Raw genomic sequence first — 71488 nt, 5'->3', positions numbered from 1 at the left:
GCTGTAATAAAAAATACATGATTTGGCTCAGTGACCCTAGCCAGATAGGTTTTATATATTTATATCAAGTCATTGTTCTCAATCTAAATTATTATGTCATTTTTGTTTCAGAGATCGTATAAAAATTCTAAGGACACTTTGTTTCGTTATTACAATAATTCAGTTACTACATTGTGCAACAAGGTGTGCCGGTATAATCATGACTTTTAAATCCTTTATTGCAAAATGATAAAGTATTTAATCTAGCAAGGAAGTAGAAAGTGTAAGGATTCCCTGTAAGGCAATTAGAACACTTGGAAAACTAATATACCATTGAGGAGAATTACTCCTGATTTGAACTGATCATCAATTATATATGCCTTTAAAAAAAAAAAAAAAGACCGCAATGTTACTTTCCCAATTTTTCATATAATTTAATGAAATTTAAATAATGAAATTTAAAAACCCCAGTGTTTGTGGAAGCTTTGATGAAGACAAGGTAACCAGGCCCAGTTCATGTGTGCACAATCATCTCCTTGAGATCAGCTGCGTTGATATAAAATGACAACCATCTCCTCCAGTAGGACCGTGTATAATACAGTTTTCTGTATAGTGTAGTTGAAGGAATGGGCCTTTCTGAGTCCTGCTGGAAGTTACTGTTTTAGTAGTTTCCTCCTCTGACCTGTTAGGCCATCATGAACTAGATTATTATTGGGCTGAGAGAGGGACAGCATGCAAATACAGTACTGGCTAGAGGGAGGTTCGGGCAGTGTTCTTCCTCTTCCACTTACATGATGGACTTGTAGAAGTTGTATAGTTACAGATTGCAGGTCCCAACAGTCCCTGTCTATGGATCTCTATAAAATATAGGCCTCATACAGAATCCTGATTTGGAGACATGATTTTGCAGAAGTCAGGTTCAGGATCTCTGTCTATCCAAATCTGAGTCCACTTCAATATTCAGAAGGTACAAAAATTACACCATAGAGTTGAGCCTGGGGCACTGATTTCAAATAAAGTTTCATTCTGCTGGCTAAGTGTGGCATAATTGCGCTAAAAGAAAGTTGTTCTCTTACCAGCATCAATAAACATAGTATTTTAAATGTTTTTTTTTTGACCAGAACAGGTAGCCAATATGTGAACCGTAGTGGTTTGTTTCTGTTAGGGTTTAACACAGAAGTCCTGGTACAGACAACAGAAATGGGAATAAATGACAGGAAGCACTTTATATGCTTGCTGCTCCAGTCTGGTAAACCAAAGTTGCCTGCCTCACCCTCATCCCCCCTTTGCCAAGGTGCCGTGCTGCAGTGTGTCACTGCTTGTTTTGGCTGCTCCCTCATATGGATGTGTTGCTCTTTCACTGTGTTTGCCCAGCTCCACCAGAGCAACTTCATCCATAAAGGTTAGGTATGTCACTGGTTTCATATCCATGTTAATTTATTAAGGTGTCATCAACCTTAAGCATAAAAACGATCTTCCATAAGTACTTTATTTAGATCTGTAGATGCAAAAGCACTTCTGCTGTTAGCTATTAGTGCTAGGTTTTCATATGCTTATAGTTTATACCTTTACAATGCCAAAATGATACCTTCTTTCTATAGAAAGAATGTCCATCATTCTGCTCCCCTCAGTACTGTGAGGTGTGGTGGAGTTACTATGTAGTTTTACAGCGGTCCCACTGGGTTAGGGGTGGTGCCCAGTATGAGTTCAGGTGGGAGGCCCAGTCTCTGGATACTTCCTTAGACCCCAGGAAGTCACTGGCTCCATGCAAGCACAGGTCTGGCTGTCGCATGTTAGTGGCTTCACTGTTGCGCTCTTCCAGCTCAGATGTACAGCCCAGGATAAGGTTTAGCTCTATAGTTTCATTATCTTACTATTGTTTAAGTCCAAAAATGTAATGTTAGTGCTTATACGTTGGTCTTGTTTCTTTCCTTTTGGAAACTGATGCTGTTTACTAAATGTCACAGCCCTGATGCCTAAGTTTATAATTACAGGGTTACTTTTAGCATAACACATTCAGAAATATCTGTTCATTTTGCAACTATACTATTTATTACCAAGTTAAAGTTGTACTTCTTTCAGAGCACAATATTTATTGATGATTTAATGAGTTTTCTTTTTTCTAAAGTATCTAAAGATATTTCTTTATCTTTTACTTACACGTTTTTCTTATATATAATTTGTATTTGATACCTAAAATCCACTGAAATGTGTTCTAGTCTAAATGATTATCCCTGCCTTAACTTGCATGGAAGAAGGAGATAGTGAGTGTGAAATAATGAGAAGGCACAACTATTTTTCTTAAAGTTCCAGTTTCCAGATTCACATTTAGATTTTTTTCTAAGCAAGGGATGGAAAGAAAAAAACATGTATTTGTTTGAATCTCATACCTGTAGCTCTGACATGTGACTTCCTCATATAAACTGCTAGACTGTGAAGAAAAGTGAAAATATTTAAAAGATGTGCTATACATCCAAAAACATTTAAAGTGTTAAGAGGAATCTAATGGTCTAGAAGGTATGGATGTTAATTTGTGACCAAAGTGTCAGCTGCTGTTTCCCATTTTCAATTTTATCAGCTTTTCATTGTTGTTATCTGCATAAAGACCACCATCATCAAGACCATTCAGTGTACTTTTGTAGGCCTTAATAATGCATGTAGTTTATCTGGATAAAGAACCAAAGCTTCATGGTAAATGGCATCCGCTGTGCTTGCTTTTTGGTATGTATTAGACCTCTACTGTACAACTGTCCTCCCTTGAAAAGCACGGCTTCAAATGAGTCAAGCAGTAAATCTCTTGTGTGTTAGTAATCACTCTCAGCTGTGCAGTAGGTTGTCTGAGCTATCAGAGATCATGCTGTAGGGTCATGGGGATTTAAGTATTTCAAGAATGATCCGCCCTCGGTTCTAGCGAAGAGTTACCTGGATTGCTATCAAACTGCGAGGGGTTTACAGACAACTTGTAATTTTTCAGAAGTCCATAGCTTGTTCACATATAAGTGCATATAGGTGCAACACTGCCAGACTAACCACGAACATTTAAAGCCCTTATGGCTGTATTCGTTTGTATCCTTCTGCTATGAAGGAACAGTATTCAGTGTAGGCTTCCTTTATCTTTGCTGTTGGAAAGGAAAGGACAGCTGCACTCTCTTCCTTAAAGACTTGTAATCATATTTATCATCAGAACTGTGTTTCAGAACCCTCATCTAGAGGCTGGTGGAGTACATGGAGGGCTCCCCTTAAGCTGGGGCCATTGACTACCTCTTGAAAAGCACTACAATTCTGTCAGGATCGGGTTTCAAAAAACATCAAAGGAAAGCATTTCAAAAGAAGTGCTAATGCGAAGTATCTCCTGTTCTGCATCATATCAATGGCTGATTTGTATTTTAATTTGAAATGTAATCAGCTCTGTATAAGGTTTTTCTTGATAACAATTCAATTGTAATTAACTCTGATTTCTTGTATAGGTAATGAAGACTTATTTATATTTTCTTTCAAGGCCTTCTTGCTTATTTTTCCTTGTTTTATGTCTGTCATGCTCCCTTCTCTCCTGGACTCCTTTTGGTTGTGAGACGCCATTTGAAATACCCAATTTTGCTGGATCAAAGAAACAATGCAGATTTCCCTTCGGAAGCAAAGCTGGAGCTTCAGTAAGAGCTAGATTTGGTAGCTTTCTTAGTCTCTAGTGACCCAGGATTTGGTGAGCTCCTGAGTATCTGTTGGGCAGAAAAATGAAAGCCCTGAGGTTAAGATACCTCCAAACTGGCCCCATGCTTCATATGAAAATACAGTCATGAGGAATATGTATTGAATATATATATATATGTATGTATGTATATATATATATATATATATGAAGCTAGATTGGAGTTTTCAAAACTTTCTATACTCAATAGTCAAACACATCGTTACTGAGGTTTAATTCTTACTAAACGTCACGTTATCTCATGCTGATATCATACATATTCCCATGATCCTGTTGTTGAGAAACCTTGTGTTGACTTTGTTTCATGTGAGGGGATAGTGGAATCTGGTTCATAAATCCTATCAAAGAGTTGCTGTATGAGATTGCATTGCAGTCAGTGAATCGTCCTCCTCTCAACTCCCAGAAACTTGCTTTAATGCTACTTACAATCTTGAAGGTGTGCCTTTAAGATAAGGTAGTAGTTACAATATTTTCCTGTGCAGGAAAACAACTGAGTTTGAAAGCCTTCTTGAGCATTTAGAACAGGGACTCAGACATACCTCCAAAATGCAGGTAGATGCTCCAGTAATAAGGCTACTTCATGTTAGTTCTTTTGATCTGATGTCTGTTTTCATTTTTGTTATGTTAAAATTATATGAAAGGTTGTTTTTGCGCATGTGTGGAATAACAACAAAAAATAGCTCCTTTAATGAAACTGAATTGTTTTTATCAGCTCCATGTAACAGACATATGAAGTAATGTAGGACATTTGCAAAGAAAAAACTGTCTTAAGACATTGACTCTTCTGCTATTCAGAGGAAAAAGATATCAATGTTATCAATGAAATCTGAAAATATAGTAAATGCATCACTAACAACCAGAAGGAAACTTCCTTAACAGGCACACATTTGTGTTTTTCCACAAATAGTTTCCTTAAAAGAAAAGCCCATCTTGACCACTTCCCTGTTTTCCTCATAGTTATTTTTCTTGTTTGGTGTCATCTGAGAGCGTCTCAGTAGAGGAGCGTTTGTATGGCTGGCTGAAGACTTGAAATGGTTGTGGATGTGCTGGGTTGTGCTGCTCTGACCAAGGTGACAGTAATCTTTAATTGGAAAATGCTGAGACTGTTGGCTCTACAAAACCTAGGAATGAGTGGGAGTAGTTATTTCCATTAACCTCTGCTCCGTGCTTTGCTCTCTCCAGTTGAGTGAAGCACTGACAATCTGTCAGGAAATAAAATTCAAAGGTAAAAATAGTGGGTGCTTCTGCTGGGATTGGAAGCAATGTGGAAAGAATTATTCCAGGTACCCCTAGTTCTTCTGTGAGAAGTGGTTTTCCTTGGATAGTGCATGTGTCAATCGGTTGTGGCTATCTGTCTACAGATGTGTCTGTGTGATGGTGTATTTTAAGATTTTGTTAAGTTTGGGATCAGAATGATATAAAATGGAAAGAGATGGAGCTTAGGGCTGTCATATAGGAAAAGAAACTGCCCAAAAGCTCTGGAAGTCGCACACTTGCATCTGACCGTAGCTTTTGTTTCACTGATGTCAGTTATTGCTAAAGGGAAAATGCATTTTTCTAATGTGTATGTTTATGCAATGGAAGAGGTTTTCTTATCGTTTGATGTTGCCATTCAAGACCTCTTAGAGACAACTGTAATTATGTACCATTGTAAGGAAAAATGATGATAAAGGTTTACAACCAGAACTAGCTTTGAGGAAAGAATTCAGCAAAATTGTGACTTTGCTTTGAAGTTTTGCAGACTCTCAGCTATCATTAGTTGCAATACGGTTTCTGTCAAGACTCCCCAGATCTGGCAGCTTTAACACTGGCAAATGCTGGTTTTTTTTTCTGCTAGTCCTCCCAAAAGTAAATACAGCACGGTGTATGTATGGAATTTCTGTGCTGCGGAAACGCAAGGTCTGCCAAGACCTGCTGAACATTAAACCTGATTTGGACTCCGATTCTGTTTGTTTTTGTAGGCAAGTTTTACCTCTGCAACCATGGTTTCCTTATGTATAAAACATAAGGAGAGATGCATCGTCTGGGAACTCGGCCTTCGATTGCCGACAGCTTGGGGTAGCGCGCGCCTGGGCTGCTGTCCTGCGCGGCGCTTCCCCAGCTCGCCGACCTTGCCGTGTCTCGCAGGGAATGTGACCACCTGGGTTGCCAGCTGTACCTCTTTCCAGCTTCAGGCTACCGTGAATGTCTCGTCTTGTTTTGTCTTGCTGGCCGTGTGCTAACCTGCTTAGCTGCTGCAATCTGAACAGAGGCTGTGCTTTCATAGCTCCTCTTTACGTTTTCCCCCATTAACAAATGCAATCCTAAAAACCTAAGCAATCTCTATCGCTTTGAGTTTTTTTTAAAAAAATGTGCAGCCGTTTGAACTGCTTGTGACACTGTAATGAGTGTCGCTTTTAGCATTATAAAATAGTAGTAAATCGTTTTGGTTTTAAAGTCAGCTTTGCTCTCAGGATGTCTTTTCTGTGAGCATGTAATTGCATGTGAATACCATTTAGAACAGCAGTTTCAGAAGTTTCTTGACAAAAGTTCCACGCAATAGCTTTCATGTATTTTTCTAGTTTAATGATAAATGACTTCTTTTCTGTTGGCATGCTTGAGCAGTTATCACCATTAAAGCAGCGCACAATCTTACAATACCGTGATTTTGTATGGATTTTTAACACTAATTACTAGCTGGTTCCACTACACTAGTATTTTTCCTCTTTTTTTTTTTTGTTTTCCTTTTTTTTAACACAGAAAATGAAACTAGAGGGTTTTTTCTTTCCATTGAGTTCTGCTGCACTCAAGCAGCTACCTTTCCTCATGTTGATAGAAAGTTGCTATAAAGAGGTAGAGCATTAAGCAAATCCAGGATGGATTAGTCAGTGAATTAAATGCTAGAAGCATTATATTGTCATCTACTTAAAAATAGATCACTATTTCAGAACCTCAGTCAAACAGGAATAGCTTATAAATTCTGCTGCACTGCCATGATTGTGCCTCTATTCTCAGCTTCACTTCTGGATTCTTTTTTGCGATTTTCCTGCAGATTTTTTGGGGGAAGAAAACTGAGAAAAGGTAAGGAATTTGGAGTACCTTTTTGATTTTCAGATATTACATGGGTTTTGGTCATGTGATGTGAGCAGGGATTCTGAAAGTATCGATTTCAAGTAAGTGCTTGCATGGGAGGAAATGGATGTTCATAGAGAAAGAGAGAATGAAATGTGGCTTAAAGATGTTCTAAAATTATATTATACTCTACTTTTGTATATCTTGTCTTTTTGCTTTATCAGTGAACCTATACTTTATGAAACCAAGCAATGTAATTTGTGTCCGTATAATACTGTAGAGTTATATTTATTCCTAACTTTCATTCTTACAAGCTTGTCAAAATCTAGACCCAAACCTTGAAAGTTGAATGTCTTGTTTTGTTAAAATGTTAATGAGTATCATCTGTCTTAGCTTTGGAGGCATTTTATAGTTGTCCGTGCGGTAAATATTACGGTATTTTGTATGGTCTGCAACACTGAGAGCCGGGTTGAAAAGGAGATCTCCAGATTTGTGTTGCTTGGCTCAGTGTCCCTTGTCTGGCCGAGGGAACTGTTCACCGGCTGTCCTGAGTGTTGCGCGTTGTGATTAGGCTGTTTCCCTCGATCCTGATTTCAAAAAACCCATCCCATATATCTTTTCAAGTATTTTCCTGGGAAATAATACCTGCTGCTTATCTTCTGCCCAGATTTGTTTAAAATTTACTGAATTAATACTTAATCTTTTATTACACAGTACTTTTAAGGAGGGCTTATATACTGATGCAACTAAAATTGATTACCTTAAGATAAGCTTATTTGTTGTCTGATCAGATTTGATTAACCTAGCTATAGGAAAAGTTTTCTTTTTAGATCTTGAAATCATTCCTGAGAATTGTTTTGGGACTGCTTATGAGACTGCAAATGAGATCCATTTGTCTTCCTTGATATTTTAGGGTGATAAACAGACTTTTTAAAATTCCTGTTTTTTCTTTTTCTTTTTTCCCCTGAGTATACAACACAAAACAGTTATTTGTAGTTGTTAGGGCCCCTAAAATAAGTAAATGAGGAATAGTGAAAGAAAACTGTGAAATACAATACAAAATAAACACCCTATGTATTCTTTATCTGGAAAAAAGGTATTTCATATTTCTCTTTAGTGTGTGTGTCACTGCAGTAAAATTTTGTTGCAGATCATCTGCTTATCAATGCATATCTGTTTAAATATAAGTCATTTTCTGGAAGTAACTAAAGACTGACTTCCTTAGTGATTTGGATATGGACTCAGAGAATTCCCTACCTCTTACTTCTTTTACGATAGCATTCTTTTTCCAGAGAATGTCTTTCTCTGAAAGTCTATGAGTCAAATTCATTTGTTGTGAAGTAATTGATTTAGAGATAAATTTTGTTCCATATTTAAAAGGCTAATAAAGATTTTTATTGTATCTCTGTTGCCTTTGAATATATGTTTAATGATATTTATTTTATGCCATTTTTATCTAGGAAGAATAGTTCATGGCAAATTGATCAATTTGCATTATACCCCAGGGCAGGAAATAAAAGTGACTGGCCGGGTTGAAGTTTTGGGATAGTAAATTTTATTTCAAAATACAGTAAGACTTCAAATTAATTCCTACCATGTATTTCAAAGACCTGGAAAATCAGTGGGTTCTGCTAATAAATGTTGCCTTTTGTTCATTTTTAATGTGAGTTTCTGAGCAATTCAAAGGGTAATTAATTCCCTCTCTAGCTATTTTATCATGCAATGCTGCAAAAGGATAAAAGACATCTTTTTTCACATTTTAGTTCCTAATTCACAGGCCTTAATATGTTAGTGTAGCATAGTTTGTATTATGTTGATTGATGTGCATTTATTTTCTCTTTAATAATCCCCATACAGTGTGTGGACTGTGGATCTGAGATTAGATGCTGGGCTGTGCCCAGTTTGTGCACCTGGGACTGGGGGGTTACATCTCAGGATAACCGCCTCTGTGCCACCTCTCCTCCTTGTTACTCTTGTACAAGAGCTAGTCCAGCCCGTGGGTAGATTGCACATGGGAAAGTGGAAAGGTGAGTCTGCGCTACAGCCTCTGCTATCGCTATTTAACGAACTGCTTCTCAGTAGCCCGCAGGACTGCAAGCTGCAGCTGTGGTGCAGACGCTGGTGCAGATACTGCCTTGTTGGATGAACATCCTTACGCGGTCCCGGCCTAATGGTCTACCCAGTAAGTAGCACTGAGAAAACTGGTAGGACTCCCTGGACATATGACTGTCTATCAAAGACCATGAAGAGATCTTTTGGGGTGGATCACGGATTATGGCACATCTGTGAGGGAGTTTTCTTCTGTGTGCTCTTGGAGAGAAGGAGGTTGGACTAAATACATGTGGGAGTTTGTATGGACCTAGAATCTACCACCAGTGTGACTTGTGCTGAGTGGGGTCCATCGATGAATGCAAGATTAATCCAAAATATGCAGATGTTAGTCTTTCTGGTGAATTTGGAGGCACTTGATCAAGTTCTACCTATAGTGCAGAGGGATAGCATGAGATACAGGTAATGGAGCGGATGGGGGAAGTTCCTCTGTGGACAAGAGATTGCAGGGGTTGCAGGCGCCCATGCACATATTTCTGACTGCAAGCATGCTCGTGAGAATATGGAAGTAGATGGCTAACGAAGCAATTGTATAGCAATAAATGCTTATGTCAGTGTTACGCTGACTTATCTTACTAAATGAAACCCCACAGAAATTGAGAAGAAAAGATACTTCTGTTTCGTTTTCATTTGCACAGTTTTTTCCTTTTTCTCAGTGAGAAATAAAACTAGGATTCTCTCTTTTCTCTTCAGCTGTTCTTTTCCTGAAATAGTGACTGCAATGGTTTGATAGAGACTGTCCTAAAAGGGTGGCCACACTAGCTTTCTTAGGGCTGATAACCCCTGTGAGAGGCTTGCACACTAATCTTTTCACACCAATGCTCATTTCAAGTGCTGTGGATCAAATATAACTGTCAGGTAGTTACTGAAGTCCAGGCTAGTATTGCTGATGAATTTGGTCCCACTTTTACCTGTAATGATAGTGGTGATCGGAGCAACAACATTCAGTTCTTTAGAATGGTAAGCAGAATGAGAAACTGTATGTTCGCTAAAAATATAATTTTATTGCATCAGTTGTGATTTTTGTTTCCTCCTTCTTGATATTGAAAAATAAACCACCATAGAAATGGGTTCAGGATTGTTAGAAGACCTGAATTTCCTAGTCAATCCGTGTTTTGAAGACAGCTCTGTTTAGGGAGGAACTCTGCGCGATTTGCGTATGCAGAAAATCTGAATTGAACATGACTTCAGCAGATGATCTGGATAAATCCCCTGGGCATACATTTTGAGTGGTCAGGGTTTTTTCCCCAGCCAAAACAGGGTCCTGGGAATATACGTTCTTTTTTAATGGTTTACAGCTAAAGGGAATATTTTTGTCTGTATTTTGTCTAGGCACTTCTCTTCTGATCTGATCAGTGTGGAGGGAAGCTAACTTAAAAAAAAAAAAAAAAAAAAAAAAAAAAAAAGAAGAAGAAGAAGTCCAAACCTGCACTCTCCAAATTAATGACATAATTCCTGCCAGAATCAGGCTTTCTGACAAGCAGCTTGGATGTTTATCGGTATCTTGTGGAAGGTTCTACATCTGCAGAACAAGTACCCAGTGCTGTTAAAATTTCTGTGGCACAGAAGTTCCTCTCAGAAAAAGGTGTCTCTGTGTTTTTTCCCCATTCATTTAAAGAGCAAATAGATAAAACCAGCAGAGTAGATGTGTTTGAGAAATCATGTAATATTTCTCTTGGTGGTATCTTTGTAATTTTCATAGCAGAAGAGTTAATATTTAAAACTCAAAAATCTGACTATTATTTTTAGAAAGGGAAATTCAGCTGCATGTGGGATTGGTTCATCCCTGTGCAGATGTTGCTGGAGAAACAGTTTTGAATGTTTGCATATCCACAGTTGAGCTGCTGTCCTTAGGCATATAGCAGGGTATACTGAGTTGGGGAGATGAATAAATGAACGAGATTTCTAGACCCCGTGTGCCACATATAACTTTAGACAGCTTGGAAGAAGCCTCACGTGCCGAGTCGCTGCTGAAGTACACATCCCAATGGCTCGTTTGAAGCCATCAGTCAGTTACTCTAACATCTGCTCATGAGAGGTCACACGCCCTGACATGATCGGTGTGATCAGCTGGCGATGAGGCTTCCTAGTCTGACTTCAATTATGTGAGATAGATAATTGTATCTAGTGTATTACTGCTGTTTTATACAGTTGACATTTTTGTTTGGTAGCTGGACTGACTTTTCTTCATGTGCATAAATATCCTGAAGATACTACTACCTAAATGGGGAAAGCTTTGAATTTGACATTTCGAATGAGTTAGGTGGCATGGGTTGGCAGAAGAGGTCTGGTTCATCTCTGCTGGTCACTGGACAGAATCAGTGCTGAAACCCAGCGAGCTTTGCATGGCCTGCGAGCATCTTGGGTTTGGCAGAAAAGACATGTCCCTCTAAGTCATGACAGAGCTCTGCGGCAGCCCTCCAAATGCTCCTGCAACATCAGAAGCAGCCTGCCAGCTCCCTTCATGGGCAATACTGTTATACCTATTAACTCTCTGCCTCCCACATCAGTCCTCGGTTGTGGAGTCTCCTTCTCTGGAGATCTTCAAAACTCGCCTGGACACAACCTTGTCTACCATGCTCTAGGTGACCCTGCTTGAGCAGGGGGGTTGGATTAGATGATCTCCAGAGGTCCCTTCCAACCCCAACCATTCTGTGTGATATTCACTGTCTCTTGCACTGAGTTTGCTAATGACTTTTCTTGTGTTTGAATTAGATCAAGTGCTGTAACACAATGCACGTAGTTTCTCTTTTCTATCAAATCAAGATAATGTAATTATTTCAACTGCTGAAATTTGACGTAAATTTTGCAGACTGCTTTAACTCAGATCATGCCAAAAAACTTCCAAGGTTAAGTGGTGGAGGAGAATCACTTCGACTTATTAACTGTTTGTGAGATCTTGCAAAACACATTACAAGGTCAAATACTGTTCTCTGATAATATTTTGCACAAGTGTGTGCAATAGATGAAAAAAAAAATCCAAAATCTTAATTATCTTTGCTTAGTTCTTTAGCAGTCTGCTTCCCTGCATTGAAGTGATGCAGCAAATAGAGCAAAGTTTCTTTCCAGTTCTGAAGCATCTTTGCACTTATTCTGGATGAAATTCATTCCGTTTGCAGAGAGCCAAAACCAGATGCACTTACCTATTAAAGCCGCAAATGGGTCTTTCAGGACATGCAGGCTTTGTAGCAGTTCTCTGTGCACGATGAATCACTGCTTTCACAGCAGCAGTGGTTCAGCAGGGCAAATTCGCCCAGCCTGAGCTCCAAGCTGCAAGTCAGACACGTTACCCTCTGCTGCTTTCTGTTGTGTGACTGATGCTGGGGGGTGCTGTAGGGAATATTTGCTGAGCAACCCATGGGCTGGCGCAGTTTGCCACGGCGACTCTGGAGATACCCTGTGTAAAGAGGTGGTTGTGTCTTCTCTAAGAGCTTCCTGGTGCTGCTGTCTAGGTATCATGTCCAACCACTGGAAGATCTGCTGAAAAGTCAATGGTATAGTGTGACCTGTATGTAGCTGCTTGTGTGATGGTGCCTTCATGTCTTGTCGCAATCTAAAATGCTTTAAACAGGGTAGTGGAAGGAGCAAGTGCTGGAACTCACTGTAACGTGCTTCGGAGTCATTGTCTTATAACACAATATTGTGGCTTATGTGTTGTATTAAACAAATACAACTTTCATTTAAGCGGAAAAGGAAATAGAGCTTATGTGCATTCTGCTATAAGGGGCCTGTCTACCCTTTCATCAACCTAATCAAATCCTGTTTACCTCTGGTACAGTATCTGTGTGGGTGTACTCTCACGTTTTCAGAAGTGCATACAGTGTTGTCTTACATTGCCTTAGCCAGATCTGCTGTGTATGTTAATCCTCCATGTGTGGAAAATCAAAGGTGTTTATAAGGTTACTATTTGTAAGGTAATTATGTTGGTCAGGTCTGGTTTTGATCAAACAATAACTAGCAGAGCAATAACTTTGTGCTACGATAAGAAACAGTAATAATTCGGGGATGTAGTTGGTGGCATGTGGACCCGGGCAGAAAGAACTAGTTACTGCTGAAGACTCTCCATGGCAAATGCTGAGCTCTGCTACTGTTTCCTGCTGTGTGAGTTGCGAATGTAAAGAAATCTGAATTCAGTCTTAACTGTGCTGTATTGTGTAGTTTTGAATGTTTTTTAACTACTCATACGAAGCTCTGAAGTGTTTACCTGAAAGAAAAGCATTGAAAGTGCTTTTTGTTCAAATCAAAAAAAAAAAAAAAAAAAGTGCTCTTTGATTTTCTTTGGCCACAGCAGCCATGCACTGAACCAATATTACTTGAGTAGAAGTACTGAAGTGGAGCTATTCCTTTGCCTGTATAAATGAACGTGCTGTGTGCCTGCACAGGAGACCCTTTGTGGTGTGCTTGGTCACAGGCACAGGTCTTGTGGACTCCACTGGGCTCTTGTCTTTTATAAATGTTAGGCTTTCCTGACCATACAAATATACTAGCATGTTCCTATTTTCTTTCAATAACTGAACTTTCAAAGCTATAAAGAAAAAGAAGGATCAATATATTCTTACTAGTTACATTTTTTTTTTTTAGAAAAAAGCTCGTCTACCTTAAATTCAGTCCAGTTCCACTGTTGGTGCACAGTAAATACACTGCACTACGAAAGAGCCAAGCCATCCTCCAGGAGCAATCAAACTAGACAGCGGAGGGGCTGAAAGGGCGACTCTGGGGAATTTATTGCAATGTCGAAAATGTCCAGTAGCATCAAATGTTTAATGTCCAGAAGCATTAAACACTTTTACTCTGAGGTGTTGTAGAGTAAGAGGGTATCCTGTTCAGAATAGAGTTCTTCCATATTCATTGGAATAGGAACTGCTCCAGTTTTAAGGAGGAAAAAAAAATCAAATTAGTATACTCAGAGAGGCTGCGTCAGAGTGACCTGGTCTGCAAAGCACGGTGCTTTCAGGGCTCCCTGCTCTGGCTGACTCTAGATTTCCAAATGTTGTATTCAAAGATCCTTAAAATCCAAGTCACTTTTGTTTACCTGCCAAGATGGGAATCTAGGAAACAAAGTTTGTATATCCAATGATCTCTCCTTTGCTTTTTTTGCTTTCTTCATTCATTTTAAATTTTCTCAAATCTGTGATCTAGGGCTTAAGCTGAGCCTTCAGCTGAAAGCTGAGAGTGTTCAGCACTTCTTCGAATAGGACCAGGACATCAGTACCTGGAAATATTTGAATAACAAGGTCAAATGAGAGCAGTGCTGACTTAGGACATGTCTTAAGCTTAATATTCACTCTGTCTTGTGGTGTTTTTTGTAGTGTTTTTGTTTTTCTTTGTTACTGTTTTTTAAAACAACAAATAATTTGGGCAGTTGTTATATTCTCCTTAGGTTTTTCAGATCACCAGTAAGTCAGACTGGAGACAAACAAATCATTTTTCTTCATTGTATTTGGATGACTTCTGATCTTCCTAGTTTCCCTCTCCCTTCTCTCTTAGATTTATAGTTTCCTTTTAGAGTAAGTGCCCTTTCGTATGGTAGCGGGGTGCATTTTACTGGTTTAAATTACAGGAAGGAACCTAGGCCATAAATAGATGGTGTATATTCTGCTGGCTCCAGGAATACTGAAATAGCTCATCTTAGAAGAGAGGGGAAGCCTAGCCAGTGGGCTAAATGCCAGGAGATCGCCGGGCTGACATTAGTGGGAAGCCTGAAAGGGAGATTAATTGTAGGCTGTGCTGTAAAAGCAACCCCGCTGCGCTCCCGTAGAAATCTGGCAGGAGGAAGTCGGGGAAGAGCCGTGCGCTACGGCCTTAATGCAGTTTTGCCTTTCCCTGAGCAGCTCTGTGCCTGCGAGGCCCTGGCGTTTCCCTGTTTTTCTGTCCCTGCGAGGCTGAACTTTGACGTACGCCGTGGTAGCCGGCTTCTCCTTGTCCTTAGTGACTGTGCTGAGGAATGGATTACATAGGTCTGTTTGAAGGAAATCCTTCTCGCACAGGCAGCCCTTTCGTACAGCTAATGGATTGCAAAGACCCAGGTTATTTGTGCAGAAGATGGTCTTTAGTTGTGTGACTTCTCCCTGGGTTACTAACACGCACACACAAATTTGGTTTATTATTCCACCTCGGAGTCTGCAGAGACTGACATTCATGGTACTCAGCTATCCGGAGCATCTTTTTTTTTCTTTTTTTTTTTTTCTGTTTTGTAGTGATAGTAGTAATTTTGTACTTTGTAGCAAGGTAGTAGTTTTGTGCCTATCCTGCAGGGGCAGAAGGAGCTAATTGTATGTGCCTGCCGCTCGTGAGCAGTCAGGCCGCTGGGTCGGAACATGACTGTGAACTACAGCTGTCCTTTGGTAAGGAGACAAGGACCTTCCCGCCCATCAAAATATACTTAAATGGTAGTTTGTAGCTTGTACGTGGCACTTGACAGTGCTCACAGAGTTTTCCAGGTCTTTCATATGGACAAATTTGGCTGCTGTGGTTTCCCACAAAATTAAACAGCACAGCGAGATCAAAATTCAAACTCTCTAGTTTAATTTCAGCCACCAGGGTATCAAGTAAACTAGTGGTTTCCAAAAGCCTCGGTCTTGGTCTCACCGCCTGTTGTTCCCATAAAATTCATTGCAGTACACAATCGTGGTGCATGTAACAAGTTTTTGTTGTCTAAGCACTCCTGAAAATTGTGAAATTAAACTATTTGAAAGGTGGCTCTGAAACAACTATAGGCCAGAACTTAAGAATTCCTGCAAGAAACCGTCCTTTGCCCAAATGGAAAGGGAAAACAAATACAGAATGCTGGGTTGTGTTTAGTTGTGTTTTCCTCCCATGCAGGCGCGTGTTTCTTCCTTGGTGGCAAACATCTGGCCAAAGTGAGGCTGGATTAGTGGCAGAATCCTGAAACTCTTCTGTTTCTGCTCAGTCGCTCCTCTAATTTCAATATTTTTCTAATAGTTGTTGCATATAGGCAGTATTTGACATGGTTTTGACTCCGTTTAGAGAGAATAAAGTATGAAAATGATGTCTTAGAGCACTGTTTACAAGTCATTTGCTTCACAGCATTTTTCTTTGTATTCATTGATAATTTTCGGTGATTTCACAATATTGCATGATCCATCCGAGATCTAATTACTTACTATTTTTTTTGTCACCCATGAAAACGGCCTCTGATTCTGCAGCCGTTTGACAAGTATCTGATGTGTAACATTCAAATAGGAATAAAAAGAAGTGATGAGATCAGATACTTCGTGAAACAAATATAGTCTTACTGCATTCCAGGTGTGAAGGATTTCAACTGCAAGAGTCAATCTCGCCCGAGAGAAGCAGCCAGGAGAGACGACGGACCCTGCTGTATGCTGGATATGAGGAGAGGTGAGGCTCCCTGCTCAGGATCCGGGGAACTGGAAGCGCTGGCCTGCGAGGCCAGGGCACGGACAGGTAGGGGCGGCTTGCCAGGATCGCGCGCGCGCGCGCGCTTCAGGGCGAGGAGCTACACGCAGCTTTCCAGGGTCCCGGTCCGTTTGCTCGGCCCCGCTCTGGGCTGCTTGCGAAGAGCAAACCGACACTTTTGTGCCGCTTCAGTTCCCATTTAGTGAAACGCCGCCGGCTTCCTTCCCGTTGCCCTTCTGCGGTGCCTTTGCCTTCTCCTCCTTGGTTCTCCCACCCGGCAGCCTCCCGCGCCCGCTCTCATCGCGGTGCCTTTCGGGGCCGTCCGCCTGCGCTGAGCCGAGGTGCCGTGTGCCCGCGGAGGCGCCTCCCGCGCTCGGCAGCGGGCCGGGGAAGCGCCGCGGCCGGGAGCTCGCCGCCGCTGGCCGCGTCGCGGCCCGCTCAGGCACAGCCCGCTGCGCTCTAGCAGGCACTTTGCAACTAGTAGTTGCTGATCAAACTCCTATTTTATAAGGTTACCAGCAGGCCAAGAAGAAAAAAATATTACGCTGTTTTCGAGGTAAATGATTACGTGTCTGTCCGGAATACGTGTTTCTCTATGCGTATTGCCAAACAGAGTTAAATCGCTAGCGGACGCGTGGTGTGCTCTCGCTTAGTGAAATGTGTGGTTGTTACATAAAGGTTTTAATGACTTTCTTCATCCCTCTGCTTAGGAACACCATGTGTCTGGCAACATTTTGAGACGGCTCAAGGCTTTAAAGAAAGCTCATCTAAATAAAGGAGGGTTAAAGTGACATTGCAGTTACTTAATCCTGTATTGTCCTTCCATGTGACTTCAGTGATACTGAGGCGCGGTGTTTCTCTTGCCGGGCGCGTGGATTGTACTTCCCCTATCATTTTCCGGGATGAGCTGCTCTATTAAACCAGCAATGGGAAGGAAACGGAAAGGCAGCAAACTTCTTACAGCAAGGCTGCGAGATCAGCCCTTTCCAAGGCACAGTGGCAAGCTTGCAGGCTGAAGAATGAATCAAAGGAAAACCCTACGTTCGGCTTCTGGACTGGTACCAAACTCAAGAACTACCGCACCTTTAAGGTCAGCTCTTCAAAATCATCTCAAAGCATCTGGATTTGTTCACAGCAGTTATTAAGCTACTAGTCTGACCTTTATGGAGTTAATTTTCAGGGCATCAAACTAAAGCCTGAACATTGACCTGCAAAATGATATGCATTTGTGTCAAAAATACTGCATAGAATGTGAATAATTCGTTGCTTTTGTGCATAGACAGTTTACAATTTTAATTGCAAAGGCTCTTTTACCTTATAGATGAAGATCCTGACACACCATTATCTCGCAGTGGGAGATGGACACAAATAGCTTCCATTTTTATGCCTGACTTTTGGATGGAACTGCAATATGCAGATATGCCAGATTTGGTTTTGAAGTCATATCTGAACTGATCCTTGGACGAGCAGTAAGCCGCTTTTTTTGCTGAGTTTGTCACAATTTCCATTATGTTGAAGATTGCTTATTATTTCATTTAAACTCTTTATGGAAACACCTTGTTCAATGGGGAAGTGATTACTCTGCGGACTATGACAACAGGGTATGTGAATGGAGGAGGTCTTGGAAAACACCGCTACACCAGATGGAACCGTGAGGACAGTGGAGAGGACTATGGGCACGTGGAGTGCTACGGAGGAGATGAAGAGGACAGGGAGCACAGGCTGACCCCATTTGAGAAACTAACCCGGGATATGTCCCAGAATGAGAAGGTAGTGAAGGAATTAACCTTAGGGAAGAGGATTGGATTTTATCGAGTCAGAGGAGAAATAGGGAGCGGGAACTTCTCACAAGTAAAGCTTGGAATTCATTCCCTAACCAAAGGTAGGCACTGCTGCGTGGGTCAAATGGCTTCTGATCACACTTGTTCTGCACATATTTAAGTGGAGCATTTTCTTTGAGAAGAAAGGTGCTGTTTGAACCCTAAATACACTTATAGGCTGTATGTCAGGGGTGGGGGGATTTGCTTTTGTTTTTTAAGTGACTGTAGTCAGGGGCACAGATAGATGCTTACATTTGGATTATCCTTTATGCTTGAAAAGCTGCTAGAAACTTTTTCTCCAGGCATCCCTTGCAAGAAAAAAATAGTCTCTGCATTTCAGGGAGTCGACACATTGCACCACGTGGCTCAGGAGACCCCATGCTTTGGAAAACAGCATTGTGCCCCCAGTCCTAATGAACAGTCCTGTCCACCTGCCCTCTCCCCTGCCTCAGCCATGGGATGCAGGGCTGGGTGATGAGTTTGTAAGGGTGCTTCCCTTTTGGGACCTCTTTTGGGATGCTCCTGCTTGCAGCCAGAATTAGCAAGGCCTCCTTTGTTTCAGAGCAAATTCTGCTAGTGTGGACAGGCTCTCCTTTGGTAACAATAATTCTGGTGAGAAATATCCTTATTTTGCTGACTTTTTACAGATCATTATTGTAAAAAGTTGGGACAGGGGATATAGGTGTGGGCTGAGCAGGAAAATGAGCTTTGGTACAGCCAAAACTGGGCAGAAGGTTATGTTGAATAGTCACCTACTTTGCTTTTCCTAAACACAGGAAAACACTGTATGTGCTGCTCCTAGGAAGAGCTAGAAAGGCTAGATAACCACAGTGAGCGCTTTAGTTATCACTAAGAACTTACGTTCCTCTGTCGCATTTCTCTCACTTGTCAGTGCCAATAGGAGCTGTTGCCTTCCCTCCGGGGAAAGCTCACTTTGTCCTGGTACGCTTCTACCTCCCTTGTCTGATAGTCTTGTCTTTCAGATTTGGATTCACTCTCCTTCCCTCCATCGTCTTAAAGGTGAGAGAATTAGTTATTCCTCAGAGCCTTCATACTTTATGATCTCATTTTTTTTTCCTCTGAATCTGTCAGTCCAGATTGCAGAAGTCGGAAAGCTCGTCTTTACCTTAGTTAAGATGCAGTTGTTGTACTGAGAATCAGAGGGGAACAGGCTTGTTGTTTTATTTTTTTGTTTTATTTGTTGAAAATAGCTCTGTTCTACTTGGCCCCTTTATATCCGTTTTTGCTCAGTGAATTTTCTCTTGTGGAAAACTCTTGTGCTTGCTGGTGAAGGAAGTGCTGCTTCTATACTCAGAATAAGAGGATTGCTAATGGAAATAAAGGGACAGGTTTTGATTTGGATGAACTTTTGCCTGTTGAATTTGGGACAGAGGCTGCTTTGGCATTTGAGTAGTGTTAGTTGAAAAATTTTGCAAGTACAGTAAATTTGAATAAACCAAATACCAAAATTCAAGTAATCAGTTTTTCTTGAAAAGGTTCTTCTTTTTCCACAGAAATCTCTAAAATTATTTTCCTGTTCTTTGTTGGTAGCTTATTTTTGGTTAAAATGTTCGTAGGGGAAGGCATTAACTTCTTGATTTTAAGTTTGCAATTGTCAGGAGAAAGGAAGGGTGAGGGGAGGAAAACGTAAGTTCAGAGGCAGAGATGAGTCGGAAGATCTGTCCTCAGAAAACATGGATGAGAAAATAGGAACACATGCACATACACACATACATACACACACACACACACACACACCCCTCTCTAGAAGAGGCCTCTGATTTTTCAGTACATCTCAGCTCCTGCACGGAGCTAGTGAGTCCAAGTCTTTTTTTTTTTTTTTTTTTTTTTTTTGGCCCTTGCAAGGGAGGTGGTGATGGTCCTAAATATGGCCTTTCTCCTGACATTTCACCTTAAGTTTTCAAAAGGAAACCGTTTTGTTCCTAGTACTAAGATCAGCTTCTTTAATGGTTAATGTGTGCTGTTCCGAAGCCCTTGCGAGGTGTCCCAGTGGCGTAGGCGAAGAAGGGTTGAGAGAGAAGGAACTTCAGAGCATGCTGGATGCAGAACTCCCTTTCTCTCACAGGTGTTATCTTGGAGGCTCTCAGAGGAGGCAGGAAATCGTTTGGTGTTACGATGTATATCAAGGAGATTCAGAAGGATTACTCATTAATCTAAATTTTGGCAGAGATTTTCTCCAGGGTCCTGCTGAGTTGCTTGCTACAGAGGGTATTGGGTTTCTAAGCTCTGTGTAACCTTTATTTTAAATACCCTCCATATCACAAATATCATGTGAGAACCCATCTGACTATGTGCAATTAAGGATGTCCGAAGTTCACAGAGGTGAAAAAGCCAGTGCCATGTGAAACCCCGCTTGCCCAGGAAGGGACGTGCAGGTACTCAGTGTGCTTTGTTGTTGAGCAGTTTTAACTTGGCTCTGTTTGTTTGTTTTTGCCACGCAGTCGTAGCAGACGTACTTCTTCCGGTATCATTTCTCAAACTTTTCCTAATGTTCTCATCTTATTCGCTAAGACTTCAGGTAGTTCTTTTCAAACGTCAATATTCACTAGGTTTAGTCAATCACAATCTTTTGCTACTGTGTTTTAGTATTTTGGAGAATGAACTGCCTGCCCTTCTGTTCAGCCCTGGTGCCATGCTAAGGGTAATAGGGGATTTGTAAGCCAGGCATTTTGTGGAAGCAGAAGGAATTATTTTAAAAATGAAAATGATGTGAGGCTGGTTTTCTGTACATATCATGCATGTGCAGCTGCAATGATCTAGATTTATAGGGGCTTGCTCCTCCTTTATGGTTGTATAATAGGATCAGGCCCTTTAATTCTACATTTCTTTACTTCCTTTTTAAAAATTTTGCAAGAAAACCAACCATGAGGAATGGTAAATTTCAGCAAAAGGAGAGGATAGCGATTTTTTCCTCCTTTGCCCCCCCTCGCCCCCCGATTTGTTTTTTTGTTGTTCTGGCCCAAATGCCCCCAACCTCTATAAAGCAAGAGGTAACGATGCAATTTCATGTTTTAAGGTTGTGAGAATTGCTGTCCCTCTATCATCCAAGCATTCAGTTGTGGAAATGTTATGTACTGAGAGCTCTGCTGTTGCTGACGCTCTTCCTCTTGGTTTAGGTGGTCAGTATGCTACCAGCGTGACAAGGATTTTACACCTTTAGGTCAGCAGTCAGGCTTCTGCCAGCATTAGTGTTGTACGCTGTTTCTGCTCAGTGGCTGCATTTACTTGTGATTCACTGTGCCACCACCAGCACCACTGCAGGAGTAGGTGGCATCTTTCCTAACTGGCCCACTAGAAAGGATTGAAGCAGCATGGGGAAGACTTGCATAGGCTCCTGAAAATAGGGACATCAAAGTGATCATTCACCTTTTACAAGAATCCCATTTGCTTAGAATGTCTGGCACATTTTAGTAGCAGGATTGAAATATGCATTTATGTTATTCAGGAATATAAATGTACAAAACATAGTTTCCTTGATCTGTACAGAAATACAGGCATATATATCAATGATGTTTCCTCTACATGTACTGAAACACTAAACTTCAGGTTAAATAAACTTAATATTAAGTTAAAACATCTCAAATGTTTTTATAGCAGAACATATATACAAATATAATGGTCTTCTCACTTGTCTCTTAAAGTGACAAGTAAACAATACTGATTTATTATTTTTTTAATTTATAGCCACGTGCTAGAAACTGAGCAAAAGTTTTCCTTTCTACAAGATCAGATTAAAATAGTATTTGTATGGACATTCAAGGTATTTTAGAAAAATCCCTTTTTACCAAGAAGAAACAGTTACTTCTAGCGGCATGTTCTAGTGTAGCTTTGCTGTCTTGGTAAGTTACATAAAGCCTATTTTAAGCAGATTAATCCTTCAAATACCAACTGCATTCAATAGAGTGAAGACAAAAGTTGCAACCTATTACTCAATATGGAAACATGAGGGCAATTCTAACTGAACTATTTATAATGTTTTGAGCTACATGGGTGATGCAGTGCAACTGCGCATATACATCAGCGTTTTGTGACTCTTGGTTTCATACAGATAAGCTACAGAAGCATGGAGGCCTTAGCAGCCGGCATTACCAGGACAGTATAACACAGCTAGCTTTGCATCAAGGTACATAGGATCCCTGCAGCTTGTGTTACTTTACTGTTTTATTCCTTTCCTCAGTATAAAACCTGTGACATGGACTCATGGCCCACTGTGGCATACAGACATAAAGCTGTACTTTTTCTGTGTTCTGTATGGAGCCAAGAACTATTTGTGTATGTTGGAAAAACTGGCACAACCATCTTGAGAAAGGCAAACCCCTATGACACTGGGTTTGGTAACTCAGGACAATTTGTGGAGATAGGAAGGTAAGCAAAGGTTCTGTAAGTGGCACCTACTTAATCACATCCTTCCATTATAAAATTGCAGGGGTATATCCAGAGCCCCTAAATCACCCCCAGGTGAGCCTGTCCGTGCTGAAACAAAGTACCTATATTTGACACCTCCTTTAGCCTGAAAGTACAAGACTGCTGTGCTTGACATGCCTAATTCATCTGAACAGCACTGAGATAATTACAAAAGAAACAGAGAGCAGGGCTATCTTCAACAGCCTAGCAAGCAGCGCGCTGGAGAAGGGAGGCACAGCTTTGCAGCCCAGCTTTAGGGGCTTTGCAGCAACAATCTATATCCCAGGAATGCATCGTAGCTGCTAGATACTATAAAGTCTTCATGGGCAACTTGGTCACCTACATCTTTGTAGGTAACAGAGGGAATGCAGGCTTCCCATCTCACTCGAACGCTTCACTGTGGCCAGCTTTCTGCTTTCCCTGTTGCAATACCTAGGTTGGACATCTGAAGCAATGATATAACTATGGCCATCAGGTATGTATTAGCTTGACAAGTGAAGCACACTATGATAACAGATGATTTGATTAGCACTAGCAATACTTCATTGCCCCTTTAGCTATTAGCAGTAGTGAGTAGGATGCAGGAGACAACAGAACATGGATGTGTGTGAAAGATTACAGGGTGTAGTAGGCCTCAGCCACTTATCTTAAATCAATCAGAGGTGCAATATTTTTGCAGTTATATAACCAGGTATGGTTGTACATGCATAGTGTTACCATTTGTATCCATTGCATTAATAACATGGAAAAACGTTTTTCTTTTCAGAGAAAGTAGCAATTAAGATTCTGGACAAGACAAAGCTCGACCAGAAGACTCAGCGCTTGCTATCTCGTGAGATATCCAGCATGGAAAAACTGCACCACCCAAATATCATCAGGCTGTATGAAGTGGTGGAGACACTCTCAAAGCTGCACCTAGTGATGGAGTATGCAGGAGGTGGGGAACTCTTCACTAAAATCAGTACAGAGGGGAAGTTACTAGAAACAGAGTGTAAACTGATCTTCTCCCAGATCGTGTCTGCTGTGAAGCACATGGTAAGTTACTCTTGCACAGCATGTTGCTCTGCACTGCTCTAGCAGATTTTTGTGGATGTGTCTTTGTTTTTCATTGAGAAGCCTTGCTGTTATCAAGATTCCAGGCCCATATTTCTCAAGAGAAAAGCTATCAGAGAACAGCTGTCTTAGTTACCTAAGGGATCCTTCACATCCATCTGGGAATACTGGTGGGTGGAACCACCCACTAACGTGGTGCTTTCCTGTTTTAAGCTGCTGTAGGCACAAGGTAACAAAGCTGCATTTCCTCCCTGCAGATATGTCAAAACATAGCATCACCCCGCCTCCTTCTGCTAGACAAAGGTGTTCCAGAGAAGAGGTGTGTTAGGTATTGCAAAAATCCAGTTTGTTTATTAAGTGGTAATGAATGTAGGAGCCTGGAGCCTGGAAATTAGACAGAAATTCCCAGTCCTTGCTTTGGCACAGATCTGCGAAGTGAACACCAAGCAAGTCACTTCCCCTTGCCTAGTCCTCAGTATCACAACTGGATTTAGGATGATGCTGTTCATGTAGAGCACAAAGTATCTTATAAAAGCAGAAAAGGGCAATTATAATTATCTACTTCCAATACAGCGTTCTCTGAACCTTACATAGTAACTACAGCTGCTTAAAATGACAGCATAAAGAATAAGTAAGTGTTCTGCCGCTTTAAGTAATAAAGTTAGTATTTGTTAAATTGGCTCGGGGTGCCCTCCACTGACTTTTATTTTCCTGCAACATAGGCTCATCTTCTGAAAACCAGGAAGACAAAAGTAAGGGTATTTCCAGATCAGACATCTAAAACAGTATTAAAATCTGCTGGTGGCATACATAAGCAGTCCCCTTTTTTGTTACGTATACTGAAAGACTAGTCAGACATCCTGTAAGCGATGGGATTAGTTTCAACAGCTTTTCTGTAGCAGAGGTATTCAGGAGCTGGTACAACTTAGTTTACATTCAAAGCTCACATCTGTTTCTTAGCATTAAACCCAAACTACTGCCTCACCTGTCTCTTTGCTTAAATGCACGGACTTCTGAAAAACATTTTATTTTTGCTAATCTTCACTAAATCTAGGCTACTCATATCCCATCTCACTGCCCCCAGTTCACATGGGGACAGGAAAATCCCAAGCCATTATTAACCTAAAGTATCTTAGAATTTCCAGATACCTGCACCTTGTTCCCTCAAAGGATAGGGCAGACAGTGCTCAAACCCCTCTATTCCTCCTAGTTATTTCAAAGTTGAAGCTACCTAATCAAGACAAGATACTGCTCCACTAAGCAGAGCAAATTCAGTCTAAATGCTTGGCACCCACTGCCAGTTTTGAGGAAAAAGAATGAAAGTCACAGAATAGCTATTCTTTTTAGATTTCTAAAGCTAGAAGGTATTACTGAATTGGGTGTCCTGCAAGGAAGTGAAATATCACAAGACACAAGTTTGTGCTCCTTTTCTCCTGCCAGCACCAGTTTTTCATAGGACATTAGTTCACAAAGATCACAAAACAAAATTGTAGGAACTTTTTATTACTTTATCTGTGACTACAACCATCATGATCTTTGTGAACTACAGCTTTCACTTCATGATTCTACATGCTTACAACATATGCAAAAATGGAATTACTGTGAAAAAAATTTTTTGTTACTTAAGTTATTACAGAAATGTAATAGTTGCAAAGGCAAATGTTCTGAACCCTAGAAAGTAAGCTATGCAGGTTTTTGCTACAAGAAAGTATCTAGTCTTGCCCACTTACTCATTATGTCATTACAAATCTGCTTAATGGAAATAGTGATTATTAGTTAACAAGACTATCCTTAAAAAAAAAAAAATCCTTTGTCCTGTCTTCTCCAGCTGCTCTATTGTTTTTCATAGCAGTAGAGAAGGAAGTTAGCAATGGTTATTTTGACTTTGCCTGAGATGGTAATTCAGTTTTCCCCTCTATTTTAACTAATTGATGATGGTGGTGGTCACTTAAGATCTTTGCTGTGAACAAGCTAACACTAAATCTGCCTCTTGTTCTGTAGCATGACAATAATATCATTCACCGGGACTTGAAAGCAGAAAATGTATTCTACACCAGTAACACTTGTGTTAAAGTGGGAGACTTTGGATTCAGCACAATAAGTACGAGAGATGAAACTTTAAATACTTTCTGTGGCTCTCCTCCTTATGCTGCCCCTGAACTCTTTCGCGATGAAAACTATGTTGGCATTTATGTAGACATCTGGGCACTAGGAATCCTGCTCTACTTTATGATGACTGGTATTATGCCATTTCGGGCAGATACAGTGGCCAAACTGAAAAAGTGCATTCTTGAAGGGACATATACTTTGCCCCCCTCCCTCTCAGAAACTTGTCAGAAACTGATAAAAGGCATCCTTCAGCCAGTACCAACTGACCGGTACTCTGTCAAACTTATTATGAACAGTGACTGGATGCAAGGGATACAGTATCCTAAACCTTTAGAACCATTTAAACTGGATCCAAAGTATTTATCAGAGATCAGTATGCTCAAAGATGAAGAAAATGAAGTGAAAAGTATTCTGAATGATCTGGGAATCACAGAACACCACATTCAAAACAACCGGGGAAAAGATGCTCGCAGCTCAGTAACAGGTATCTACAGAATTGTTCTGCACAGAGTACAAAAAAAAAGGGCACTGGAGTGTGTTCCTATAATGTCCAATCCAGATCCCAAAGAACAAGACTTTAAGAAAGAAAACAGTTCTTACAGTCGGCTAAAACACACATCCAAGCTGTGTTCAATTTTATAAATTGCACTGAAGGCTTCATACTCAGCATGTTTAACAAAGGGTTTTATTCATTTTTCACAAGTTTTGGTGTTACATTTTTGTAATTTTTAAATAAACCCAAAATGCCTTATCTCCTCTGTATTTTTAATTCACACTGAAGCGGCTCAAATGTAGGGCTCTAACAGACTTACGCTCATCCCCTGCTCCAGAGACCTGGCACAGACAACGCAAGAAGTACTCGAGTAAATAGAACGGGTAAGAGTTCATTTCTGGAGCCGATCTTTTAATAAAGATCAAATAGTATTGCACTTAGCGCTCTTGGGTGATACCTCAGTACAGGCATAATAACAGTTAACTTCTTGAAAGTTTTACCTTAGCGTGACACAACTTGACAACCACAATTCAGAACAGTTTTTGCAGAGAAATATGTTTAAGCAAAAAAAAGACCACATGCTAAACAATTTTTTTTCATAAAAGCTTCATTTGAATTGTATACTAGAGTTTCATTTTTTTAAACTTTCATTTAAAGAAACTATAATGCTGTCTGTCAAACACAGAATTAGCTGAATGATGCTTCCTGATTTTTACACAGTTCAGAAAGACTGCCTAGTCAAATTTAGATACGCTGCTTTAACCTTGCATGTATGGTTGTAATCCCTACTCCATAATCAGCTGGGCTACCATCTACCAACCTTCTGGCTCTTTTAATTATTTTTAAGATGGTTATAGTCTGAGAACTGCTTGGAAACCAGTTGCACTCCCAACAGAAAAAAATACTGGATATTAACTGTATGCTAAATTCATCTGGCTTTAAGTTCCTGCTTTTAGCATTAGGTATCAGTAAGTTGAATGCAACTGGTAAAGACATATGCTTATAAACTGAATATTAAAGGTGTTTCTACTAACTTCTGGCATAATTGGCAACAGGGGCTGGCACAAAGCTGATTTTGATACTTGTCACCATGGCAAGTTAAATCTTGGAGAGCCTGACAATTTACACCAAGTGTTCTGAACTTCACCAAAACGCAGGCATTCCTACCTTCAGCTTTGATAAGGTATTTTCTATTTTAATATGCAGCACCATTGACTCAAATGCAAATGGTGGAAAGATGCAGTAGGTATTCTCTGAACAGGCACAGACGAAATACCTAAGCTAAGAGGTAGAGCCTAGGTGGTTTTATTTAAGGCAAGTAAACTTACTTACATAAGGTTTAGTGATGTTCAAGCTGGTGCTTTCAAATTTAAAGGCAGGTTTGCTGCATCTCATCAGCCCCAGTAACAGGTATCAGTTAATTTTCAAAGGAACAAATTAATGTAAATGAGCAGCAGAATGACTCTGAGAAGCCACCAGTGGGCAACTGGGCAAACTCAGGCTCAGGTAAGCATTTCTTTCATGCTTTAGCAAGAAACAAATCATTTTCATAACAGTTGTGAAAGGGGGATAAAAAAATACCATCTTCACAAGGCAGTAAGATGAATTGTATTTCATACGCTAAGAATTAATTCTTCCTCTCCATAAGCAGTTTCTATCCAAAGCATTTAAGATACCTTGATCCATAGCCCTGAAACAGTCTTCCACCAGCCTGAGCAACCCTTTCCACTTTTGTAATGGAATGGTATTAAGAAGGGGGTAATAGAATCCAGGAGGTCCACACAACTTGTGAACCTATAACTTTGAGTTTTCCCAGGGACAGTTTTCCTCTTTCTTTCCTGTTGAAGAGAAAAATACATCCTGAAATTCCAACAAGTCAGCACTACTCCAACAGGTTTCAAATATCTCAAACTTTATTTTATTAAAGGATCAGCCTCACAAACAGTGAGGTCCCTGTAGTTTAATTTTTTGTGCCAGCAGCTCAATCCTTGTCTTGTCCACTGCCAGCAATGGACTTTGTTCCATGACAATCTGTTTTTTCTGGTGCCAAAATAAGTAAGTTTCACAAGAGCACCTAAACCCCAATACTCGCAACACTATCTTCATGCATCATTGTTCCATCATTTTCAACAGAACAGATTAGTACCTAGCAATTCATAAACAATTATTTTACCAAAGCTTGACTGTACAAATCCAGCAAAAGTTATCAAATCCTAGTGATCATACAAACACTTCATTACACCAAAAAAAAAAAAGTAATTTAACAGACAAATCATTTCTTTTGCTACTTTATGTTAGGTAACGTAGCTTTGTAGAATTAGACGAAGAAATAAAACGCAGCAAGACTTTGTTCTGTACATTAACTCAATTTAAATATATATTACAAGCTTACAAGGCTCACATCATAGTTCATTTCCAATCTGGGCTTCAAATATCTACCAGAATGGATTCCCCATTAGCATTATACATGTACCACTTGTAAAATGGCTAACTTTTACTTTGCATGTTGGGAAAAAAAAAAAAAAGAAAGAAAAAGAAGAATCCTACACTTATCTACCTACCTACTACAACATTACTAATACTTCATAGTATGAAGCCAAATTCAGAGTTAGAAATAGTCTCTTAGAAATGTATATATAAAGAATAATGAGAGGCAAGAGTTCCAGACAAACTGATCTTCCTCCCTTCTTAGTTTGCCAATTAAAACCTAGAAGTTTGATTTAAAAATTAACCTGTCTTAAATACTTATTATTCTGTTACAGTTAAATAATCTTGAAAAGCGCCAAACCAATAAAACTAAGAAATACACCTTTTTGTTCTCTAGAAGAAAAAAGTAACTGCCTCTCATGTCATTCCTCTTTCCTTCCATACTGCTATGATTTATACTGAAGGTATAAAACACACAATATGAGGAAGAATTACACAGTAACTAACACAGTCAGTTACAGAATTACAGAAAAAGAAAAGTCTGTCAGTCTAGCTAGTCTAGCTGTTCTTAATCCAGTCATTTTGATAGGGGTGAGAGATCCTATTCCATTAATCAATGCTACCCAGTTCTACACCTTTTCCAAAGCAATGAGGCAGGTGGGAGGTGTATTGGGAGAAAGGAAGGTGATAAAGGGGAAGAGAAATGCAGTATTCAGAAGATGGACTGCTTACTGTTAAGGCACTGAAAACCCTAACATTAAACATTAAAAGCTTAGACTGTTTTGCCATACACTTTTGAACACAAGTTGTTAACAGTTTAAGTTTCAAGTCATTTTACACGGAAAAGGCCCCTGCCTTTTTCTACATAAAAAGATCTTGTAATAGAACACAGCTACGACTCATCAATTAAAAAAAAAAAAAAATCAGATACATTAAGGAATCCACAAAGACCCTGGCAAGTCCCTCCATCTCCAGTATATTAATAATTTTAGTGTTCTGAAAACACTATAAATATCACACTACATTAAAATGAATATTTTTCAAGGAGTTTAAACAGTTTTTCCATGTTCCAATTAATCATTACTGTATAGTGGAACTTCATACTATTTTAATTCTTTTTCTCTCTCTCTCTCACCCTACCCTCACACCTTTTTTCATTCCCCACCTCACAGAGGTATCTTAATGCTCCCCATTGGAAATGGCAACAGTAACACCTTCCGATTCTGTTGTTGCAGGCATTCTTGGCACTTTCTTAGCAGGGCTTGGGATGTGCTAAGAGAAAGGGAAAAAAAACATTAAATACAGTTTTCTATTTCCCATACACTCTTACTTCATGGCTACTCCAACTCTCAGAAAGCATTCATGCAACATTCGACAGCTTGGTCTTAAGTCATCCAAATCACTCAGGTTTCATGCAAACTAATTATGTGAAAGCAGTCAGTTACTTGTGCAGTTTCATTCTTGTTATGATGAAATGTACTTTTAAAAATTCCATGTTCAGTATTTTACCTCTGGCTTGTACATTACATATTTTAACAAAAAGTTTTTGAAATATGTTCTCAGACCTCTTCCTTTTTTGACATACATCCACATGCTAATACATGCACATACACTGTTCCACTATTTAACTCCAACTTCTAAAGAGTGCAGAGCGTTCACCTCATGAACAATGCCTGGGTGGACAACTTCAACTCCTGCCTCCAGAGGTCCATCACCCATCAGTGGGCGCCTTGCATAAGTTCTTCTGTGTTTTTCATCCACACGCACAAGATACCACGTTCCCTCAAAGAGATCTTCTGCTGAACACTGTGGAATATAGTTGGCTGTAAGGAAGCCAGTGAGATACTGTTAGTCAGTTCCTGGTGACAGTTTTATATAAGACAGACATTTATACAGTGCAGTTTGGAAGCAGTAAGACAGAAAAACCAAGTCTGCATTTTAATTTCAACTACATTGGTCCAATAAATACAAACTATAGAAAAGCACTTTACAAGCTATACAGAAAGAGTTGGACCGTCCTTTCATTCTACACCCTCATCATTTAATTAAATTCAGGTGAATTAAGCCATATAGAGTTTGCTGTAGGAAGAGGGATGATTTATGCTTAAGCAATTTTTACCCAAATGATGCGTTTCCTGTCTAATCTTCATGTTCTCAGCAAAGACATCAGGTGCAATACATTTTCTTGAGTCAAGTCTTGTTTTAAGATCAGAAAGGCTGGCAGTTATTTTGTCCAGGGAAGAGCCTACAATAAAAAGCTGTCATGTAAGGCAGCACCAGTGCTGAGAGATACAAACTAGCATGTTAGCATTTCAAACCCATTCAAAATATTTTGCACTGTAGAAGCTAAATTTCAATGAATTAAAAATATTCCAGATTACACAAGCAAAACACTTAGCATTTGAAGAACACTACATGTTATCTATTTGTCCAGGGAGAGTATTCCCTGAAGCATCGTTAGTTTACTGTTATTACCATTAGCCATTGTTCTACAGGTCTACTTATGCTGCTGGTTACTGTAACAAGGCATTTTTAAGTGAGCTATCCAAGGGAGTTAGTCAGTCTCTCTTCCCTTCACTCACCAGGAGTGGCATCCTGTGTAACTCTGATGGAATACAGCGTAGCAGCAAAACCAGAGCCATAGGAGAACACGCTAATTCTCTGTCCTGCAAGCTGCTCTGGAGAGTATCTGCAAATCAAACAGCAGCTGTTTACAGTGAGAAATAAGCCTAGGTACATAGATGATGATTTTTCTAATACATGATTTCAAACACTGCTGCTATGCAATTATTTTCAAGGATGACTAAGCAAAAGAGAGTACATTACTGCCCAGAATATGATTATCCAGAAGGTAGCTAATTCTCATTCTTAAATTACCTAAAGCCTTAAATGAAATATCACATGCTAGAATGCAAGGCCACAACAAGGAAAAAATGACCCAGGAAGAGTGGTTCTATTTAAAAGGACTTTTGTGAGAGCCTCAAGTAATTGCACAAAATACAACAGTGTGTTAAGCAAATATTGATTTCATTTGGCTATGCTTATTATAGCAGAATAGAGAAGGTATTCCAATTCTACTTAAAAGTTTAATTTTTTTTTTCAGGCTAGGAAAAAATCACCACCCTACATAAAAAAGATCCTACTTTAGAAGGCAAGAAGCATTCTTTAAGGTCAGCTTCTGGCAGAGAAGTTTTGAGTTTGCTTTTCATTTGAGCTGATTATGTATGCAGAATAATTTTCTAGTTTTAGTCTTGCTGCTCAAGGTAATCTTGTAGTAAAAGATTTCCTAGGTGGTGCTTTTACAGAATGCTGTCTGAAACAAAACTATTTTATATGCTTACATACAAAAAGCTATTACTTTCTTTTCCCGATTTTATGCTTACTGGGCTAGAAGGGAAGCAAGGCAACCATAGACTGAAGGGGTATACATATTTCCATTCTGATTGGATACGAGCAATGAAGCTTTGGTTTTCTGATTGAAGAGCTCAGCACTAGCTTTCATAAAAGCTTTTTCCACATCTCTGTCAAAATAGGTATCTTCCAGTTTAACATCCCTATGGAAAAAAAAAAGAAAAAAGAAAAAGCATTTAAAAGCAGTTACTAAAATAGCAGAAAGGAAAATCATCTTGGATGTTTAACAAACTAAGACTGGCTGAATAAGGACAATAGCAACTATTCTCACCTGAAAGCTTCCAGACCACTGAAAACACCATTTGCTGTTTCTGGGTTCTGGTCACTGAGAAAGTCATTCAGCAATAGTCTGGCCACAGATTTCTGTACCAGTTTACAGTAGGGAGAATGAAAGATCATGAATCCAAAGTCATTCAAAGTAAAACGTCTGTCTGTCCCCTCTGTAAGTGGCAGAATATTGTGTTACAACTTACTACTAGTATTTGCTTTAATTATTACAATAAAACAGGGGAAATTTTGACATGTCAGCATTCAAAAGATAACCACAAGATTAACTGTTGCTGCCAAGTTCATTTAAAATACTGTCACTGCTTCTTTTTTTTTTTAAAAATAATTCTTACTGATCTTGCGTACCAACTAACAATGCCCTTCTTGCAGAAAAAGCTAAAAGCATGACAAGATCTCAGTACTTCTACTCAGTATTTTGGAATAATAAGCTACTTCGTGCGATCTTCACACCTATGCTTCTTCATAAGGATGAAACAATTATTAAATATATGGGGGTAAGCATCAATATTGTTATACCGCATTTAAATATTAACCTCAATATCTTAAGAATCTTGGGGGAGAGGGAGAAGGAATGTAACTGTAAGCAAGATATTGCATATTACAAAACTAGCAAAAGCCTGCAGAGGCTAATCCTTACTAAAGATAATGTATTCAGTCATACCAGTACAGAAGTAAGACATTTCATATGCGAGAGAGAAAGATTTCAACCACCTCAAAACACACAAACACAAAGAAATGGAGCATAAACTAGCCTTTGAATTAGATGCCAAAACTTTAGAATATATGTCTGTATAATTATGTACTCCAGTATTTGCCAGATTTTGTAATGTCATAACGTGAGGCTACATACCCTTTTGCCACTGGGCATGGATTTTGTTGCGATAGACAGTATAGCAGCGATCTAATGCACTGAGGTAGCATTGTATGGATAATTTGCCATCAACTACAGGATATTCAGACACCATGTCTGGTTTATAGAAGTCATAAGCATGCTGCATGTGGGTTCCACGTAATCCTGGTTTAAGAGAAATTGACAAAAATTACTTTATTCAGCTACTTTGAGCAGCTTTAAACATCAGGTGACACATGTGAAGGACAAATAATTGGCCCCTGCCAAGCTGGTTTTAATAGCACTTACAGCCCCTTCTTTCTCACACAGTTCTTGATTCCCTTGTACTCAAGTGCAGTAGGAATGAACATGACAAATACAAGTAACAAATGATCTTCATCATTTCTTCTTCTAAGCAGAGCACTTTGTTATTCAGCTCTAGTCGCTTCTTTGTCAATTTTATTGGAGAATCCCCAAGGCAAAAACAGACAGAAGCATCTCTAATCGAGCCTTGTTGTCTCCTCTAATGGGACTTGCACAAGTTAGCCCACAGCACGAAGAGGTAAACTAGATTTCTGACAGGAGTGGGAGTTAATCTAGCCCTCCAGCAACCCACAATAACAGAGGACAGGCTTTCTAAGAGATACAATTGTCTAGGTGAATAGTGTATTTTCTCATAGAACTAACCTCTCTCAAAAATTAAAGGTGCATTTGGACCAACTAGCATAGCAACAGCACCAGCTCCACCTGTTGGTCTGGCATTTCCAGTGGCATACACAGCTATGTCTCCAGCAACAACAAGTGCATAACGTCCTGCAAAGAACACACAGAAACAGCCATGAGAAGGAGTCAAGATCTACTGGATTTTAATATCCAGAAGCAATTTTTAGACCTCTGTTTACAGAAGAGATGACTGCAGGATTAAAGGACTCTTCAAACTTCACTTATTTACCCCCATTTCATGTTTTTCCTGGCAATCACCAAAATTTACAAGGACAGCCCAGCGATGTTTATCTGTGTCATTACTTTTTACACATAACTGAACTAGTGGCCAATGTCCAGAGAACATAAGATGACATCTTCTCAAGAGTGCACTATTTTACCCTTTAGGTTTTATATAGTTAAACACAACACTGATTCATCAACAACAGAGAATGACATAACCTTTCAACAACATACCCTAAACTTACCATCCCAAGAACTGGACTCAATCCAGTTAACAGCATTAAAAAGAGCAGCAGTGCCTCCATAGCATGCATTTGTAGTGTCAATTCCTTCTACATCTGTATTACCAGATTCTTCAAAGAGTTGCATCAAGACAGTCTTTACTGATTTTGATTTATCAATTATTGTCTCCGTTCCAACTTCTAATCTCCCGATACAGTCATAGGAAAGACTGTTCCTCTCCATGAGCTTCTGAACCACAGTCAAACAGAGAGAATTGATATCCTCCCGGTCAGAGCAGAATCCCATCTTTGACTGGCCTAAACCAATGGTGTATTTGCCAGCATCCACACCATCATACTTCTCCAGCTCTGTCTGGTCAACATATTGAGAAGGAAAATATATTTCCAGTGCAACAATTCCCACATCTTTTGGCCAACAGGATTCAGCATTCACTGGAAGAGACCCAGGCATCGTGGTAGATCTTAAAAAAAAAGCAACACACAAACCATAAAAACAGTTGACCTATTCACATCCATTTTTAGCAACCTATTTCAAAAATACTACAATTTTCTACAGTTTACAGAAAAGGTTAAGTTTCAGCTATTTTAGTTTCACTCGCAAAAGCTAAGCCTTTGCCTCTTGGGAGATTTTGGTCTAAGCATATAGTAAACATCTTCAGAAATTTACTAAAGTTTTATACTAAGAAGTTCTTTTAACTGAAAATACAATTTCAGATTTAGGGATATAGCTTAAGCCCAGGATATTTCACTGAAGCAAAATGGACAATTAACAAATGTTAAGTGTTCAAGAAACGAGTCTGAATGTTCATTTTTCTACTTCTGCTTCTAAGAGTTGTATTAGGCCTCAGGTTTTAAACAACTAAGCTAAAAACACTGGATTTTTTTTAAATGTGACTAATTGAGAAATTAAGTTTACAATGTATCTTTCCAGGAAATTCCCCCCTAAAACAGCCTTTAAATTTGTTTTTATTTTAAAATTAAATGATCCAAGCTGCTCCGCTTTGCTTATACTTGCAACAAAGATGGCAGGTTTTGTTCCCCCCCCGCCCCCGCCATGTAATCTGTTTTAACATTCCTGAACACTAGACCTGGAGGAGTATTTCACAGGATAAGGAAAACACCCAGGGATTCTTCCTTTAACCCTCTTACTCTGCTAGTACTATACCTAAAATGCACTATATTCTATTACCCTACCCATATTAAGCAGATAAGCACAATTTTTCCTATACTCTTACTTACATCCTTAAGGAACAATCGTCTCTTTTGTGCCCAGCTATAAGTACTGTCAAATTGACCTTATCCAGCTTCTTCTATAAGATCACGATGAGCTGTATAAAGGAATAAAGCCTTTCTAACCAGAAATGATGACTTCACATGATACATATTAATACAAACGCTAGGAAAACATTAAAAATGCCTTCTGTTACCTGTAAAACTGAAAATGAAAGTCCTAAACGAGACTTAAAGCAAGAGTGCACGGCTTGCATATACTCTGACTGCTTTTAAGAACGTTTCAAACACACCTATGACGTACCTAAAACAACCCATTTCATTCTATACTTATTTGTATTAAAATGTATAAATTCGTGTTAAAGTCCGCTTAAAACTGATTTCTGAAGTGCTTCAAAACAACAACGCATGCAATCTATTAACACAAGATTTCGAGAAAGAAAACAGATTTTAAGATATTCATGACTCCTATTACACTCAAACTCTCACGCTATTTTATCTAGTCAAATGAAAAAAACGACGCTCAAAAAAAAAAAAAAAAAAAAAACCCCACTGCGAGTTCAAGATCAAAGATGGAACCACAGCTAACAGTCTCTCCCGTTTCGAAACGCGTGCCCGCGGAACAACCGCAGCCGCGCACACCTCCCGAGGCCCCCGGCGCGGCTGCCGGCACTCCGGCCCTGCAGGTGGGGAGGCGCCGCGCCCCCCGGCAGCGGCCCGGCGCTCCCCCACTCCGCCCAGGCCGGCGGAACGGCGGGCTACGCGCCGCTCTGGCTCCTGGAGCCGGCCCGGCAGCAGGCGGCACCGCAGCGGGCGCCGCCGCGCCCCAGCCGCTCCCGGCCCTGCGCCCCAAGGTTACCCGCACCCCTCGCCGCCGGTAGCGGCGGGGAAGGTCACCCCGCGGAGCGGCGCGGCGCGGGGCCCGGCCGCTGCCCCCCGCCCCCCCCCCCAGCCCCCTTACACGCTGCGGAATCCCATGGCCGGCTGCCGGGCAGCGCCCGGGGCGGGGGGACGCGGCAGGGCGCAGGCGCCGGCCGTCACCTTGAGGCGGGCGCGCAGCGCGCACGCGCGCCCCGAGGGGACGCGGTGGGCGTGGCCGGGCAGCCGTTGCTCCCGTGCGCCGTTGCTCCAACGGCCGCCACCGGCTTCCACGCACTTCCCAGCGGGGGCGGGGTGGTTGGTGCCGTCCCCTCCCCGTCCCCCCCGTCGGCTGTCGTGCCTTCATCTTAGCCCCCGCTTTTGAGGAGGCTGGGGGGAATCCATAAAAGCGTATGCAGGGCATCAGCTGCTGAGGAGATGTTTTAAGTTGCTGATTTAAACTCCTTGCATGAATCAGACCGGCTCTACACGATAAGCCTAGCAAGCACGTGAACGAGTGCGATCTGCCCCGTTCCAGCTGCTGGTGCGCTCTCATGCCTTGGCAGGAACTGCGAGGTGAGGTGGTGAGAGCAGCGTGACCTGCGCCTTCCTCTGACTGAGCATACTTTCATGCGGTGTCTGGTTGACAAGATGGAAAATGTGAAAAAGCCCACATTCAGTAGCTGTTCCCCCAGCGCTACCTACCCCAGGCCACCTAGCATTTGTAGATATGCTTAGAGGAGTGTACGCATTATGGAAACAAACCTCCCTTCTTCCAGAGACCTTCTGTTTTTGGCTGAGGGCCAGTAACTGCTTTAATATAGCCTTGCAGTGTTCTGCGGTTATAAACCTTGACACAACTCCAGATAACTGCATTAGCATGGAAGTAAATCCAATAAAGACTTAAAACTCCTAATTAAATTAAGATTTTTGACAATCCCTCATAAGAGCCCTCCTTACCCTGTAAGCCTCTAAAATAAAATGCTAATAGAACTTAAGGTGTCTCAAATGCTTTTAAGTTGGACTTTTTTGCATGCCTAAACTCTTTTGGGCAGGGGAACAGTGTGCTCTCTAGTTTTAATCTAACCAGGCTACAAGAGACTGATTTAAACAGAACATATCTAAGGGAAGCTCACCCTGGTGGCTGGGATTAAGAATTTATCATCACACACCGAGATGACTATGTTCTGAGACATAGAAGAGTGCCAGCCACAGCTTTAAGTCACAAGTGGGGAAGAGCTGTCTGGTGATGGCCTTAAGACACCCACCCAGAAATGCACAGCAAGTTCTCCTCTCAACAGGAAGGTTCAGGGTAATGCTTACTAAGAGTGATTTCTAAAGGCTACTTTAGTGAAAGTCTTTTTTTGGCGCTCTTACCGTACAGACAAGAACTAAGGATTTATTGGGGCAGACAGAGCAACTAAGAGGTTGCACACTGTTGTTTATAGGATTCCTGGGTTGCAGATCCTGCTCCAAGAACTGCATTTTATCCCAGATGTGCAGATGCATTAAAGAGGAGAGAGAACAGGTGTGCTCAATTCTTTGGATGGAAATGGACACATGCTATCAAGCAGGGAGCTCCCAAGGCACAGGCTCCAGCTAGGGAATGGATTTTGGAGTCTAGCACTCTTCAGGGCACAATACACCTTCCTAACCCCCCACCCCCCCCCCACACACACACAGGCCAGGTAGGAAACACATGTAGAGCTCATATTTTTGGCTCCTGGAGCCAAAACACCAGGAGTTAAAAGCTGCAGAGATCATATCTAACACATTTGGTTTTAATTAAAAGATCTGTATTAACAGACAAGACAAAATGACAACACATAAATGGACTTGATGCAGGCAACAACCATAACTAAAAGGTAGCTTTTAAGCTGGGAGTGAATTCCTTGGAAATTCAACATGCCAGGAGGATACAGTTTATTGATAAGGGCAAAGGGAAGCACCACCTTTGCTTCTTGTGTGTTTGCCTGTTACAGAACTCCAATTAAAATTGGCATTAAACCCTGTATTACTCACTGTAATAGTCATTAGAAGATTTCCTGCTTAAGATCACTAAAGTGAGGCTATTTTAGCTGTATTTTCATGGGTGGTTCACCAAATACGTCAAATAGAGCAAGTCAAGTCTATCGGGATATATACTACAACATAAAACGTTCCTCCATAAGTATGCTCTGAGCACTTCAAGAAATGAGACATATGATGTCTTAAGCAAGACAGTCATTACAGCAAAAAAAAATGCTTACTTGATGAAAAACAAACACCCCTTTGACCTCTTAATTAAAGATGCAAAAAAGCCAGTCACTGATCTTTACAGAACAAGTACTCAAATTTCTTCCTAATACTTCTTCATAGTATTTAGAACTTGACAACCCCACTTTTTTTTTTTAAGGGAAAAAAATGAAAAAGAGAAATCAGTTTTGAGTCTTAAGACCACATAGGAGATAAATGAGTAATATCAACAGCTGCTGATTTCTGCTAATATTGCCAAATACCAGAAATACGTTTTTCCATAACAAGTGGAATTGGTGCCTTTCATTGTCTTTATTAAGAATATTCTTCTAATAATTTTACTATTATTTCCTACTTAAGTTCTATTTCAAACAAAATACTGAGAAGTAGAAAATAAAAACCCAAATCTGTTTGCTACAGGCTATGCAGTCTGGAAATCAAAGGAAAAGAATTATAGACTACTTGCAGAATAGATTGCTTATGAAATATGACTTCAGTTTTTTTTTCCAGAAGCAAAACAGTGATGTGGTAGCTTCACTTAAAATATCATTTAAATAAATCTAGTTATTCCACTCAATTAGAATACGTTTACGAGTAATTAATTATCTGGAAGCACAAACGAAACACTCAGACCACAAGAGGTCAGTGTTTTTACCCAAATTACGGCTACTCGAAATTGTAGGCGTCCACCGCCTCAACATGCATGAAGCGTGGCATCATGTTCACTGCTCACTACCGAGTTAACAAAATGAGACTAAACAACACCAAAAAAAGCAAGTCATGTCAGAACACACCCAGCTATAGCAGCCAGTCAGAAGAGATCTTAAATCCGTTCGGGAGTGTTTCAAGTTTCTCTCCCTAGCTCAGCACGCTGCAAGGATCTGCGGTTATCGCTGCACGGCCCGGGCTCTGCCCCCGCATTCACCTCCCGGGACTCCGCCGAGGCGGAGGCCGTGGCGGCGCTGACCCCGCGGCGGAGCCGGCCCCGGCCGCCGCTCGCGGCGAGGCACCGCCCGCACTGCGGCTCCGCCGCGCCGGGGGCGCGGCCCGCGCGGGCTCCGCTCGGCTCCCGGCGCGGCGGGGCGCCCCGCGACGCCAGCCCGCGACCAGCGCCCGCAGGTGCCGCACCAGGTGCCGCACGGCGCGAGCTCCGCCGAGCCCTGGACAGAAGCACCCGCCCCACCGCGGCGGGACGAGGCACGCGCAGCCGCGTCCTCGGCAGCTCCGCACGGCGCCAGCGCACCTCGCCGGCTGGCACGGACGCTGGAGGGACGCCCGGAGCCGCCTCCCCCGCCCGTCCCGCCGCACTGCGGGCACAGCCGGCGGGAAGCCCCTCGCACGGCGGCGCCGACCTCGGGCGAGACCTGCCCACCCGCGGACCGCTGCGAGCGGCCGGGCAGCGCCCGCCGCCGCGGCCCCTTCTCGCACCGCCCGCGCAGGGGGGAGGCGAGGCCCAGCGGCCGGCAGCGCCGAGCGGGGCCGCGCCGCCCTCACCTGTCCCAGGCGATGGCTCTCGGCGGCCGCTGCGCTGCGCTCCGCGCCCCTGCCCACGCGCACGGGAGGAAACGCGGGGCCCCGGCGCGCGGCGCCTTTAAACAGCCCCGCCGCCCGAGCGCCGGCTGGGGCTGCGAACGGCAGCTCTGCCGGCCAATCAGAGCTGCCGCCGCCCGCGCCCCGCCTACCGGCCGGCTCGCGGCGGCCGGAGAAGGCGGGGGGAATGGTGTGAGAAAGTGACGCGGCGTGGCCAGAGGGCAGCGCGCCAATGAGGACGCGGCAGAGGCGCAGAGCGCTCAATGGGAGCCGAGCGCAGCGCGGCGGCGGCCAATGGGAGCGCGCTGCCGACTGCGGGTGAGAGTAGGACGGCTGCCGGTCCCCGGCGCGGCGAGGAGGCGGTTGCCCGGCAACGGGAGGCCGGGCCCGCGCGGCCCGGCGGGGCCCGAGCATCTCGTCAGCCCCGCGGCCGCGCACCGGCGGCGGGGGCGGGGGGCGGCGTAGGGCCCGCTCTGGGGGGCGATTTCCGCGCGAGAACCGGCTGCTGCGGTGGTCGAAGTGGGGGGACCCCGCTGCTACCGCCGGGGCGCCGGCAGCGGCCCCGCCGGGCGCGTGGTGAGCAGCGGTTCGGGGCGTGGAGGAGGGCCCCGCTGCGTGGACGCGGCCCTGGCACCACAGCGCTGCTCCGTCGCTCTGGACTCGTGCGACGACCGTGTGCAGCCGCTCTGCGAATTCGGACGGTGGATCCGGACTTGGCGGGGGCCCTCGAGTCCCCGTTTGCCATCCTTGCCCCCTTCTGTCCCCATGGCTCTCCATACTCTCCTCCGCCTCCCTTCGTCACCTTAGCTGATGAAGAACAGGGGCTCGAGGCATGCACTAGATTTTTTTTTCGGTTAAACTGCCTCACAGCTCCAAGGTTCAGCATTATTTGCCCAGGATCCTACTGTAACAATCTTCCCAGCTCATTGAATGCAGGGTCTGTCAAGCCATATCTCATGACGTTACCATTATTTGACACATTCACAATTTGCTTATGCACAGTTTTCAAGTACCAACCTCCGTAGCCTTTGGGCTTTATGATGATTTATATCCAGCTGAGCTATTACTGGGTAGGCTCCGGAGTGTTCCCGCAGGATTCTTCCCTGGCACTATGGGGAGTATAAACATTAGTTGCAATGGGAAAGTGCTAGATAAAAATCACATACACATTTTAAAGCCTGGATCATTTAGTTGCAAAACAGTAAGCCAAAGAAATATACTCCCTTTACAGGGTGCCAGGTTCCGTGACACCTGTTTGCTGCAGCCAGCGGAGGACAACACACAGTATCAGGACATAACAACCAGGTTAATTGCACCAACATTGGAGCAGGTAAACACAATGCAATGGGAAGGGGAAAACTCTCACTGAAAGTCTTAATTCCTATCTTGTTCTGTCAATCTGTATTAAATTTGTAACTATTCTGCTATCGTCATGTAAGATTACCAATTTGTAACACAGCTCTTCCTAGGACAAGAATTGAGAAATACTGCTGAGAAATTGGGACATTTTGTTTTAAGTTTGCCTGTTACTCTGTTCTGCTGCTAAGCTTACGTCAGTCTGTGCACAAGCCAAATTCAATCTGTAATGATGAAAATTTTTTTTTGACAGAATGCAAATTCTGTAGGCCATGGCATAGTTATGTTATATAAACACACCGTATCTTCCATGCCTACAGACCACACAGATTGCTTGTTAGAAAGATTTGACTTTTTCTGCCCTGAGTATATAAAACCTCAATTCCTCCTTTTTTTCCCTCCACCCACAAAACAAATCAAACCGTTTCCTTGTTTTAGACTTCAGAACTGGTTCCTAATGTCAGCCTCTCGTTATGTACATCGGTGGCATGATGTTTCTTCGCATTGGGGTACATTGCCTGTTCTGCCTTCAGAGAGTGTTCAGGAGGAGATGAAATAATCCATCTCACTGAATTTGAGGGAGCTTTGAAGGAGCCCGGAGTGCACCTTTCCCCCCCTCTCTGGGGGTTTAGCTGCCTCTGTGCAAGGCCAGCTCTGCTACAGTGCAGTCATGTAATCATGGATCAAACTGCGGTGAAAAAAGCTGTGTGTGAAAAAGCTACGAGAGGTCTCCTCAGCTGTCTCTTCCCCCTTAACCCAGGAGCCGTGTTCAAACACGGGCCCGTGCCTGAGCGATGCTGCAGGTATGCCCATGCCTGGCCTTGCCAGTCCCAACTCACCGACTTGACTTCCCGGCTTGACACACGGCTACCTCATCATTACGGACCTGGCCAGAGCGTGGGACTCTTGGCTGACCCTGGCTGCTATCGCCAGGCCCACTCTGCTTTTTTTTTGTTTGGGCACTATGGGACCATGCCCTCGTCGGTGAGGTCGCTGCCCCTGCCTGCCTTGCTGTGACGCTCGGCTCCTGGCTCAGCTTCCTTGCAGAGCAGCCTGCCCTTGCTGCTCCCTGAGAGCTTAAATGTGCTTGGCTGTAAGCTTGCAGTCGCATGTTTTTTCTGATAAATGTCATGCTTGCTTTCAAAACAGCAAAAGGGAAATTGTCTTTTGCAGTTTTGAGCTGTTTCTTCAACAAGATATGCAGATGTTAATAGCACTTATAAAGTTTTTGCTTCTAATTTTTATTATATCTTCATAGATCTGATTAAGAAAGGGTGCCAAAATGACTAACGTTAGCTTGAGGAAAGGATGTGTATTATCTGTGCTTTTTTTTCCATGGTACAAGATTATGAATGACTCTCCATAGCTTTTCACATTAACTTTCCATGTTGTAGAAATGATATGAATGTAGAAGATGATAGACATGCATGATATCATTGCTATCAGTTTAAAGTAATATATTTGGAAAAAAAATAACTACCTATAGCCAATAGAATGATAACAATGTTCTCCTATTGTGCCTATTTCAAAGCACATTTAAAGATTATACCTTGCATATGATGAAGGATAGCTAAAAATAATATATGAAAAAAAAATTCCTGGAATTTAATTTATATCCTAGAATAATAAAGCCAAGATTAAACACACACTACAATCATAGTAATTCAATAATTACATGAAGTGAAATTCAGGATCTAGGTATCTAATCTAAAGCACTGTACTTATCTGTTAGTATGTATCTGAATCCAGATGCTCACTTAAACATGCATCAAGTTCAGGTGTTCTTTTTTTACAGAACGGTTCCATGACAGACTAATTCTTTATATTGTAAGATTTACTACTACTTCTTATTAACCAGTAAAATTTCTTTTATAATTGGTCTCAATACCATGATTATTATTCTTAAATTTTATAAGTCTTCTAATCTGCTTTGCCTGTCACTGAGAATATTGTAAGTGAATAAACTTATGGGTACAGTTGTTTTCAAACAGCAATCCTTTTTATTGGAAATAAGAGTCTAATGGGACCAGCTTTTTCTTTAGTGTATCTTTCATATAACAGTTATATCCACAAGCACATGAAATTACAGAATCTCTTTTTAGATTTTTTCTATGAAAGTAGCTTGTTAGACAGTACATTGTATTTTACCTGCACACTTTGCAGAAACTGATAGCTATAATTAAATCTCAATAGCTGAATTCATAGCATTTGGATAAAGTTTAGATAAAACTTCAATCTTGTCTCAAGTAGGGACCCACAGACTCCAAGCTTTGGGTCTTATGGAACCTCTTATATTTGAGAGAAAATATATACCCTATTTGGAACAAGTTATGAAATATTAAAAAAATGAGATATTATTTTGAATTCACTCGAGATGCCATGAAGTTAAGCTTATTTTATTTAGTATTTTAATAAGTTAAATACTATAGATTTTATAAAAATTACTATTATCTTCACAAGAAAGGACCTTTCTATACTGCTGTTACGATACTGTAATTACTTTATATGGATTTCTGGGATAGATTGCAATAATAACATTTAAGTGGTTGGTAGATCTTGTTCCAGATCTCTTAGGTAGTTAATTATAACCCTCTAATCAAATTATACTCCAGACACATAATTGCCACAATTCCAGCCCAACTTGTAATAATTCAGGTCATTCTGCTTTCATAGTTGTAAAACTTAATTGGTCTGCCCAATGACTTATTTGTTAACAGAGAGAGACTTTAATAAAGACTGTATTTGGTATATTTGGATTACTATCGCAAAATGAGTACTGCATCTTAGCAATCTTAGAGCTGGAAACCTAAGAAAAACCATTTACTAAAGATGCTGCTACTGAAGAAACTCAGAATAACCTTGTAACAAGGCTCAGATCTTGCTAGTAGAGGACAAACAATACTTCCTATTCCTCTATTAAAATCCATTTACCATTTGATTTCACTTTGATAAAAGAGGAGTTTGAATTTAGGTCTCTCTTACCATTTCTCTCTTGTGTAAAAGTGGGTGAGAGCTCCTAATCCAGTAGTGTTTGAAAGAAAAATGCTACTATGTTTGTCGCCTTATGATTCTCTCTTAGCTCTAGCTTTAAGTCACTGTATCAAATTTAGGATGGATTTGTCTTAACAGATGCAACAGATTCTTTGCTTTTATTTAGTAATTGCCAAGCAATTGTATCTGTGACATTTTTCCTAAGCCTTCCACAGAGATAGAGACTATCATATTAAGTTGTGGTAATAGCTCTTAAAATAAATAGTAAAAAGGGACAGATTCTTAAAGCTATTTAAGAGTGAATCTACTGGAATTTTCAAGAAAATTATAATAATTACGGGCCTAACTAAATGAATTCTAAGCCTCAGTTGAATTCAGTCAGAACCAGACTTCTAAGTCATTAGCATACTCACTGGGGTTTTGAGAAGCAGCCAAACTGCATCTTTAGGCATCTAAACCCTTTGAAAGCGTGGCTCTAGCCACTATCCTCAGGGAAAACCAAGTCATATGATGTAATAATCTCTTCTGAAAAACAAGATGTTGAGATGACTTTACTGAAAAAAATATTGATTTTATTTTTTTTGCCAAGTACACAAATAGCAAAGGTCAAAAATAATGTTCAGGTACAACATGTGTGAGGTCACTTAAGTCAAATAAAGTTTGTGTTTTTACTGAGAACCACATTAGTACAGACTTACTTTAAGAATTGACTGAAAATCTCACACACAGTATTGCAGTCAAAGAGATCACACTAATATTTATAATTCACTATTCTGGGATGCTTTTCTTGTACGTATTTGTGTGTCAGTGTTTAGGAATAAATGAAACTGCACCAGGTGTTAGAACTTTAAGGGCTATTTTGATACTTTAGAAACCAACACGGGGGAAATTGTTAGATGACTTACAGATCTTTTTCCTAATTCCATACCCATGTGCAAACAAAATGCACTTGAATCCAAATTAGAAACACACTTGGCAGGTGAGAGATGACTTCTATCTTCTGATAATCTCAGGTTGATCTACTGAACCCAGAAGAACCTATCATGAGATAACATATGCTCTGAAGAACCTGAAGATGTAAATGAAACTATCAAAGCCTGTCTTTTAAATTTGGCCCAGGAAATGCAAGTATTTTAGTAGTATTTGAGTTGCATACCTGGCTGAGTCTTGTCATATTAGTGACATGGAAAATGCTCATGTCTTGTAACAATTCCAGCTATTAGAAAACTATAAAAATCATTTAGATTACACTTTGCTTCCTTTATACAGTAGGCATAAGAGGAAGAACTGCAGCCATGTTATAATTTCAAATATGAAACAGTAATTTTTGAGCACCTAGGAACCTTGGATTTGGCAGAGGAAGGAGGAAAGACAGCTGACTATAAAAATTGGTGACCTCTAGGAAGCAGATACTGCTTTCCAAAGTAGAGAAATGAATGAGTGAGCTGTGTGCATTCTTTCAACTGGCAGAGAACAGGTCTGCAAGCCAGAACTTTATGTAGCTTCCCAGCAACTCATAACATCCCATAATTAAAATTACAGAGACATTTTTGTTATAGACTTGAGTATTCCAAGAATTCTCACCCTTGCTCACAGCTGCTGTTGTTGTCTCATCTGGAACCACAATTTCACTTTTTCTTATCCTTATTTATGCTCCTTTTTTTCTGTCAGCTTGAGTTTGCACCCTTCTTTCTCCAGTCTCCCAAACTTCTTGATTTGCCTCTGCCACATGGGGATACTCAAAAATTCTGTACATGCAAGTCACAGGAGCCTCAGACACACCTACACCAGCCTGGGAAGTTAGATACATAGCTCTAATACTGTGATATGATGGATATCTCTGATAGAACAGGCATGGAAATGAGGGTACACTCCATAGTTTGCTGAAAAAGGCCAGTGGCTGGATGATGGGAAAGCTATAAGGCACTGAAATGTCATCATAAATCCACCTGAAGATACCTGACTCAAGAGGGAAGTGCAAAGCTAAATTTGGAATCAGTAGCAGAGCATGAGGAACTAAAGAAACAGGACTGCCAGAAAGAGTAAGATAGTGATAAATGCAGCATAACACATTTGAGCAACTTGGCAGTCTTGGTGCTCTGCTGACCTCGGCCCATTAGGGCCGGATTCTTTCTAATACACATTCACTGTAGCACTGTGGTATCTTAGAAGTGTAGTATCAGAATGCAAATGAAATGATGGAAAATGTATGCAACAAATTTCAATCTGCATCAGTCAGAGGCACTTCTTCCACTTCCCCAGCCTGGTGTAACAGGCATCAGCTTCTTTCTGCACATGTTCACAATCAGAGAGAATAATCCTGACTTCTGCTCCTGGCAGAGCAGTTTCTACATGTCATTTTAGCAGGCAGAGGATGGAGCTATGCAAATGTATATACTGTACGTGATATTCTATAGAAAGTGGAGGAACAGTTAGAACAGTTGCATCATCCCTGTTAGGATACTGTTGGCTCATCAGAAGTGATAATTACTTTCTTATCTGATTTGAAGGAGTTTCTTTCATCAGCTGTGGGAGCACATCTATCCTCTAGTGATCTTGCTACACACATTCCCCTTTATTTTAGTTTGGAAGCCTATTAGCAGCTACTTCTGCCTATTGTCACCTGCTGTACATTTTCTCATTTTTCCAAAATATAGTTAAGACCTGAAAATTATAAAACAAACACAAGAGACATCTCTGAGCAGCTAATTTAAATCAAATGCAATGAATGAGAACAACAAACTAATCAACAGGGGAAGAGGAGGAATATGAGGATTATACTCCTATGTGAAGTATTTTTGGCTCATCAGGAAAATATTTTGAGTATGCATTCTATGGCACTTAGCTCTTTTTAAGATCTCTTATTTTTCTCTTATGTGTTACTTTCCATGTGTGCTTCTCTGAGGGAAAAGTGCCTTGGATTAAGATGGCATTGTAGGAATATTACATTAGTTTGAAGCATTTCAAGGAAGGAGGGAAGGAACTGGAGACTGTGCCACACAGTGGAAGACAGTGAAGTGCAGTAGGAGGAAGGCTATGGAGTAGGTGGCCAGATTGGCATCATTAGCAGCCCCCCAAGAAAGGCCCTGATCAGCAACCCTCGATGGCAATTAAAAGAAATTCAGCAAAAAAGGGTACAAAGGATGCAGTCAAATAATTTGAATGGGGAAAGAAATGAGTAAAAGCAATGGAAATGATTTTGTTGCATGGTTTTGGATGCCACACTTTTGAGTCTGATGAACAGCAGAATGATATTTCTGGTGATAATAACAGCTGAAAGCACAGACAGTCTGGAATAGGAAAAAGATACCTTGCTTTTTGCCAAGTTGAAGTGGACTAGTGACCAGGTAAAATTATAACTGACGTAACTGTAAAGTTGTGTCAGAAAAAAATTCAAGTTCATGACTGTGAGAAAACAAAATAGACAGAAGTACACAGGTATTGCAGAAACATGATTGCAAAAAGAGAACAGGACAGAAAGGGATTAAGGATGGGACCAGGAGAAATGGAGCAAGCAGAAGGAACTGTCTAATGGGATGTTAGAGCAGAAGTTACGGGGGAGGTAGCCATGAAAGCCAGATAGGAGAAAGGAGAATTTAAGTCTGTTGTAGATCTAGGAGATAAGGCAGAGCGTGTACTACAAGACTTTGTCCAAAAGACCTTGTCATTTTGCTGGTATTCTGACCAGCAAGAGTCTTGTGTTCAGGTGATGTTTTCTAACACCATTTTTCCTTAGATACTGGATATTTGAAAGGTCATTTTAGTGCTACAATCACCCATCGTTGATGAATTCTGCTTTCTTTGTACACAGTGCCGTAGTCCACAGGTGTCTGCATTATGGGGCTTGCTTCACTGTGTTACTGTTTCTTCTCTCTTTCTTTTTAGTTTTGGTTCTTCTTTGTCTTCTATCACTTTTTCTGTGTTTCTTTAACCTCTTCTTTTTCATCCATTTCTTAACTTTTCTAATCTGTGGGCTTACACAGAACTTTCTGCCTTCTATGTAGAGACTGCCAGAAATAATAGAGAGAAATAATTGTCAGTGTCAAAGAAAAAATGTAAAAAAAATCCTCTTTGTAAAATTATCATACATATCCCTCATATATGTAGGCTGCAAAGTTACACTTCGCTATATAGTGTTTATTAGCTTTTGTCCCATTTCAGATACTGTAAAGTTAGGATCTAAGGTTTTCATGATTATATTGTTTTCCCAAATCAGTAGAAAATGCTTTTCTTCTTCACTGAGTCTGAAGACAATTACATTGTAAAACAGTACATTTGTACTGGAAATACATAACTACAGCATTTTATCATCATCATCATCAAAGTGTCTAAGAACAAAAGGTACTCACTAGGATTTGTTTAAAATGTATCAATTTAACCCAAACAGTGTGATATTGTACCACTCTCAAAAATACATTAATTAGAAATAGCCTAGGTATTAAAGTGAAGCTGATTTAATTAATTTAAGCAAGGTTTGTAGGGAGACTGGGCCAACAGTTGGGAAAAAAAAGAGAAGCTTTAAGGTGCATGAGTCCTTCTTCAGTGCTGAAAGAAAAGCAAGTTTCAGAGTTAGTATAGGCTGAATAATGATCAATATTAATACTGGAAATTCAAATTTAACAATTAGAAGTTTAAATAACACACAAAAGATAGTTTTTAAATTACACAGGAGCTTATTTTTCATTGAATTGATGTTAGCATACTAAGATTTTACTTGCTTAAATGGCATCTAACAGCTTTTGATTTGAAGTACCCCTTTCATAGAAAATCACCCAAATCATCTCTTACATGATGGCTTCTAAGTGACACAGGCCATCAGCTTTCTGGATGTCAAACCTCTCCGCTCTTTGGAGAATTCCTTTGGGAATTTCATCTGAAATTTTTGTGCAACAGCTAAAGGCCCCAGGAAACAAAGCTGAAAAGAGTAATAACAAAATTAGAAATAACAGATATGAAGGGGACAAACCATAGCTTGACTTGTCAAGGGTTAGTTCATCTTTATAGCTTATTAGATGAGATAGCATCCTTTTGACCTCTCCTATCACAGAGATGTGTGTTTTTATTATTAAAAGAACAGCTTCTCCATCTCTTCCTATGCACACATCTGTAAAGGCTTGGTACAGTTAAAAAAAAACTTTATTTTATTTGTGGAAGATGATCACCAACATTAATGACACAGGAAGTATTTAGGAGTGTAATTTAAAAATACTGCTTTGCAAGTTTGAATCAGCCACATTATCTTTTGTTTTTGAAATAATTAATGCTGTTGCTGGATTTGAAATAATTAATGCTTCTTTTCTCTGCTCTGCTCTTCTTCCAAGGGCTTGGAGGTTCAGGACTGAACGCATCTCTGCTAAGGAATAATCTCCTGCAGATCTTTACCTGCTTGCTAATACCACTTTGATAGAAAAGTTACTAAAGCTTAAAAAGAACATGAAAACTCAAGAATTTTTGGTGACAAATATGAAGATTTTGGTGTTTGATTTTCTTCCCACTATACCTTCTAAAAAGGATTCCCTCCACCAGCTCAAGGACAACCAAAGCTAGATGGCTGAGTGATTTATCGAGGATGTGAGGGTCTCAGGTTCAAACCCTTGCTTCAAAGTGAGCACAGCAAGGGCTCCTATGTCCCCATCAGTGGATGGGAGCAGTGGGAGGGAGTCTCCTTTCTCTGTGTTTTGAATAGAATTATTTTCCTGGTCTGTATACCAGGCTATTCCCTAGGTAATCACTTAGTCTTGGAGTACAAGAGTTGAAGCACAAGAAAAAAAAGAAGCAGGAAAAGCCTGCTGAAAGAAAGGTGCCCGTAAACAGGAAGATGAGGAAGCCTCTTAAAAAAGTTTCTTGTAAGCAAGAAGACTGTGTGCTCTGTTTGCTCCAAGGAGTCTTGCTGAGTACTGCAAAAATGTTGGACATCAGCAGAGCTGCAGCAGTTAGTTGCAGCAGCTAGCAAGGTAGCAGGAGTTGCTGAAGGCTGGTCACACTATCTGCTACAGCTTGCAGGAGGTCGCCCAACCCGGTGGGAGAGACAATAGAGCCCTGGGACTTCACAGTCACAAACAAATGAGGCTGAAAGAAACCCGTTGGCCTAGCAACTGCCTCTGCATCAAGCCAGAGAGAAGGACTGTGCTGCAGAAGGATTAATTATCTTATGTTACCTGGATTATTTCCTTGTTGTCTTTTCCGTGTCCAGTAGCATACTGTTTGTGAAGCCAATTAATTAATGTTTGCAAATGGGAGGTAAGCTCACTGAGCATCAATAAGTGAGCTTTTTCTGAGGGCTCAAGACAGTGTTAGTGACACTAAAATATGAACTTCTGCTGCTGCCAGTCAGCTTCTAGCAGAAGGATTATGCAGGATAAAAGCTCAAGGAGGAGTAATTGTGTCTTGAACTCTATGTGAGGTTGTCAGCTGTGCTTTTTGGAGAGGTCTAGTCTCGTGCTTCTTCTGGTAAAACACAGCAAGGCCAGTGCTGCCAGACTCCTGTGGATATCACAGAAAGTTTTACAGTGATGTAGCTGTGTCCTAAACTTTCTCACCTATTTGCTCCACTAGCTATAATCTCTTGTCTTTACCCGCTTTCTGTACTTAGAAACACCACTTGCTCTGTTACCCAGATCTGCACCATCTATGCTGTACTGTCCTTTGCATACCTTATAACTGAAAATGAAGAATAAATTCTGATGCAGTTTTGTAGCTGTACAAGGAAAAATACACACGAACTCATGTAAGAAATATAAAGCAAAATTCTTGATGCCCCTAAGTGATCTTGTGAATATCTCATTAGTCACTCATGTGCCAGATTCCCTTCCATAAGTAGCAATTTTAGACTGAATGCAATTACCGGATGCTCAGTCAATCTTTGAACTGCAGCATTAAACCACTCCCAGCTGATTTATAGAGCAATGCAAAAAGCCTTACCTCTAAATAGGAGAACACACAGCAGACTGCATGTGAAGCTAGTGCGTTACACCAAAAGAAAGCAGGTTGAAGTTTTGCAGTGGAACATGAATGAAGTGGTGCTTATCTGCTACAGAGACAAAAGTGTTCCTTACAGAGACTGAGAAACCTGCTAGTGACTTTCTAATGGAGGTGTGTCTTTTTTTAACAAGGTTGTATGGATATTTCCTTGTGAAATTCCAAGCTGCACTCACTTCACTTTTCTGACAAAAAAAATATATATATTTTAAATATTTTTTCTTCTTTGCATGAAAGTGCAGTTGCAGTATGGCAAATAGACATTAATTTTCTTTGAATCACAGATGAATACACAGTATCAGGGTTCTTCTGTCAGACAACAGGAAAATGTCATCTGCAAACCTTGTAATGACAGATTATTGTGATAACTTGTACCTTCCTAAATAGAAGTCAGTTTTCAAAGTAGTTTTTTTTTTAATTATTATTTTTACTCGGATAGTAAGAACTACAGGCAGTGAATCAAGGGACTGCTGTATTTCCCCAGAGCCTCAGCCCCAGCAGCGTCCTCCACAGAAGAGAGGACACTGTTCTCCTAGAGCAGAGGCCCAGCGCCTAGCCATACTGGAGCTCTGCTGCCCGGTCCGTCATTACCATGATTACTTTCTCATCCCACAATGGGGTAGAAGCAGGAGGTAATAAGCAAAGCTAGTGAATGCAGCCTAACCCTATACCAGAAATATCACTGAGTTTCAGCAATTAGACTAGGCTCATTAGTTAGTAATCACTGGTCTAAACAATGGTTAAAAGAAAAGAATTGTATTTTTTCACAACGATGTTGCTCTGGTCTTCCGTGTGTCCTCTGAGAGATTTTTCCTGTGATGCCTATTTCATTTGTCTCTGTGTTTGTCGATGACTCAACCAGAAATGCATCCTACCGCTGCTTACCCAAGAGGTATTTAGACCTGTTGTCTGACATGGAGCCTCTTTAACCAACAAGCTTAAGAAGCAGCTGAGAGGATCAACACGCTTAGTGATGAATCTTGAAAGTCCCTGAAGTCCCCTCAGGGATTGCTCTTTTGTTATTTTGGCAGGTTTTATTATCTGTTCTCATCTTTCTTTCTTGGGAATTCTCTCCAGGGAAACACTTACTGCTTTTTGAAGTCTCTGTTTCATATGTTTTGGGGGCATCCAAATAATTTAATCTTGCAGAAAAGTCCACTGGAACAAATTAAGCATACACCCTTGCAGAAAGTGAGCAAGGAATAACCTGGGAAATACCTTCACCTGCCCATCTTCTCTTCCAAAGATGCCTAGAAAGAACCTCCATTTTCGGTGCATGCTTTGCCACTGAGGCTTCTGGAATACATTAGTGCTAATCTTTGCACTGGATTTATTTAACATGTTATACATAGTTTTATTAATTTTGAAAGAAGTGGAGAGAAAAGAGAGCTTTCACAGCATAGGAAGCTTTGTCTTTCTAGCAAGACTACATCATTTAGCACATTTGAATAAAAACCTGCTTGATTTTTCCGTATCACACCTGAGATTAATAGCTTTAGGCAGTAATGTTTCCTAATGGAATTCTTATACAGCTACAAAGCAGGCTTTGTATGACGAGGAAAAAAAAACAAACAAACTTGCATTGATTAATTGGATTGATCACTCACTTAGTCAGGACATGCTATATACTAAAATACTCAGGCCATTTCCATAGACAAGTTTCACCTCTTAATCCAGTGTTGTTGGTTTATGAACGTAGAATCCAGGTGCTGTCTATGGAAGGCAAATTACTGTACATATAATGTATGCTCTGTATTAACTACTATAAGGTGGATCATTTAGTACTCATTTGTTCAAGAAGCTGCCAGAAAACGTTCATCTAAACAAACTTGAGGCTGTTTTAAGAATTCAGTACCTCAAAGCAGGTCTTTTCAGCTTAACCCAAAGCAAGTCAATAACTGTTTCATTATGAGGAAGGCTCTGATCCTGGTTGGCAGGTGAACAAAGCAGGATCCTAGAATTCTTGGCAAATGTAGAATAGTGGTACTCTGTAAAAGCAAGGATGTTGCTTAATAGTAGGAGATGAGATGGGGAACTCGGATGTTGCAAAATGCCTTAATCTGTTCCTATGATTCTGACTGTGTAGTAATTAAAGCATAATTCTGAGTAACAGGCAAAGAGATCTAGAAAGGATGCTAGGCCACTGAAATAACAATAAATAAAGTGTAAATCATAATACTGTGGCCCAGAATAAATACAAATTCAATGATGCTTTTCCTGTTCTGCTATGAGGACTGCTGCTAATATGGACATTTTCAAGGCTGGAAGCCTCGCTGGAGGTGGGCAGATGGGTATGTCATGTAGGTCATGATTTTGAAATGTGTGATTGTTCCTCAGATCAACATCAATCTGTTAGCTGTCTGTGCCTGTGCATGGGAACAACGCCGCCGACAAAACCGGGACCTCCGTCAAAATCCAGCTCTGCACAGTCTATACAGGACGTGGGTACTACCAGGGACTTGTCTTCCGATGCAGTTTGCATCCTTTGTGAAGTGTTGGATGCATGGCCTTCACCATGGAGCAATGATTTTTAAAATTGTTCATATTTTTCAGTCTGGATTCCAGGGCTTATTCACTTTGTCTCCTTTAAGATGGTGAAGAGAACAGAACCTCAGTGGGGCGACAGCTGGAAACACTGAGGCGTGAAATAAGAGTAAGACTATATATACCGGGAAAAGTATAAGGACACAAAAGCGCAAACGAACTAAACCTGGGGAATCGACTGCACTTGAAGAAAGCAATAACCAGTTGTCAGGATCCTGCTGCACCCGATGACACACAGGCTGGGCGGTGCAGCTGGAGCGTCGAGCAGAGGGAAACACAGGCTGAAAATTGCCGAAACACTGTGTGATACTGAAGCAGCCAAAGAAACACGAGTATCTAGTGCTTTATTAGAAGGTGCAATTTTTGCCATTCCTAGCAAAAACGGACCACGTAATACCTCACACATTATCACATAAAACGTGCGAACGCGCATCTTTTTTCTTGTGAAGCAACTCAGTTTAAGAGGGAACCCACTGCCCAGACCGCTCAGGCGACCCTCACTCCTACCAGAGCAGCATCAGTGGAATAACTCGATCGTAACAACTCCAGCTATCTGCTTCAGGGGAGGCACACGCTTCCTTATTTACTTGTTATTCGAACCTTGTAGCATTTAACTTTTTTTTTCCCTTAATATCAAATTTATCTCTTCATATCTTAAAGAGGAAACATGCTGGAGCTTTTACAAAACCTCTGTTTCCAAAATTAAATTCAAACCAACCACCTTTAAAATAAGAATGAATTCTCTTGTCTAATCTGCTACACAGTCTTTCATTCAATGCTGCCAGCTTTACTAGAGGTATTAAAATGCTGGACTGCTCTAACTCCCCAGTGCTGACAACAACATGCTGATAGAAGAATATCAGGGTCTTCAAAAACAAAAACTGTAAAAATTCTTAAATATTTTAAGAATTAAAAAACCGTTCTGCTTCACATTTAGACAAAAACAGTTCTGATCCGTGTCATTTTTGTGGTCGTGTCCGGCAAGGCCGTGCCCACGACCATGCCCACATGTAATTTTGGCCACCAGAGGGCTTTCCCCACTCTCCTTCCCACAGCTACTGCTCCGCGGAGGTCCGCAGGGAAAGGAAACCTTTCTGGATTTGTGTTTACCAGGCCAAATTTTATTTCCGTGCCTGCACTGTGCCACTGAGATGGGTGCCCGGGGCCGAGCCTAAGCAGCCCAACCCGTCCGCTGGGTCGAGTCAGGCTGCGGCTGCCTGTCCCCAACCTTAGGCAGTTCTGCCTGTTTCTACTGAGGGCTGTTGTTAAACGTGGAGCATCGTTTTATGAGGCAAATTAGGTGATGAAGCGACTTCCTCTGTGCTAGAGAGCTTAATATGAAAGAACATAGTCTCAGAAAACCTTTACTTTGACCTAGGTGTGCACATGCCCTTCCTATCCTACAAGACCTTGCTGACCGGAAAAGAACTTGCAGAGCCTCCGGAGGCCAGCAGGTGCAGGGGCCATCTTAACCCGATAAAGTTTAAAGGCAGATTTGTCCATGTGTTGTCTAAATTCACAGGGGACTGAGCAGTTTCTGCTCTTAATGGCTTGAGAAAAAAGTATCTGAAAGGGTGAAGCTCGCCAGAATTTGGGAGTTTGTTATCTTCGCTAAGAATACAGCTTATTTGATAACAGAAAGTTACAAAGAAAAACTAAGAATTCAAGCAAAGGACTGGCTACTCAACTCTGTTTTGAAATATTTCAATTAAAATGCAAGAAAACAAAAAGCAATGAAAGAAAAGAAAAACACAAAAGTGTTATTTTATTAGGTCTCTTGACTCCTCAAGACATACTACATTGATTACTGGGCAAAGCTTTAAGCAAAGCCTCTTTTCTGCATATAAGAAACCAATTACATGAAGTGTGTCATAAAAAAAAAATGTGTTTGAAATCTTTGCCATTCAGGGCAATCTCCTTTTAAAGGAAAAAGATCAAGGGCTTTTCTAAACATATTCCCTCTCAAGGAGCCTGGAAAGAGGAAATTGTAGTTGAACAAGAGATCCCTTTAGACAGTGAAATTTTGTCTATAGATTCCCTTGAGAAATTACTGCTTTAAAGGTCGTTTGCCTTTGGCAGTTAAAATGTCTCAGCTACCATGTTCTTGATAATATTTGACAAATAACCCACCTGGTATTTATGTGTTTAAACCACTTTAGAGAAACAAAGTCCCCTGACCTGTTATGGAAACATTAAGGAAAAGCTAAGGTGAAATCTTAATTCCATTAAAACAAATGGCAACTGTTCTATTTAGTTTAACAGACAGGCTTTCACTTTACAAATTTTCTCAGGCTACAGCACAGACCTTACAGCTATCAATTTTGATCCCTTACAGAGCTGTAAAGGCTTAAGCAGACTCAATTCTAAGCAGTTTTTTCTTTTCTTTTTTGCTTTAAGAAATTAAAATATAGATGAAGTACATTACTTACTCTCAGATGTCTGGCTGACCGCAACTGTTAGAATGGCACAAACAGTGACTAAGCTCACATCCATTCCTTCCAAGCGCTGAAGGTTTACTGAACAGAACAGGTTGTAAATTACAGGAAATAAAGTATGACCTTACCTCCCTGGCTACTGTGGAAGAAAATTGTTTAAAGCCCCACCCTTAGCAGCGGCTAGAAGAAGGCTCAATTTTGTGCAGCATTTCGGCCGATGTCAGGCGTACCTCCACATAGTCCTATGCGCTTCAGCAGGATTATTATTCTTAGCTAGAAACACGATTGTGTGTTTTGCCAGGTGTGAAAATAATCTTTTTTCTTAGTTGCACCAATCCTATCCTGTTCTTACCCCTGGATCCTCCCAGTGCTCCTCCTCGATGAGGTGCTTTAACAGTAGAAGTCCTACTGATAGGAAGACTTCAGAAATCAACGTTTGCAGGATTAAGGCAGAATATATGCTATCATTCATTGCCTCCCTGTGAAAGCAGAACAGGCAATGTCATGGGCCAAACCTGCTGTAGTGTCAATGGGCACAACTTCAAGAAAGCAACACACCTGCTCTGGGATAGCATTTGACCTGCTGGTTTTCAGCCTGTGAAAGACCATAAACAGGGCCATGTTATTTAGCACACCTTACTCCCTTTTTGAACTGCAGGTAATCACAGCAGCCGCGTTATTCATGAAGGATGCTCTGGAACGTATTAGGTGAAATATAGCTGGAGAGAAACCACATTTGACATATCACCCTCATTCTTTTCCTGACTCTTGCTTCTGCAGCCCATTTTAATATTGTCCTGTGGTATCTTTCAATTCAATCTGAACAAATCCGTGGCTTTCAGTGGGAAAACAAAAGAAGCATATTTAGAAGTTAATAATTTCCATAATGCTTCTATGAGTGGCATCAAAAAGTCTTTTTCTGACTCTTGCAGGCAATGGGGAAAATGTCTCCAGGGAAAAACAGCTCCTCCTATTTCCTGCTACACTTGACATATATAATGTGTTCTCATCTTCCAAAACTGAAGAGATTACTGCCTGGCCTCTGTATAGAAAGGTATTACTCTATGGACAGCAAGCGGTTGCTGTATTTTGCCCCACTCCACCACTGCCATTACACTGCACTGTCTACTTAGATCTTTCCTAGGGCTGAACTAGAAAAATCAATTCAGGAAGTCCCTAAACTGTTTGGCCAAAGTCACCTTTGCTCTGGCTCATTATGGCAGTTCATAACATTCTTAAATTTCCAGAACACAAGGAACAAGAAATTGCTAACCACAGAGACTTTAATCTACACTTACACTGTCCCAACATCAGTTTTGCAATTCCATCTAATAATAAAATAATATAATGCAATCAAATCCACTCGCTATCAGTTTTACTTCATAACTTCGTTCCTGCTTGACACTGTTATCTACTAGGATAACAGAATGAGGCACCTGCAGAATACCACACTTTCAAATGAAAGTCTATGGTGTCAAGAGGAGTAGGAGAAGGTAATGTATACTGCTTTAAGTACAGTTTCAGAGAAGTCACTTGTGTTGAAATCAACAAGCTGACTCATCGTCAGAATTTAATTACAGTGAAAAATCTGTATTATAAAACTAAAATACCACTGCCAAGGCTAAGAGAGCTTGCAACACCTTTCTCAGTTTGCTTCTAGATAAGGACAGGTATTAGCAGCATTAAATGTCCTTCAAAATGAAACAAGAGGAACTTTAAAAAAAAAGAAAGAAAGAAAGAAAGAAAGAAACGAAACACAATGAGGCAGGTGTTACAGAAGTAACATCTAGAGCAACAGAATCAGTCCATATTAATGAGATTTTGTATTCCAGGGGCTGCTGGACACTCACTGCAAAACGACGTGCTTTGTGCACCTTAGGGTAACTAAATAGTTTGTTCTGACAAATGCTTCACGTGCAATCTCCAGGTACAGTTTGAGAGGCCTGATAGAGACTACGAAAGTCTCATTCCAGTAAAAGCAAATCAAGTACGGCATGCTATAGCACTGATACAAGGCGGGGAGGGGGAAGAAACCAAGGCTTTCCATATTTCTGTTTCCTCAGTAAGAAATCAAAGTGTTTCTAGTTGGTTGCTCAGATAAGCATACATACTATGAAACATACTGAGTAACTAGGCATATCTGCAGATAGTCATTCCTCTGCTGCTGACAGCAAATTACTGCAAACTGAATAAACCTTCCTTCTTCAATCAGATTACTCAATTTTAGTTCAAGTTTTATGGATTATGTTCTTTCAGAGTTCACAGTGGGTCCAAAAGAAAGCAAATGTTTATTTATTTCAATGTGCTGGCAACCATGCAGCTTATAAAGAAAGAACAAGCCAGCCACAAATTCTTTTCCCAGAATTGCACTGACTTAAATTGACAATGGCATTAGTTACAATTATGGCTAAAGTAAAGTGAAGAGTTTTATTGACATATTGACTTGGATCCCATTCAAAGCTCAAACAAAAATGCTGACCTGCAGGCAGAAAGTATTGCAGTAGAAAAGGTAGTTGTCATTCTTCCGTTCTGAGAAACAAAGCACATTCTTCGTGTAGTCCTTTAAGTTTTACCTTCCATTTGTGAATGCAGGACTGCTGAAAATGCTAAAACTGCTCTTTCAATCTAAGTGTGCAAGTTCTGAGCTCTGCGAAAGTCTGTGACTTTCTCTATGTTAGTGCTTATTGTAATATAATGTTGTATGGCTTTCTCCAGTTCCTCAAAAAAAAAAGAAAAAAAAAAAAAAAGGCAAGGATAGACTGTCGTCCTGTTACTCTCTCCTTACCCTTGGACAAACCTCCTCTGCAGTGAGAGGAGCTGAGTGGGGGACACCAGCAGAGGCTTCTGCTCAGCCAATATTCTTGAACCCCCAAATAAAAGATTCTGTGGGACACACAAGAGAAAACTGAGTCTTTGCAGCTTTTCAGTCTGTGGACCTGAACTTCCAACAGAAGTGCTAAGTCATATTAAAAAGACCTTGGATTATTGCTGATTCCAGTAAGATTTAAGTTTGAGCAAGAAGGCTCATGATGTACTGGCAGATATAATAAGCTTCACTATTACTTCAGTACTTCCTAATACTCTGTTAAGACTTGTAATAATCAACTATTGGTCTCTCAAGTTTTTCTGCCTGAGACTGAGGGGTACAAATACACCCCACCTCCCAGGAAAGCTCCCCAGTCAGTTAGCTAGAGACTCAAGCAGGTACATTTTACACTCACCGTTACATTTTATCAATACTTAAAAGAAGAGAAGATCCTGGAGTGCCTGCAGGTGAATGTCCCTGCAGACAGATCACGCTGTCAAGCTCTTCCTTGGCTCACCCGCCCCGGACCCGTGACTCTCGCACTCTCTGCTGCCCAGTGTCGTAGCCTCATCAGCAGAAGCTGGGAACGCCGACGCTCACCCGCGCTATGGCTTGGCGCTTCGCATTAGGATATGAGCATGGATTTCCCACTCAGGGACTGGGCACTCTGACACCTAAATCATGATCTAAGACAAAAGTTCAGTTCTTTGGAGGGAGCTTCAGGGCTTTTGCCCTGAAGAGCAGGCTCTACCCTCCAAGCACACAAAGGCGCCTGTGCTCGCTCCAGGGCCAAAGCTGCAGAGAAATACCTAATATTTTTTATTGCCTATTTCCATACACTTTTCTTCATGGGTATTTTGAATTCTATGCTGAAGCAGCTGACTCAACCTCATACACTATTTAAGTGCCAGATGTTTTACCTGAAGAGGTAAACTCCCTGGATTTCAGCTCTTACTGTAGTGTTGGCTATTGCCGCCAATGGAAACAGCACAGAGAAAACCATTTCCAGCAGCGCACAACAAAAGGGTTCGTTGTTCCGCATCGCCTCCCTTGCAGAAGGGCACTTCTGAGATCACAGGAAGAGCAGAGGATGCTGCAGCACAGTGATTAACAGGGATCAGAATCTGACTGGGACTCAAGAGAAGGGAAGTAAAAATCTCCCTGGGACGATGGAAGTGAGGATTGAAAGGAAAATGGAGGCTGATAAATGTCTGTGATTCCTTGCCTCTTTGAAGGCAAGAAACTGAGACATCAAAATACTGCACGCTGGAGAAGGGGACATCCAAAAATTCACTTACTGAAGCAGCAAGGGATACCAGTTTGATAGACTGCTATATTAGTGTTATGTTGCAGCTGCTGAATCATTCTGGGAAGTCACCTGCCAGCAGAACCCAGGATTCATCCCAAGAATTTTCTTCCAGTCTTTCAAAGAACACATCAGTGCTGGTGAACTGGAAAGCTTGGCTGCCAATGTGCTGTCCCCAGCCAAATTAAAACACCCTTTCCATATCTCCAATGTGACATTTAAAAACTGACGTACTGTTGAGCAGGTTTAGTAAAACGACCTTTAAGAAAAGGAAAGGGGAAGGGGAAGAAAAAATGAAGACATTATTAATCCCCCAGGTCAAAAAAAAAAAAATGGTGGTGGGAAGGAAGCAAGGCACTAGGAAGTCCTGAAGTTGCTGTAAGAAGCTAGGGGAGGAAAATGTCTTGTTCTAGAAGCTGCAGCACTTCCTTTCTCAATCCCCACTCTTTAAAATCAGTCATAATTTAAAGCACTGCGATGTGTGCTGAGAGGACCCGAAAAGACCCTGAAAAAAAGGTTGGGGGATATTTTCCATGGTTGGCCAGCAACTTTACCCAGGAGAGAAGCTGCCACTGAGATACGCAAGTGGGAAATAAGAATACTGTAATCTGTATTTCTAAATACAGATTTCTTAATCTTTTAATTTCAATACAATTCAATACATGTCAATACAATTTCTTAATCTTTAATTCTGTAGGCTTTCTTATTATTTAAAACATTTTTCCTTGGCTACATAGCTTTATCATTCTCTCAAACAAAATATGCCAAAATGGGAATTTTGTATAAGTTGGCCACAGCCTCTTCCCAACCCTACCTTCCAAAAGATTTCTCAAGGCAAAACAGAGTGCCAAAAAACAGGTTCTCCTATTTTTTTTTAATCTTATGTCTTAATTGGCTTTTTGGATGAAGAAGTGAGTCTGTTTTTTTTTTTTTTTTTTTTTTTTTTTTTTTTTTGATTCCTAAATGCAAATTGGGGAAAGGAAAGAAGGTCTACGCACAAATATAAAATCAGTGAAAGTTCATGCCCCATAGAGCTAATATTTGACCACACAGATAAGTGGTCTGGTTCAGTATGGTACTTCTTTCGTTTCTAATCTGCTTCTCCTTAGTCCAAAAGAGGCTGAAGTTGGCTTTCCAAACATATTGCATTGATCTCTCTATCTTTTTAAAACCAACATTACAGTAGAGGGATAATAATAAGTAAGAAATGTTCAGTGGAAACTAATGGAAACTAACTGAAATTAAGTTAAGCAAAAAACGTTGGTGCCCTTTTCTACCAGCATAAATAGACACAGATGTTCTGGCTTCAGGTCTTAAGTTTTGGCTGAAAACATGTTTATGGTGGCAAAAGACTTACGCAGAGACAAACGCAAACATAACCGCTGCCCAAGGTTATATTAACACAAAGCTGCGGGGAAGATACGCAGCACAGCACATCAAAGCATGGAGATCGACAGGCTTGTACCGATTTCACAGGTGACAAGTGTGACTCCCCTGCTTTGCTGCCCCAAATCCACCGGCTTTTACAGGGGTGTGTGGAGTCATTACAAACCCTGATCTTTGAGCTCTGGCAGCCCTGGTTTATACCAGGAAATTAAGTTTTGTCTTATAAGCCAGCATGCCCACATGTTACATTTGCACTAGTTAGTCAGCACCAAGGCTTTTTGTACTACCTCCCTGCCAACAAACAGTCCTTTCCTCTGACGCTGTGACATCTCTTCAGTCTGGCATCATGCACTTAGTTATTCATTCACATGGTTCAATTCACATTTTATTTATGCTCAGCATAAGCATGAAAGCTGAGGAAGAAGATTCTTTTTGTATCCTACTAAGAAATAAGAGAGTTGCTCTAATTAAGGATCTTTCCTATCTGAAAGGTCTTCCTGGACCTCTGATCATGGCAAGGGTCCAGGACATGAAAGAGAGTGGTGTGTTTTCACCTGCATGAATTTTCTATCCATGTACTTCCTGATTCAAGGGCTGCCAAGCAGCTTGGCAGTAATGGGAAAACTCAGCGTGTAAGGAGCATTCATCCCAAACAGCTTCTTCCCCATTCCTTTTGGATTTCTAAATTTCTTTTTCCCAGAAATACACAAAAGGACTTCAGTATAAAGCTCAATTATATGTTATGAAGAAACATGGTCAGCAGGATTGCAGCTGAGCTTATGTTGTAATTTGCACTCATGTGTTGCAGGAAGTGTATCTACTGCTTCTGAAAAATATAATACTTTACCAACATGAATGGGAGACATCCATACTAAAATTTTAACAGTAAAATGATGCATGAGATGGTATAGGTCCTCCAGGTCCTCCACCATCATGAATTCTACATGTCACCATCTCTGGAAAATCTACTTAAGAATTTTTTCTGGTGAGAATTTAAGAAAAAACTACATAGACCTATTTTGGCAGCTCTCCTTGGAAAACCTGATACATGAGTTTCACAAGTTCAAGAGGCATGGGAAACACCAGCATTTTTTTCTGTTACTTCAAGCTAAGGAAGACCAGAGTCACCTCCTCTATTTTCATTTATATTTTTACAGTTAAAGGTTACCTACACATAAAACAGATTATCATAAGACTACTTGGACAGCTGTACAATAGTTAACATAATGAGTGACTGAGACCTTTCTGCACTAGCTAAAACAGAAAAAAACTATTAATAAGAGCATTGTTAATAATAGCCTGCTTCTGCAGTTCTCACTCACTAATGCCAAAGAGCACTTTGCTTGCTGGATTAGGACTGTTTTTCTTTTGAATTCCACAGAAAATAATTCAAATACTCCTCATCTGCAATGAAGGCTACTCTGTTAAACTCGCACAGTGGATCAAACCCTTCTCTTGGCTAGCAGACTAAGGCTGCACAGATAGACCTGAGAGCATAATTGGATCCAGGAAAACACACAGGAACGTACATGTGCTCAAATCTCTTTTGTGTTATAGTAACCACTTAACGTTAGGCAAGTGAGTGATCCCTTTTGTTTTATCTTACCTACGCTCAGGTACCACTTACTGTATCTCGTCAGTCACAGATGGGGCACTCTGACCTCTCCATTCTCTCAGGGATCCAGTTTTGGGGTTCTAATAAAAAACAAACAAGAAACACAAGAAAGCTTTTCATATGGTACTGACTGTCCTTCCCAGAGGTGGTTTTATATTCTCCTGAAGACATTACGTGCACTACCTGCCATAATCTCTGTTATTGCCAATGGTTTCCAGCACATAAAATACTTGGAAGGAACAAAAATCTTGCACGTTTGTATTTACTGATTACCAGGGGCAGGAAGGAGATTTACTTTGGCAAGTGAATTAAATATCTGAAATCTTCATCACTATTCTAAAGCCTATTTCCTGGTATTGGAAATTGTTTGCAGTAATCTACTGTCCTTTTATAGTTTTAAAACCAAGCTGTTACATCATTTAAGGCCAGCTAGCAGGAAGTCACTGATATGACATGATTTAACCGTGCAACTCAAAGCTAGGAATTACAGAGTTTGAAACGCGCTCCTCTGCAGAGCTGTGTTTCATCCTACCATCTCTCAGTCAGCTCTACTTCTTCAACTTTGAAGAACTTATCTTTGAACACACTTACCTGGCCTGGCTTCCCCAATTGTGCATAGAGGAAAACAACCTATTTTTTTTTTCTTTTTTTTCCTCCCTTACTAATTAGGGACCTAGTGAGATTTGCCAATGCTTATAAAGCACTTTGAAGATAAGAGCAGCAGTGTGAAATGCTACCACCAGGTGACTCATTGAGATAGGAATACTGGAGGAAAGAATCTGGTGTCAGCTAAGAAGTTTTGCTTTGATAAATTATGAAGGAATGTGACATTTGATAGCATTCAAATATATTTTATTAATGACACAGGACACCTCTGTTCAACTACTTTGATTCTGAAAGCCAAGAAGTCACCTGCTCCGGAAGGTCTGGGTGCTCTGAATAATAAAATAAACCTTGCAGCCCTCATGACTCACAAAATAAATGACAATAAATAAGCAGGCTGGTAAAGCATTTTCTCTTTATGTACCTCTGCAAGTCTTCTTCTTCTCTATTGAGCAGACTTTTCAATTATTCCTAAAGGTCAGCAAGTAGGGGTAATTTTGAGATGGAAAATAAGTAGAAATAACAATATCCTTTCTGAACATGATGGGAGAGAGTTTTAAAACACATTTCTACTACAGTACATTGTGCCACATTTTTTAAAGCCTAGATACAGTAAAACAATAGAAAATTTTTAAGTAGTTTTTCTTGTTGCAAAAAGAAGATCTGTTTGCTACCTCTGTAATTATATCAGCATGCCAGACCAGCTGGAAACTGAATTGAAAACTAAAGCTTTTATTTCCATCAGTGAAGTAACTCTTGCCAGGGAAACTGCAATGATTTCCTGACATGAAGAAATATCACCAGCATCAGAGAAAACCTGTTCTCTACCTTCAGTCAATACCACGCTTTTTCAGAAACACTCCTTCCCCTGATTTACCTTGCAGTAATTGGTATCACGTGCCATCCAGCAACTCAGTAACAGAGCTTTCACACAGTGCTTTTATAATCGCTCAATTCTTCCTCACCTGTGCACTGGAAACCTTTCTTCCTTCTCGCAAGCGTAGAGTACGTATATACTATGTGGCAATGCAAACAAACTCATTAAACGGCCAGTCTTTCAGCAAGGTAGGCAGGTAGAAAAACTGGATGAAGTAAAAATTAGAGCAACAATTCTGTCTTTCATGTGTTTCCAACACACTATTTCATATCATTTATTTTCTCCAGAGAAGATGCATTTACACTCTACTGCATAAGCAGTTCAAACCTATTCTGATGAATACTCAGTATAAGCCTAGTCTCAGCCATTTTCCATCTTTAACGAAATACCCTTTGTGACTACAGTGGGAGAACGTTTGTAAACACGTGCCAATGGCAAAAAAAGAAAATGCTGTACTCATCTTTTTTTCAAGCCTTTGCATCTGTTCACTATAAAACAGGAAAAACACTCAGGCTCTTGATAATGAAGGAGATGCTGCATTTCTTGCACAGTAAATGCAAACAGCAGAAGAACATGCTAACATTGTCCCTTTGAAATGGGCAGGAAGAATATACTTTTTTCATAAGTCTAGGCAGAGCCAAACTGGCTTTCCTATCTGAAATGAGCTTTTATAGAACTTGATCATTCAACGTGACTTTCAGTGGCCAAAAAAAAAAAAAAAAAAAAAAAGAAAAATCACAGCTGAAATGCAAGATTTACTGTTAAGAGAAGCAAGTTTTAACACCCAGAGGAACTGCAGAAGGAAGGAATCCTGCACAGCACATACTGCAATCATGGTTCTCCTTAACCAATGCTCTCGCGCGCCTGTGCACTGAGCGCTCAGATGGCAGCAGCAAGTACAACCCAACTCTGTGAGAGCATCACAGAATATTATCAGAGGCTTTTAACTGCTTTGATAAATATTTGGTATGATAATCACAAATGATGAACTGTTTTATACTGCCATTAACAGAGACTGACAGTGCACTGTACAAGCTCTACTACAGGTTATACAAGTAGAGCATCTTCTAAGTCTTATAAATGGGGGAAAAAAAAAAGGATCAGCTCTCGGGGGGGAGGGGAGAAGAGCAATCTTTTAACAAATTTTATAGTCCTAGCCCAAGTTTCCACATACTCAAGCTATTTTAAAAGTGCAAGGAAAATATCTTTTACAAGAAAAATAACCTTAGAAAATTAATTTTTTCAAAGAAATGGAAACTGAAGCAAAGACTTAGCATTGAAAATGTCAGCCATAATAAATACGGGGATAATAACTGAAATTGTTAGAACTTAAAAAGAGATGTTTCTGGTTTTGGACTGTTGAGAAAAAAATGTCTAATTTTACAATAAATGTTTGTTTGCTTTAAAAAAGTTAGAATTCATTTAAAAAAGCTGATCATCCCTTTAGTGAAATGAGCCTGTCTAGAAGTGATGTTGAGTTGCCTCATGAGAACTGCATTCCGTTGTTTCAGTCTTCCATCTTTCCTTCCAGGTCAAACGATCTGCTGGACAAAATATTCCCTGAAGAGATGGTTTCCTTCTCCAGTAACAGGAAATCATGACAGATGACAGGAAGTATAGCCTGATCTACAATCCCATTCAATGAAGATGGGAGCCTGAAGCACCCATACTACAACTCCTGTGAAGGACTCGCAGAAGCACTTTCAGATGGAAATATCTGAGTATGTGCTAAAGTTTTCTTTTCTCTCCTTCCTAACTATACCTAACTTTCGTTTTTGAATTTTGCTACTGGCCTTAGTGGACAGGGTGCATATCGTAGGTGTAAATAAGTGCAGTTTGGCAGTCCTAGGCCTCAAGTTCTTCATGACTTAAAAGAAGTAAAAGACTTGCTGGGCAGGATGACAAGAAGAATAGCTTCCAGGACCTGGGGAATTCACACAGCAATTATGCTTGCACTATGGATGATGCAAATCCCAGCAAACTAAAACAGAGTGAGGGCCCACAATCATGATTTAACTGGAGCTCTCGCTCTCATTTTCAAGAATATTGGGTGGTCTTTAAGGACCCCAAAATTCATGCAGAAAACCTGACTTAGTGAATATGTACTCAGACAAAATGCTGACATTGTAATCCTTCTTCATATTTGGTAAAAATCCCTGCAAAAGAAGCATCATGTTGTAACAGAAAATTATCACAAGTGGTCACTGTTCTCAGGAATATTACTGCATTTGCCTGTAAGGGAACATTGATTTTGCTCTGACAGTAAAATAATGCTGCCTTCTCTCCCTCATTTTCTGGGAATAAACAACTTTCTCCATTCAGATCAAACACATTCTGCAATGTCTCAACAAAATAATTGATAAAAAACGCCAAGAATGATGTGATCCATACACTTTCACATTAGCAAATCATAGCATATCAGACAGTCTTTCACTCCGGTATACAATAAATCTTTACCTTAGAATTAGTCAGAGTAGCACAAGCAGCCACCTTCTTGGTTAATGCCAATTCACTACAGATCTACCTTTATGTTCTTCCCTTCTCTTTTACCCAAATTCAGATTTTAGATGTTTATTTGATTTCTTCCCACTACTGTTTTGCTATTCAAATCACAAACAAAAGAAATCTCTTGCCTTTATCCTCTTCCTGCATTCTTACCGCTGACTTATTCTCCCATCTTCCTAGACAACTAGTGTTAAGCTTGAGATCCATATTCAGTTCCTTTCAGTTTCTCGCAGAGCCAAGCCAAGATGCATTATGCTTCCTCAGTAAAACAATAAAACCTAGCGCTGTTCCCTTCTTCAGGCAGGGTCCCCCTTTCTCATGCCTTTATTATCTGCCTGTTTTGGTTACTCTGCTTGTCTCCTCCATAGTCACCCCATCTCATACGAGGCATTCTGCCCTCCCTCACTTCAATCCATGATACACACAGCTGTGGACAACCTGGTTTTGATCTATTATTGCAATCATGCCATTTCCCTTTGGAGGTCTGTCCTACCCATAGATCATATTCATACTTGGAATGAAGGCAATGCAAAAGAAGCCACCTGGGATTCTAATTGCAGCTGGCCTGTAAGCTTCCTCACACAAGTATGTTTTACTTTTTTTCAGTACTATATGAAAAATTGGAAAGCATTAAACATAACTGACAAGTACCCATTTTTTTTCCCTCAAAACCCTCCTCAAACCAATTACTACTTTCTGCACTGGAAAAGAATTACAAGATATCTGAAGGGGAACACAGGATTCATCCCTCCTTAGTTTAGGTATCTACATCTGAACTGCTTATCTCAGCTCCTATTTTTGTCAGCTGCCATCTAGTTTTACTTCATTAAAAGTTTTGATCAAAATCCTGAGAGCTGGCATTTTGAAGATCTTGGCAGCATCAGTGACAGTAAGATCTAAATCCATTTCTGCCTGCTAAGTGCAAATTTAAGTTACTGTGCATTTGAGCTAGATAATCAAATCTCTTCTATATTTCTTTTCTTCACTTACAGCTTTACAGTGCATACATTTTTTTTAATCCAAACTATTTTACTGTTTCTAACTAAAAAGCCGACTACGCTGGTTATGCCAGCAACAATATGCAGAACTGCTTTTTTCTGACTAGGCTTGTAATTCTGCCTTTGTTTAACTACTAGCAATTTAAACTGAATTGTTAAATTGAAACTAGTAGCATTACATTCTAGGAACTTTTAAAGCGTTGTAATAGGAATGGACATTCTGCTAAAATAAATGAGACAATAAGCCCTGATGTGGTGAAAGCTGCACATTCCTCATGCCCCTGTTATGTCTGCTATCTTTGGCTTTACTTTATCACAGTTCCTGCACCCAAACTCACAGCTACTGTGATTTGTTTCTCTGGCTCCTTCGCAAAAACTGTTGCGCATGGGTGGACAGCACATGAAGCTAAAGACCATACACCAGTCCAGGAACCCTTATTGCATAACGAGCAATTTTAAAGGGGAAAAATTACTAAGACTAATTACTAAATCACTCCAGTAAAACTGAATTAATAATTTACTTGAGAACATGAGGAAGGCTCAAAGGACATGAATAGCATTCCTTGGACACAAAAACTGTTTCTGTGGTGGATATGGCAACGCAGCATATAGTCTGACTCAGTGAATTACTCTTTCAACAGTTTCTGTATACAATCCCTTCGCCCATTTTCACACACAAACCGGTTTTGGTTAAACAAATTTGGTTTTACAAACTGCCTAGAAATCTACTTAAAACTTCTATTAAGGGTACACAGGGTCACTTTTAATTAATTTTCAATAATCTGAAGACATCCTTAACACTGCACTAAAACTATGTTGCAGAATTAAGAAGCAGCATAGCTGGGTTTCCTATTTTGTTAGACAAAAACTCCTTCTTCCCTCATGAAAATTCAACACTAAATTACATTAAGAAAATACATGTAGCAAATACAAAGTGATCATATAAGCATAAAAATAAAACAGTGATATATGTAAATACAAGTACTATTTATCTTTAATGACAGGTTTGCTGTAAGTAACCTAAAACAGTTTTACAGTACGACATCCAAATTTATGATTCAGTGTGGACAATGTAGCATTTGGAAAAATTTAAGAAAAAAATGTCAGGTATAATTTAGTATTTTGAGAAGAAGTGTTATTACCTTTTTTGTAATAAGTGCAAAGGGTACTTTACGCTGGCAGCACTTCTTTTGTTTCAATGCAAGGTTTTTTGTAACATGGAAACAAAATCTAACTTGCAAAATCAATTACCATTTAGTCAACCCCCTCCTGCTATGTAACACTTTAAAAAAACTATTTTCGCTTCTGCCATTAACACATTTACATAATTGACAGAATTTAGGTTGGCTCAATTCTTAAATAGAAATGTACTCTTTTGATTTATTTTATCCTTTAGTTTCATTCTGACATTAGACGATGGAGTAACACCATACATTTCCAAAACTATTAACTACGTACTAGCATTTCCTTAGAATGAATCTGAACCCCTTCCTCTCTCCATGTTTTCCCAGTACTTTATTTGCACTAGCAAAAGAACTGTCCTTCCAATAATAAGCCAATACCAGCAGCCTGGTAGCTGAAAGTATAATTATTTCAATTTAATTCAAACTCACCAGCATTTTCTTTGGAGCATAACATCAATTATCGATAATTCACTTATCAGTAACCAATTAAAGGTACATGATCATTAATACTATACATTTCACAAGAGCAAAAAATGGTACCAGTAGTCATAAGAAAACAGATTACACTTTAAAGTCAAACATAAACTAATAGGAAATGTGTTCATTTTTTCTATTAAGGCCTCCAGGGTAAAAGAATTTTTTTTTTGTTTCTGGAGAACTGGGAAGAAGAATCATTCAATCTTTTTTCTTTTAATTTAGAGATTATTATTATCTATTTTTTATGGCAGCAATTCATTGAGACAGAAAAAAAGCAGTATAGTTCTAAAAATAACATAGTTCAAAAACCCCACACTTTCTTCAACTTTAAAATACACAGAAGCAGCTCAGACTAGCAAAATAAGTGAATCACTAGAATAACAGTAATATTTTAGTAGTAAGTGTATTACAATGTACATGAAATTACTAGCTTGAGTTTATTAACAATTTTTTGTGTAATTCATATGCTTTTTGTACTTCACATTTGCTCGTTATTGTAATGCATGCAATAAAGCACAAACTCGTTAAGATACTTTTTGGGGGATTTTTTGCCATGGTTTTGCTATAAGAGTGGCAAGTACCAACACAGTTGGGTCAATCAATGCAGTTGATATGTACATGAAATACTGTTATGTAATTTTTAGGAAGTTCATTTGTAACAGGGAATTTTATCTCCTAAGTGATAGGAGATAGAGTAGGCTGAAACAAATATTTAACTTCCCCTTTGTTCTCTAATTTGGCTACCTACAAATTACAGCATCCCATGCAACATGATAGCTTTTTTTAAGTGACCAAAAAAAAAAGCTTATAAAACTGTCTTGAAATAAAGTCATCTAAATGTCAGCATGAGGCATGAGACTGACATGTCTGGTCTTCTGTGCGAAGCCTGCCTCAGATTTATCTATTAACTCATGCACACCTTTCTTAGGACTACATTCAAGATTCTGAATTCCCGCAAAATCGAAGATCTTTTCAAAGTGTTGCTACCTCCTGTTCTAATGCAAGGAGCACTTCCTCGACCTGGTTTTGCTAATGCAACAGATAGCGGCACGCATATAGAAATATGTGGACTTCAGTGAAGAAGAAGTGGGTGTCATGGGGGGGGAGAGGGGAAACGAGTCACACGCCAAATGTTTGCTACTTTCCTTAATATGTTTCTATCACGTTTGTCCACTGCAGGAGTAGAAGTGGTATAAGAACAAAATCAGAAAAAACAATATACCAAATCCAAAACTTAGCTATAAATTTTTTGCAAAAAAACACAGAAATTGAAAATATGTATTTTTAAATTACTGAAGATGTCCCCCATT

General features: G+C 40.4%; 3 protein-coding genes across 7 annotated transcripts; 1 reads left to right on the top strand and 2 right to left on the bottom strand.

The window, feature by feature from the left end:
- Positions 1–17812: 17812 nt before the first annotated feature.
- NIM1K (NIM1 serine/threonine protein kinase) lies at positions 17813–26271 on the top strand. Its single transcript, XM_062599853.1, has 3 exons — positions 17813–18104; positions 23234–23502; positions 25522–26271. The coding sequence occupies exons 1-3, from the start codon at positions 17813–17815 to the stop codon at positions 26269–26271; spliced, it is 1311 nt and encodes a 436-aa protein (XP_062455837.1).
- Positions 26272–26300: 29 nt separating this feature from the next.
- Positions 26301–40173, bottom strand: HMGCS1 (3-hydroxy-3-methylglutaryl-CoA synthase 1). Of its 5 annotated transcripts, none has more exons than XM_062599852.1 (12): positions 35692–35966; positions 35504–35592; positions 34268–34725; positions 33765–33890; positions 33099–33263; positions 32232–32400; positions 31933–32103; positions 31132–31238; positions 30669–30794; positions 30209–30372; positions 29698–29821; positions 26301–27960 (listed from the first exon to the last, which is right to left on the bottom strand). In XM_062599852.1, the coding sequence occupies exons 3-11, from the start codon at positions 34713–34715 to the stop codon at positions 29729–29731; spliced, it is 1569 nt and encodes a 522-aa protein (XP_062455836.1). In that variant the 5' UTR covers positions 34716–34725; positions 35504–35592; positions 35692–35966; the 3' UTR covers positions 26301–27960; positions 29698–29728. The 5 variants fall into 5 exon arrangements, with proteins under 5 accessions (XP_062455836.1, XP_062455835.1, XP_062455833.1 ...); XM_062599851.1 differs by having other exon boundaries at positions 29715–29821; XM_062599849.1 differs by lacking the exon at positions 35692–35966 and adding an exon at positions 36456–36547 and having other exon boundaries at positions 26301–29821.
- An 8073-nt stretch (positions 40174–48246) lies between these two features.
- Positions 48247–56479, bottom strand: CCL28 (C-C motif chemokine ligand 28). The gene is made up of 3 exons (XM_062600575.1): positions 56416–56479; positions 49253–49379; positions 48247–48471 (listed from the first exon to the last, which is right to left on the bottom strand). Exons 1-3 carry the CDS (start codon positions 56477–56479, stop codon positions 48300–48302), a joined length of 363 nt encoding a protein of 120 aa, XP_062456559.1. The 3' UTR covers positions 48247–48299.
- Between the last annotated feature and the right edge of the window lie 15009 nt (positions 56480–71488).

The sequence above is a fragment of the Rhea pennata genome, chromosome Z, assembly GCF_028389875.1.
Source record: "Rhea pennata isolate bPtePen1 chromosome Z, bPtePen1.pri, whole genome shotgun sequence".
NCBI classification, from domain to species: domain Eukaryota; kingdom Metazoa; phylum Chordata; class Aves; order Rheiformes; family Rheidae; genus Rhea; species Rhea pennata.
The sequence above is the reverse complement of the archived record's forward strand: the minus strand, read 5'-3'. Positions and strand labels throughout refer to the sequence as shown.

Coding starts and splice junctions, on each gene's coding strand:
- NIM1K (XM_062599853.1), top strand. CDS start 17,813: ATGACAACAGGGTATGTGAATGGAGGAGGTCTTGGAAAACACCGCTAC. Junction 18,105..23,233: donor AATTCATTCCCTAACCAAAG/GTAGGCACTGCT, acceptor TTTTCTTTTCAG/AGAAAGTAGCAATTAAGATT. Junction 23,503..25,521: donor TGTCTGCTGTGAAGCACATG/GTAAGTTACTCT, acceptor CTTGTTCTGTAG/CATGACAATAATATCATTCA.
- CCL28 (XM_062600575.1), bottom strand. CDS start 56,479: ATGGATGTGAGCTTAGTCACTGTTTGTGCCATTCTAACAGTTGCGGTC. Junction 49,380..56,415: donor GGTCAGCCAGACATCTGAGA/GTAAGTAATGTA, acceptor TACTCTTTTCAG/CTTTGTTTCCTGGGGCCTTT. Junction 48,472..49,252: donor TGTCACTTAGAAGCCATCAT/GTAAGAGATGAT, acceptor TATTTCTGGCAG/TCTCTACATAGAAGGCAGAA.
- HMGCS1 (XM_062599850.1), bottom strand. CDS start 34,715: ATGCCTGGGTCTCTTCCAGTGAATGCTGAATCCTGTTGGCCAAAAGAT. Junction 33,891..34,267: donor TGAGTCCAGTTCTTGGGATG/GTAAGTTTAGGG, acceptor TGTTCTTTGCAG/GACGTTATGCACTTGTTGTT. Junction 32,104..32,231: donor AGTGGTCTGGAAGCTTTCAG/GTGAGAATAGTT, acceptor TTTTTTCCATAG/GGATGTTAAACTGGAAGATA.